Genomic DNA, 72089 nt, shown 5'->3' with positions numbered 1-72089 from the left:
TTCTTTTTCTTATTTACAAAATTCAATTTATTTTATTTTATTTTGAAATTATTATTTTATTTCTGAAAATTTATTTTATTTCAAAATAAATCCAAATTATTTAATTAATTAGTTTTAGTTGATAATTAATTATTTAATTAGTCAATTAATTTAAATATTAATTGATTAATTAATTTAATTAGTTATTAATTAATTTTAATTGATTATTTAATTAGATTTAATTATTTATTTTTGATTTAAAAATTCCGAAAAATAGTTTCGAGCTTTAAAATATTATTTTAAATTATTTTCCAGGCTCGATAATTCATATAAAAATTATTTTTGAGTGTTCGAGCCCTATTATTTAATTATTAAATGATTCGGAGACCCGTTTTAATTCCGAAAAATATTCAAAAATTCATAATAAATCAACCGTTTGTCCGTTTAATATGAAACGAACACGTACAGACTCAGAAAAATGTTGCGCATCTAATAAAAATACTTTTGAGACCTAATTTTATTGTATTTCAATGTCATTTGATTTGTGTACCCGTTTGAGTCTGTATTTGATAGATAAATGCTAATATTGCTCTGATTTTCATTCTGAACGCACTGAGGTGTGTCTTTTAATGATCTGACTTATGTGTTACATGAAATATGTGATTATGTGTTATATAAATGCCATGACTAGGTGTTGCATGATATGCATGCTATCTGTTTACAGTTTTAAAATGCTATGCTAGTTATAAACGATCGGGTAGATGTCTAGACGTATAGTTACGTCGATTGAGTTTAGTTCTGTCAATTAAGATGGTCCTTTTGTTTATAGAAGCAAGTAGCAAGGAGTGCAGTCAAGTGTTAGACGGAGATAGTAGCCAGCAGTTATAAGCAGAGTTATAGTAAGAGGTTATTGAGCATACCAGGCAAGTACCCCTAACTTCACTTATTGTTCAAGTGACGGTTATTTTGAATCATATTATGCAAGTATCTCTATCTTCATTTATCATTCCATTGGTATTGACTCTGAACTTTATTCTTTCAATTTCCATACTATTCTAAGTTCAGAATAGTTAAACGTTTTATATTTCGCTATAAATTACTCCATACAGTAGAACATTGAATTGAGATTAGCGAATAACTAATTGTTCTAGTTATTTCGCCATCGATTGTTGAGATAACTCTGGACCATGAGAAATGGGGAGTTATATGGTTAAGGATGTCCTTTGATTCGGCTCCTTTGATCAAAATGTTTTATGGGTTGGATGAATGCGTAAGTGACCGGGACGGACGGTCCATCGGAGGGCTATTTCTATGTGTTGTATGAAATATTATGACACCATTTTTGCCACAGGCAGGTATATTGCCTTTTTATTTGAGTACTCGTATTTTGGGGACATGTTTCTATGAATCATGACCTTGTGCTATCACACGGGCTGATCAGCATGTGATAGTACGTCCGTCGGAGTTAGATTCCAATCTAAAAATTATCATTTATTGTTGATAGCTTGTGAAGCTTTATTATTGATCAAATATTACTGCTTTCATCCCTTTTGTTCAGTTATTATCAGAATGTGGTTTATCATTTCAAGTACATTTTATATTGCTTGCTGAGCATTTCTTTCGCTCATACTTGTTTATCAATCTAATCTTTCAGCTAAGCCAGAGCAGGCTTAAGATCCAGGTTTGGTCAGAAGTCGAGTGCTTGTAAATAGTGGTGTGTATTCCAGGTAGACTGTTTTGGGACGCTTGGATAGTCTAGAGGTTTGTAATAAAATTTGAATAATTTGTAAAAATAATTAGACTTATGGTCTGTAATAACAGTTGGTTTGTATTAGTGCCTGTTCCATACTATAACCTGTGATCGATCCAGTGCAGGTAAAGGGGTCGTATTTATTATATTATTCCGCTGTGATTATTTTATTACAGTTTAGTGGCAAGTGACCCCCAAATTTAGACCCCGGGTTTGGAGGGCGTCACAACCTAAATGGGCCAGATGATGGGTGTATAGGTCCACACATGTCGCCTTGGATCTTTTCTAGAAAAGTTGGGCTTTCAAGCTGAACTTTAGTTGGGGATGGTCGAGTAATCAATTTTCCTAAAGAACATGCTGAACATGGAAGGTCATTATTGGAAAGAACTTTAAAATATTTAAGAGGAGGACCTGTAGAATTCTCTATAATACGACGCATCATAGAGACGCTAAGATGACCTAATCTTTTATGCCAAAGTGTAAAAGATTTTGGATCTATGAGTTTGGAAGCAATGACATTCTATGACTCAATAGTTCTAATTTTCATCATATATAATCCTGAGGAAAGTGAGTGAAACTTTTCTAAGATTTTCTTATTGCTAGGATTAGCGGAAGCAATAAGAAGATATTCTCTATCAGCCTCAGAGGTAGTTTTGATGTGAAAATTGTTGAGTCGGATATCTTTAAAACTAAGAAGATTTCTAGTAGACTTACTAGAATATAATACATTTGGAATGTGTATGTGGGTACCATTAGGTAGGAAGAAACTAGTTTTTCCAAAACTTTCAATTATATTAGATACGCCGGAAATCGTTCCGACTTGAGCTTCGGTTTTGGTTATTCGGGTAAAATATTTTCGGTTTTGTAGAATCGTATGAATTGTACCACAATCATCAATGCATATATCTTCAGAATCCATTATGTATATAATTAAGAAACATAATTTATTTGATAAGAACATAACACACTACATAGTTCAAACAAAATTGTAAAATATAAGTGATGATATCAAAGATCACTGGAGATAACAATATCATTAGTGTCCCTGATCAAAGTATGAAGCAAGCCAAATGGACATCTGGTCTAAGGAGGAGATTAATGAACTGTTATTTTTGGTAATCAGCTAAGCTTGGGGCCAACCCTAAGTAAGTTGTGTTGTTATCTTAGTCTGTATTTTGTACTTGTAACACTTAAAGTCTGTAAAAATGCAAAAGAGCAGATGAAGTCTTTTTCCAGGAACAGTATCAAGCCAAAGGATTCTATCTGGAAGAAGATCAAGAAGATCATGCCTCAGAAAATTTTTGAAGAAGCTTGGAGTTGTATTCATTTGTTTGGAGAAAAATACTCTAAGTCAAGATCTCTACAAGTCACAGATTTAATGTTATAGAGAAGTCATTCGAGAACTCCAGAATGGCTTATCGAGAAGTCAGGAAAGCTACTAGAGAACTCAGAGATATTGACAAGCCAAATTGAAGAACTGAAGATTGGAGATATCGACAAGTCATTTCTTCACTAGAGAACTGAGAGTTATCTACAAGTCTACATTCATTAGAGAACTCTGAGTTATTGATAAGTGAAGTTCCACTAGAGAACTCAGAGATATCGATAAGTCAAAATTCACTAGAGAACTCAGAGATATCGACAAGTTAAAATTTACTAGAGGACTCTGAGATTTTGACAAGTTAATTTGACTAGAGAACTCTGAGAAATCGACAAGTCAAGAAGCCACTAGAGAACTAAAAGTTATCGATAAGTCAAAGTGAAGATGTGAAGACTAGTGTTAGGAAATGAATAACACACAGGGGGGTGAATGTGTTTTACTGTTTTTGAGCTTTTCTTGAATGTTTATGGTTGAACAAAGTAAATTAATTATTGTAGTGAAATGTGTTCATGCAGAAATTAAACTTGCAGAAAAATAAAGAACACAGTTCTTCAAAACTCACTTAATTTTATATTAAAATTAAGACTGTTCTGCTACAAAATTTCTAGGCTCTTTGTTAATAAAGAGTTTAGCTTCTCCCTGAGAATGTTACAAGAAATTCTATCTAAATTGTTACAACTGACTAAGGACCAGTGTTAACTTTATAATTCAGTTAACTGCTGGTTTACACAGTGTGTAATAAGACATGCTATTAGCTTTTCTAAACTGTCACTTGTCATTTCTATTTATAGAAAAGCAGATCTTCCATTTCTGGCTTAACATATCTTTAGCATCCCGTGTTTACTTTAATCTTCCTCTGTCAGTTAATCTTTGCCATTGATCTTGCACATTCTTCAAACTGCTTTTTGTAGACTTATCAATTCAGCTGTTGGATTGTTTGTTGATTGTTTATCTTGGATATTGAAAGGATCTGCAACCTTGTACTTTGAGATTATACTTCGAGATCTCCAGTTTAGGTATATAGAACACTTGACATCTCGATAAGTATATTGGCTTATCGAGATCTCTAGTACTCTATATTTAGTTTGGCTTGTAGAGGTCTTCAGTTCTCTATAAGAGAACTTTGGCTTGTCGAGATCTCTAGTCTTCACATCTTCACTTTGACTTATCGATAACTCTTGGTTCTCTAGTGGCTTTCCTGACTTCTCGATAAGCCATTATGGAGTTATCGAATGACTTCTCTATAATATTAAATCTGTGACTTGTAGAGATCTTGACTTAGAGTATTTTTCTGCAAACAAATTTATTCAACTCCAAGCTTCTTCAAAATTCTTCTGAGGCATGATCTTCTTGATCTTCTTCCAGATAGAATCCTTAGGCTTGATACTGTTTCAGAAAAAAGACTCCAGTCTGCTCCTTTACAGTTTTACAGACTTTAAGTGTTACAAGTACAAAATACAAATTAAGATAACAATACAACTTACTTAGGGTTGACAAGATGTCTTAGTCTTGTTAAAGTACAAACATGTTTTTTACAACAATCTCCCCCAATTTGTGAGAAGATTGCTTAACACAAATTTATGCCTGTTAACAAGACTAACCCCAAGTTTAAAATGATAGAGAGGAAAATTAATACATAGAGCTAGGTAGAATTACAACTTGTATAACACAAAATTTACAAGGTTCAAAGATTACATGACTCAGGTAAAGACAATTTTCACATCTGATTCTTTTCTAAGTTTCAATTTGTCAAGAATTTCAAGTTCTTGTATGATAGGTATTCCACTTAGAGCTTCTACAAGTTTTTGTCTTTCTGCCTTAGAATAACCTTGGTCTAGAACTTCTATGCAGAATCTTAAGAGTCCACCAGCTCTGATGTTTAGAAATCTCCCATCTTTAGAAATTCTGCTCAATCCTTTTGCTTTCAACTCTTATGATCTTTTTATGTACATGTCTATCTCTTCATCATGCCTCCTTCTTTCTTCAGCTTCAGCCTTATCTCTTTTCTTTGTTTCCTCTCTTTCAATCAACCATTCAGCTAGAGATGATCTCCATGCCCTTGTAACAGTATCCTTGCCTTTTAACAAACTTATCACTCTCTTGATTTCTGTGGGAGCCAAAGAGTCCATTAGCTTTTTGTCTAGAAGAGTAAATTTACCATCCTTAAAATAAACTCTAACTTCTCTCAAGGATACAATCCAGACTCTAACAATTTTCTCAGCTAGATGTTGAAAATGGTCTTCATCTGAGATGCATCAATTTAGAGGTAGAAAGTCAGATTCTTTAAAACACTTCCAGATGGCCCTTTCAGTGACTTCCACTTTCTTTGCAGGCTTGACTTTCTTAGGCTTTCTCTCAACAGATTTGCGCTTGAATTTTAGTAAAGGTTTGGCTAAAGGTAGGGTTGTCATTTTCTTGAGATTAGTTTGGCTTGAGGTGATTGGAATTTTTAGGAAGGAATTTGTTGTTTGTTTGTATAGAAATTTTGGCTTAGATGTTTGGGAAGGTTTGATATTCGAGATAGTTGATGTTGTAGGTTAAGCTGAGGTTTGAGTTGATTGTGTTTGGATTTTTAGGGTTGTTTGAGTTTCTGAATCATCATGAGGCTTTATGCTCTTCCTCTCACCTCTTCTCTTCTTTTCTTCATCTTTCTTGTCATCCGCCTCCTTCTTCTCTCCACCCTCGCTCCCAGATGGCTTAATGGACTGACTAGGATTTGAGCCATAAGGATTTTGATCATTCTTCTTCTGCTCATCATCATTCAGGTCATCCTTGTTGAACTGTGTTTTGGGCAAGTTGGCTTCTGTATTTTCCAGATATCTCCTCAGTAGCTTTATCATTTACATATCATCATTGTTCTTGTTTTTCTTAGCTTTTAAGATAGTTCCTAGGAACATGATAAGCTTCTTGTTGCTCATGACACAATGTTTGGGGATCTGAAAATTTCTGAGTTGTCCGGTGGTGGGACAGATGTAAGTTATACCCTTGCTTGGCTGTAGATATGCTTCAGCAGCTACTTGAGCATCTCACAGTGCGGTTAATAAGATAGTATCTTCACGAGTTATAGCTCTAACTTTGCTGATAAAGATGTCTAACTCAGATACCCTCCTTGAGACAAGGCAGTTGAGGGACACCTGCATACATCTGTTTGTCCCTGAGTCATTTGCATTAACCACTATCTTCTCTTCCAAAAAGTTATCCTTATTGACCTTGATCATTCTTATGAAATTGATTGTCTTGTCCATGGCCTTTTTATATGTGAAGTTATTGCTAGGTATTAATACAACACATAGGGGGGGGGAATGTGTTTTGGCTTAAATGTTTGATTTTCGATCGATTTAGGCTTTAGCAGTTGGTTGTTGTTTATGATTTAGAAGAATGGATGTTAAACATATAAAGCTGTGCAAATATGTAAAACAAAGATCTTCAAAACTCACTTAATTTTATATTAAAAATCAAGCAGTGTTTTGCTACAAAATCTCTAAGTTCTTGTTTTAGAACTGAGCTTCTTTCTTGAGAGAGAACACACATTGTTCTATTCTGATTGTTCTTCTTAACTTAACTAGAGGACCAGTGTTAACTTTATAACTCAGTTAACTGCTGGTTTACACAGTGGATAATAAACATGCTATTAGCTTTTCTAAACTGTCACTTGTCATTTCTATTTATAGAAAAGCAAATCTTCCATTTCTGGCTTAGCATATCTTTAGCATCCCGTGTTAACTTTAATCTCCTCTGTCAGTTAACCTTTGTCGTTGATCTTGCACATCTCTCAAGCTGCTTTTTGTAGACTTGTCAATCCAGTCATGTGAATTGTTTGTTGATTTGCAACCTTGGATATTAAACTGTTCTGCAATTCTGTACTTAGAGAAATTTCTTCACTTCGAGATCTCAAATTAAGCTGTAGAGAACTCGACATCTCGATAGACATGTTGGCTTGTCGATATCTCTGAAACTTCATTGTTAACTTGACTTATCGACAACTCTGAGTTCTCTAGTGAATTTTGGTTTATCGATAACTCAGAGTTCTCTAATGGACTTTGGCTTATCGATAACTCAGAGTTCTCTAATGAATGAATACTTGTCGATATCTCTGAGTTCTCGAATGGACAATTCCTAAGTTCTCTACACCCGGTGGATGTTGCTTATCCATCGAGTAGTGATGGCTTATCCGTCGAGTAGACATTCCTCATTCATCGAATAGATATTGCTCATCCGTCTGGTAGATGTTACTCATCCGTTGGTACTCTCTGAAGTTTAAATGACTTCTCGATAAGTTATTCTGGAGTTCTCGAATGATTTCTCTATAACACTAATTCTGTGACTTGTAGAGATCTTGACTTAGAATGTTTTACACCAAACAGATTTATTCAACTCCAAGCTTCTTCATAATTCTTCTGAGGCATGATCTTCTTGATCTTCTTCCAGATAGAATTCTTAGGCTTGAAACTGTTTAGAGAAAAATGCTCCAGTCTGCTCCATTTACATTTTACAGACATTAAGTGTTACAAGTATGAATTACAGATTAAGGTTACAATACAACTAATCTTAGGGTTGTTAGTATGACTTAGTCTTGTTATGATACATGCATGTCTTGCACAACAATCTCCCCCAATTTATGAGAAGATTGCTTATCACAAATTCATGCCTGTTAACAAGACTAACCCCAAGTTAAAGAATGAAAATAAAATGATACAAAAGTTGATACAACACTTGTACATTGGACAGTTTACAATAATTAAGTAAAGACTGAGCTGTCTGATTCTTTCTCAATTATGTTCTTAATTTGCACAAATATTTCCAATTCTTCTAGAATGGAGGTGTCAGCTAGAGCCTCTATTAGTTTCAGCAAATCTGGTTTAGGATATCTAGCTAACATCCCTATCCTGTAACTTGACAAAGAGCCAGCTTTTATATTCAGAAATCTTCCATCCTTTGATATTCTGCTCTTGCCTGCTGCCTTCAACTCTTCTGATATACTCAGATCATAGATGTTGATGATATTATTAGCTCTAGTAATCTTTGACATCATCTATTATATATTACAATCTCCCCCAACTTGTTCATTATGAAATTATGCACAAGTTCTGATTGATGATGTCAAAACTTTAACTAAATGCAGAAACCAAAACCAGTCTTCCCATCAGGTCTTCTTCCGTTGAGTTGCATTTAGATTTATTCAACATCCATTAGCTGTTTTGGCATTTAGATATATTCTCCCCCTTTTTGACATTATCTACAGGAAGAAAAATCCAGCTAAATGCACATTGTTCAAGCTGTTGTCATTGTCCATTTGGAACACTGTCTGCAGCTTCAAGCTTCATTGAGATTCATGGTGATAAGTTTTAAATAAAGAAGTTTTACTTAGATCTGTAGAAAAATATGTTAGTGATAAAAGTCCTAAGCTCTCTGTTCTTTTGAATAAGTAGTCTCACCAATTCTCACTGCACTAGTCTCATGACTTTTGAGAGTCAGAGTTCCCTCACAAGGATTACTAAATCCATACATTCATCTACCTCTCCTTTTGCCAGGAAGGATCCTGCCTCTCTTATTCTTTGTTTTTCACTCAATCTTTTCTCTTATTCTCACATGAAAGGCTCAAATGTTGTTTGACCTACAGAAATAAGAGGTGGCTGAGAAGAGGTAATCTCTGATCATATGATTAGAGGAAGACCATATAGGGCTAATCATACTCATTTCACCAGAAAAAAAGAGTGCATAAGCATCTATAACCGGGGTCACAGTTTGACTCATAGATTGCTCTGTGGTTGTGACAGTGTGTTGTCCTCCACTTGTAGTGAGAACCTCCATTGGAATTGGAGAGGATTTGATTGGGTTACTGTCATGTACACCAGCCTCAAACATTTGTGCACCTTGCAGAGCACTGTCACAAAAATGTGATAAGATTGCCCTTTTTATGACATTGTCATAGGCAATTGTTCTTCTAGCTTTGACTGTTGAGACAGCTTCTGCTAGAGTTATGAAGGGAGTTGTTCCTTCTTGAGGAACCTCCAATTGAATTGGAGAGGATTTAGATAGTTCCCCCTCAGGAGTACTACCCTCAAACGTATCAGTCTGTTAAGACTGTTTTGCACATGAAGGTGCATGAGAAACATTCATGAAATATTTTGTAAACTGATAAACTTTCATGTCTGATGGATTCTTTTCTCAAACAACTGAATCAATCTGAAGGTCATCAAGACATTGCTGTCCTTTTATAAAACAGGTAGCTTTTGAAAGTCACCTGAGTGGGATTGTGTTTGAGTTTGTGTTTGTGTTGCTGTTGTTGTTCCATATTTAATGAAAGTTCTGATTCTTGTCTGAAAGTTCTAGTTTGGGTTTGTGTTGCTGTGCCTGGGTAAACCACAGTTTGGTTTTGGAATGTTTTAGCTGCAGTGTAACACAGATACCTGTTGATTGAAACTTGATTCTCCTTTTATTGTCTGAGTGGATTGTGTTGAACCTGTAATGCATTGAACATATTTATCTGTATTGATTAGGCATAACCATTGAGACATACAGTTGCATGCATTATGACAGGAAAACTAATAATCAATTAATTTGTAAACACATGGCAATCATGACATAAACAATCAAGCAACAAAAATAAATTGATAAAGAAGAAGATAATTTCATTAATATTAAACATAGAGTACATTAAAATGCAGATTACATAAAGTAAATCCTAATCCTAACTACTCTAATTTAGACTTCTTCTTCTCAGCCTCCAACCTCCTTGCCCTGCGCTGGTAAGCCCTGGATATGGAGTGTGCAAGAGAGATGATCATCTCCTGCAACTCCAAAGCAGTAAGGCGTTGCTGCTCAGCCTCCCTTGCTCGCCTCTCCTGCTCGAAAGAGGCTTCCATCTCAAAGAAAAGAATATCAATTTGATCATCCCACGAGAATCCGTAAAAGACCTCAAGTCGAACATCAAAGGGGCTGTAAACTACCCCTTGATGCGGACACGAAGTCCGAAAGGATCAAAATACACCAAATCATCATCCAAATGATGAACCGGTAGATAAGCTTCATTAACAAGTCTGTAGAAGACTGGGGCATCCATTTGAATGAGAGAAAGAGAGATGAACAGAAGGTGAGTTTGAAATTTGATGTTTTTGTTGAGAGTAGGAGAGTGATAAGTGATAAAGAGTGAAGCATTTTAATTTATAGATGGAGTAAAGATAGAAACTAAGAGACTCTTGAGTTGCTTGGATAATATGAGTAATAATCACATAAGCCTACTAGACAGCTAGAAATGACTAATGACTATTCCCCATACAGGTACTCAAGAATATTAGTTTATATTAAAAAGTAACTATTCCCCATACAAAAAAGCGTTTACTCCCTACACAAAAAGTAACTCTCCCTATCAGCAAGCAATTAGATATGATTATCACTATCAGCATACGCAAAATAACACAAATAATGTACTAATCTACTAACATTGGACTAACATATTTCCACGTAAGCAAGAAATCATATAAGCACGCAAATGTGTCAATAAGTCAGAGAAATTTAGAGACTAAGTATGTCAAAAGTATTTTTATAAACAGAATTTATGAATTAAATTTGTTCAGTTTTTTCATACTTTTTGCTTCTTTTGATCTGTTATTTATTAAGTTCACATACTGAAGATATGACGTAATAAATATTCAGTTTACTTAGAGTTTTGAGAAATTCCAACTTAATATTAATGGAGAAGTCTGGGTATTTATAGAAAAAGTAAAATACTTATCGAGAAGTCAAATAAACATTTGATATTAAGCTTATCGAGAAGTAATTTTAAATATGAAAAAGGTACATTCGAGAAGTCAAGTGACTTATCGAGAACTCTGATAAATGCCCAGTTTGTCCAAAAAGGACTGAAATAATTCTAATTTATTTGAATTGAATCAAATTAAAATCAGAATAAATTTTCCAAAAGTATTTTTCTAAAATAATTCATTGAATTAAATTATTTTAGTTCTGAGTTATTGATAAGTCTCAAAATATTCTTGTCGAGAACTCTGTGAATTAACACTATTAGAGAACTCTACATGGTCTTATCGATAAGTCATAATAAAGCTTATCGAGAAGTCATTCGAGAAGTCTGTAAATTGACTTATCAAGGACTCACTCGAGAACTCCAAAATGACTTGTCGATAAGTCATTTTGACTTATCGAGAACTCAGTTATCTATACCTTTGAGTATTGTTTTTCTGCCTTGTGCTAATTTTTACACATTTAAGATGTAAATTAACAACTAAGCAGTTTACTTAGAATTTGAAATATTCTAAGTTAATTTTTGAGTTTTTTTTAAAGAAAAATAAATATACAGAGCTTCTGAAATATTTATAATTCATATTTCAGTTAATTTCCAATTAAATCAAACTGGGTTGATTTATTAGAAATTAATCTGCTGCAAAACATTAGCTGAGTTCTTGCCTTAGGATAAAGAATTGAGCATTCCAATTTCACTCACAAGTCTAGTGAAGGTTGCTTCATCCAAAGGTTTAGTAAAAATATCAGATAATTATTTTTCTGTTGGAACAAAAATGAGCTCAATGGTACCATTTGCAGCATGTTCCCTGATAAAATGGTACCTAACATTAATGTACTTTGTTCTAGAATGATTAACTGGATTAACTACTATAGATATGGCACTAGTATTGTCACACATAATAGGAATTTTGTGTAACACTAGACCATAGTTCATTAGCTGATTTCTAATCCAAAGCACTTGAGCACAACAACTTCCAGCAGCTATATATTCAGCCTCAACTGTGGAAGTTGACACGGATTGCTGTTTCTTACTATACCAGGACACAAGTCTTTGATCAAGAAATTGACAGCTTCCACTAGTACTTTTCCTATCAACCCTGCATCCAGCAAAATCTGCATCTGTGTATCCAACAGCTTCAAAACCAGTTCCCTTAGGATACCATAATCCCCAGTTTGGAGTTCCCTTTAAGTATCTGAAAATCCTTTTGACAGCCATCAAATGTGATTCCTTTGGATTGGCTTGAAATCTGGCACATAGACAAGTAGCAAACATGATGTCTGGTCTACTAGCAGTCAAATACAGTAATGATCCAATCATCCCTCTATAGCTTGAAATATCCACACTCTTGCATTTCTTATCTTCATCCAACTTGGTTGCAGTAGACATTGGTGTAGATGCTGGTGAGCTATCCACCATACCAAATTTCTTCAATAAGTCATTCACATATTTGGTTTATCTCATGAAAATACCATCACTTCTTTGACTAACTTGAAGGCCAAGGAAGTAACTCAATTCTCCCATCATGCTCATTTCATACTCACTCTGCATTAGCCTAGAGAATCTTTGACAAAGCTTTTCATTTGTAGATCCAAAGATGATATCATCCACATAGATTTAAACTAGGATCATATCTTCACCATGCTTCTTGTAGAAGAGAGTCTTATCAATAGTACCTCTAGTAAAACCATGTTTGAGTAGAAATTCTGACAGTGTGTCATACCAGGCTCTTGGTGCCTGTTTCAATCCATATAGAGCCTTAAGTAATTTGTAAACAAAGTTAGGAAATTATGGATCTTCAAATCCAGGTGGCTGTTGCACATAAACTTCTTCTTCTAATTCACCATTGAGAAAAGCACTCTTGACATCCATTTGATACACCTTGAAATTTGAGTGTGCAGCAAATGCCAGAAAGATTCTTATTGCTTCTAGTCTTGCAACAGGAGCAAAAGTCTCATCATAGTCAATTCCCTCTTCTTGTGAGTAGCCTTTAGCAACCAGCCTTGCTTTGTTTCTAGTAACAATTCCATTTTCATCCATTTTGTTCCTATACACCCACTTAGTTCCAATTATGCTTCTATTCTTTGGTGCAGGGACTATTTTCCAAACTTTGTTTCTCTTAAACTGATTCAGCTCCTCCTGCATAGCACATATCCAGTCAGGATCCAATAGGGCTTCTTCAGTTTTCTTGGGCTCTACTTGAGATAGAAAACATACATGTAGGCATTCATTAGCAGTTGCACTTCTAGTTCTCACACCAGCTGAGGGATCACCAATAATAGCTTCCTTCTATTGTATAATTCCTATCCCACTTTCTGGTGTGTGTCTGTTGACTAGTGCCTTCATCATTTTCTTCAGTATTACCATGACTGTCATTTTCATTTTCTCCTTCTCCCCCTGAGTTTGTGCCATCAAATTCAGGTGTCTGAAGAGAGCTTTCATTTCCATGATTTTGTTCAGAGGTTTCTTCATTTATCACTTGTTGTGTCACAACTTCATCTTCCTCATCAGAATCACTATCAATGGTTAGGTTTTCACATGCAAAGGCTTCAACATCATTTACATCAAGGCATTTTAAGCCTGGACACTTGTCATCATCAAAAGTCACATCTGTGCTTTCCATAATTTTCTTTTGATCAATCACATAAACTTTGTAGGCTGTTCTTTCCAATGAATATCCCAGAAAAATTGCTTCAAAAGCTTTAGAGTCAAATTTTCCCACATATTCAGAGTTGTCTTTTAGAATATAACACTTGCTTCCAAACACATGTAGATGCTTCACTGTAGGCTTCCTGTTAGACATGATTGAGTAGGGTGATTTGCCATGAGCTTTGTTGATGAGATATCTGTTTTGAGTGTAGCATGCAGTATTAACAGCCTCTTCCCAAAAACTAGATGGAAACTGAGCATCTTGTAGCAAAGTTCTAGCATCTTCAACCAATATTCTATTTTTCCTCTCAACTACTCCATTCTGTTGAGGTGTTCTAGCTGCTGAAAATTCTTGAACAATGCCTTTGCTTTTGCAGAATTCACTTAATGTTGAGTTTCTGAATTCTGTTCCATTATCACTCCTCAATCTTTTCACACTAACTTTTCCTTCAGTCTGCTTCTCAATTTTCTTGATGTGCTCAGTTATAATGTTTGGAGTTTCATCTTTAGAGTACATGAACTCAACCCAAGTGTACCTTGAAAAATCATCAACCATGACAAGGGCATATTTGTTCCTTGAAATGGACAAAACATTTACTGGCCCAAACAAGTCCATGTGAATAAGTTGCAGAGGTGCACTTATGGAATTCACAGATTTTGACTTGTGACTTGATCTTTTCATCTTTCCTTTCTGACAAGCTTCACTAACTTTCAGTTGAGTAAATTCCAGACTGGGCATGTCTCTCACAAGCTCCTTCTTGACTAAGGTGTTGATTGCTTTGAAATTCAAGTGAGATAGCTTTTTATGCCATAGTTTGCTTTGCTCTTCTGATGCCTTGGTGTAGAAACAACACACTCCTTCCTTATTTGTTAAGTCTAAGTCTGCAACAAACAAGCTTCCCTTTCTTACTCCCTTAAGAGCAATTTCACCAGTCTTTTTGCTAACAAAAGCACAATCTTCTTTGTTGAAAACAACTTGAAAATCTCTGTCTGCAAATTGACTAACACTTAGAAGATTTACTTCTAATCCAGCAACTAGTGCTACATCTTCAATGACAACATTTCCAGAAACAATCTTGCCATATCCCATTGTGAATCCTTTGATGTTGTCTCCAAAGGTCACCAAAGGGCCAACCATCTCCTCAAATTGTGATAGCAGGGCCTTATCACCTGTCATATGCCTGGAACATCCACTATCAATGATTCATATGACCTTCTTCCCTTTGCCCTGCACACAATGAGGATTAAGTGTGTTTAGCTACCCAAGCTGTGTTGGGCACTTTCTTCTTGTTAACTGATTTTGCAGAAGTAGAGTGAGAATTTTGAGATAAAATGGAATTCATAGACTGTTGAGCATTTTCCCTTTCAGATATAGAACCAACTTTTAATTCTATGAGATCAATTCTCAATTTGTAGCAACTCTTCATCACTTTCATGTTGCAGGGAATGCAGTCAAACTTGTCACATAATGAATAGGGATCATTTGCCTTAGCTTCATTGTACTTGCAGACTCCTTCAGGTAAATTGCTAACAATCTTTTTACAAAGATGAGTTAGGTGATTCATTGATCCACAATTCTCACACCTCTTTCTAGGAGCATCTGCAACATAAGCAAAATTATTGCTTTTGTTTATCCCAATCTTTCCATTTCTATTCTTCTTTTTCTTTTTGACCTGTTTAGCTTTAATCTCCTTCACAGGCTCCTTAGTTTCTTGATTGGATTTTGGTGTTTCAACAGAGATGGAAGATTGCGTTGTCTCATCATTTTTCTTTTCCTTGTCCTCATCAGCTATCTCCTGTTTGATGATCAACTCTTCTTCACTGAAATTCACTTCACATGCCTTGAACAAAGGTGATTCAACTTTCTTCAAAATAATTGGAACATCTTCAGTTTCAGTTGATTTCCCTTTGTCACTGACAGACTTCCTCTTGTTGTTCAAATCCTCATAATCAAGACCAATGGCAATGTCTGCACATGACTTGTTCTTTTCATGATATTGGCCAATCAAATCAGAAGCATTTTTGAAGGATTTCAGCTTCACTTCATTCTTCTCCAGCTTTTCTCTCAATACTGCTTCAATTTCACTTGCACACTTTAATTTGTTCTTTAAGTATGCATTTTCTTGCTTAGCAGTATCAAGCTCAACCAGCAACAATTCAGTCTCTTGTTTTTCACTCTCAAGTTTTTCATTGATCTTTTTCAATCTGCTAACTTTCTCATTTGCAACAACCATGCTTGTATGAATGTGGAACATTTCCGTGCTCATCTTTTCAATAGTTTCCTTATATTGACTCACATTTAAATCAATTGTGGTAAGAGTTGGTACCTGTAATTTAGATGATAAAGAATCTCCTTGCTCTAAGGCCATGAATGCATAGTTTCCAACTTCTTCATCTTCATCATTATCTGAATCATCCCAACTTTTGCACTCAGCAATATAAGCTTTCCTTTGTTGCTTCTTTAGAAGAGCATCATACTTTGCTTCCAATTCAAGATAGGCTTTATCTTTCTTTGCCTTTTTGGGGTTTCTACATTCTGTAGCAATATGGCCCAACTCATCACAGTTAAAGCACCTTATTTTTTATCTATCAACATATCCAGTTTTGTAGCCAGTTTTGCTATCAGGAGTGTACTTCCCTTTTCCTTTCCAGCTGCTGTCTTTGTTGAAGGACTGTCCTTTGCTCTTGAAAAATCTTGGTTTCTTTACTCTAATATTAGAGAATTTTCTGGCCAAGTAAGCCATTGATTTGTCTAGCTCATCAAGCTCATCAAGAGTGTAGAACTCATCTTCTTCATCCAATTCCAGTATGACTTGCTCTTCAGTGTCATTGACTCTGTTCTCACTTGTAGAAATTGCTGGAGTTAGGGATCTTTGCTCATCATTAGAAGTCTGGCCATCATTCGCAATCAGTGCACTTGAGCCATCCATTACATATCCTTGACCAGCCCTTAATGATTTCTTTTGAATCATTTCAAGTTCATAAGTTTTCAGAATCCCATAGAGCACTTCCAGTGTGATTCTACTCAAATCCCTTCCTTCTCTGATTGCAGAGATCTTTTGTTCCAAATGGTCAGGGAGAGTGAGCAAGAACTTCAAATTCACTTCTTCAACATCATAAAATTTATCATAAAGCTGCAAGTCATTTATCAGCTTATTAAACCTTTCAAACACATCAGTAATACCCTCCTTTGGTTTAGCCATAAAACCCTCATACTGAGAAATCAATATCCTTCTTTGATTTGACCTAACCTCCTCAGTTCCTTCACAGAGTATTTCAATATTTTCCTAGATCTGTTTAGCAGTGTCACAATTGACAATGTTATTATACATTAAATTGTCAAGTGACTCAATTAGTATCAGTTGCAAAGCACTGTCTAGGGAAAATTTCTCTCTTTCAGGTTCAGTATACTCAGAAGGATCCTTGGGAGCATAATGAGCTGGAATAACCATATCTCCATTTGTGGTTTCCTCAACTCTAACTACAGGAGTGAAGGGCCCATTCTTGAGGATACCAATGTAAAGATGATTGGCCATTCTTATAAACAGCAACATTTTCTTTTTCCATAAAGTGTAATTGGCCTTATCAAAGGGAAGAATCTTGATACTACTGATTTTCTGTGTATTCATTTTTCCATGATCTAATCTGTTTACTTTCAGATTTTGCTCTGATACCACTTGTTAGGTATGAATACAACACAGAGGGGGGGGGGGTGAATGTGTTTTGGCTTAAATGTTTGATTTTCGATCGACTTAGGCTTTAGTAGTTGGTTGTTGTTTATGATTTAATAGAATGGATGTTAAACATAAATAGCTGTGCAAATATGTAAAACAAAGATCTTCAAAACTCACTTAATTTTATATTAAAAATCAAGCAATGTTTTGCTACAAAATCTCTAAGTTTTTGTTTTAGAACTTAGCTTCTTTCTTAAGAGAGAACACACACTGTTCTATTCTGATTGTTCTTCTTAACTTAACTAGAGGACCAGTGTTAACTTTATAACTCAGTTAACTGCTGGTTTACACAGTGGATAATAAACATGCTATTAGCTTTTCTAAACTGTCACTTGTCATTTCTATTTATAGAAAAGCAAATCTTCCATTTCTGGCTTAGCATATCTTTACCATCCCGGGTTAACTTTAATCTCCTCTGTCAGTTAATCTTTATCGTTGATCTTGCACATCTCTCAAGCTGCTTTTTGTAGACTTGTCAATCCAGCTGTGTGAATTGTTTGTTGATTTGCAACCTTGGATATTAAACTGTTCTTCAATTCTGTACTTAGAGAAATTTCTTCACTTCGAGATCTTCAATTAAGCTGTAGAGAACTCGACATCTCGATAGACATGTTGGCTTGTCGATATCTCTGAAACTTCATTGTTAACTTGACTTATCGACAACTCTGAGTTCTCTAGTGAATTTTGGTTTATCGATAACTCAAAGTTCTCTAATGGACTTTGACTTATCGATAACTCAGAGTTCTCTAATGAATGTATACTTGTTGATATCTCTGAGTTCTCGAATGGGAAATTCCTGATTCTCTACACCCGGTGGATGTTGCTTATCCATCGAGTAGTGATGGCTTATCCGTCGAGTAGACATTCCTCATCCGTCGAGTAGATATTGCTCATCCGTCGGGTAGATGTTACTCATCCGTCGGTACTCTCTGGAGTTTAAATGACTTCTCGATAAGTCATTCTGGAGTTCTCGAATGATTTCTCTATAACACTAATTATGTGACTTGTACAGATCTTTACTTAGAATGTTTTACACCAAATAGATTTATTCAACTCCAAGCTTCTTCATAATTCTTCTGAGGCATGATCTTCTTGATCTTCTTCCAGATAGAATTCTTAGGCTTGACACTGTTTAGAGAAAAATGCTCCAGTCTGCTCCATTTACATTTTACAGACATTAAGTGTTACAAGTATGAATTACAGATTAAGGTTACAATACAACTAATCTTAGGGTTGTCAGTATGACTTAGTCTTTTTATGATACAGGCATGTCTTGCATAACAATCTCCCCCAATTTGTGAGAAGATTGCTTATCACAAATTCATGCCTGTTAACAAGACTAACCCCAAGTTAAAGAATGAAAATAAAATGATACAAAAGCTGATACAACACTTGTACATTGGACAGTTTACAATAATTAAGTAAAGACTGAGTCTTATTTCTTATAAAGTTCGAAACCGAATTCTTATATCTTATACGAAATTCGAAAATCAGAGTATCAAAACTTTTCCGAAAATAAAAGTAAGTCAAAAAATACTTACCTCAAAGCCTGACCAGATCTGAATATAGCCTTTTTGACCCTCTAAACAACGTTATATTGGAAAACACGAATACGAAAGTTGTAGAGAACAAAAATACCTTTCCGAAAAGTCCAAAATCAACGAATTCTGACTTACGATTAATTTACTACAAATTTTATAAGACTTCTGATTTATGCCGAGAAGATCCCTACAAATTTTATGAATAAAGACAAGGAAGATGAATAGGATGTATTTATAACGATACAAAACTCTATATCTTAATCTACAAGTTATTCATATTAGAATATGATCCAAAATTTAGGCCAATTAGTCTAATTCAATTTTAAATCCTAATCCTAATCCAATTTTTTTATTATTATATTATTCAATTATTAATCTAGTTCTAAAAATTAAGGGATATTACAATTTTGGACAGTGGTGCAACAAGGCACATGAGTGGAGACAAATCTCAGTTTCTTAGTCTAAAGATGAAGAAGGGTGGCAATGTCACAATTGGTGATAGCAAGACTCTTCCTATTCTTGGCAAAGGAAAGACTGGTAACAATATTGTGTCTTTAAATAAAGCTCAATATGTTAAAAGTCTTACTTACAATTTTCTTAGTATAAGTCAATTATTTAATGATGGTCATAAAGTAGATTTTGGTAAACATGACTATACGATACTTGTTAGTTTTAACAAAATTCCGCTAGTTGTTAGAAAGGAAGGAAATATATATGTATTGGATTTTGAAGAACATGAACAAGCATGTTATTTAGCAGCAGTTGATACAAGTCCATAAATTTGGCATAGAAGGCTTGGACATACTCACATAAAATTACTTCGCAAGCTGTTAACTAAACAACTACTTCGAGGATACTAAAGTTTGTTAATATGGAAATTTGTACTATTTGTCAACAACTAAAGCAAATCAGAATATCACACAAGGTCAAGAAAGTGATATCTACTTCTAAACCTTTAGATCTTTTACACTTGAATTTATTTGGTCCAGAAGCTTATAAGAGTATTTGAGGTAAATGATATGCTTTTGTTATTGTTGATGATTATTCTAGATATACATGGGTATTGTTTTTATCTACTAAAGATTGTGCTTTTAGTGAATTTGAGAAATTAATAAAATTACTTGAGAATAAGCTTGAAACAAGACTTATAGGTATACGAAGTGATCATTGTGGTGAATTCCAAAAGTATTTTATTTCTTATTATGAAGAAAGAGAAATTACATATCAATTTTCTGCACCTCGTACGACACAACAAAACGAAGTTGTAGAGTGTAAAAACAGATCATTGCAAGAAATAACAAAGACGTTGCTTCAGGGAAGCAAGCTACCACGAAGTTTTTGGGAAGAAGCTGTCAACAAAGCAAACTATGTTCTTAACAGAGTGCTAATCAGGACATTACTCAAAGACTCCATATGAATTGCTGAGGAAGAAGAAATCTAATATTGGTTACTTCAAAGTTTTTGGTTCAAATGTTTCGTACTCAAAACTTCTGAAAGGGATGGTAAATTCGATTCTAAATCTTATGAAGCTATATTTTTGGGTTATTCTTTAATAAGTCGTGTTTATAGAACTTATAATCTATCTAAAACTGTTGTTTAAGAGTTTATTGATGTTTTATTTCAAGAATCTAATGATGATTTGTCAAAGGAAGAGGAAGATGTTGCAGGTACAAGTATTGGAAGCGAGCTGGCAGTGAAGAATACTGACTCACAATAAGCTGACAAGTCAACAGATGCAACTCCAAAAGCTGATAAAGAAGCTGGAACTTCTCCACCTATTGATGAAACTTTGAAATAGTTATCTAGACTTACTCTGGAAGGTCCAAAAGGAAATAAGGCTACTGGAAAGTTTCAGAATATGTTTGATGGTGAAGATATTTCACCTCCTTCTAAGAGAATTCAAACAAATGAGGAGGTCATAACTCAACATTCTTTACCAAAATCATCTAAGACATTGAAGAATCATCCTCCAGAATTGATTATTGGTGATAGATCAGAAGAAATCAAGACAAGAAAATGAGCATCAAACATTTGTGCTTTTGCAGTTTTTCTAGCTAAGGAAGAACCAAAGAATATCAATGAAGCTCTTACTGATGAAAATTGGATTATAGTGATGCAAGAAGAACTCAATCAGTTTGAAAGATGTGATGTTTGGGAGCTTATAGGTGGATGCTTCTATCATTGGTACTAAATGGATTTTCAAGAACAAAGTTGATGAATTTGGAAATGTCACTAGAAACAAGGCAAGACTTATGGCACAAGGATACAATCAACCAGAAGGGATTGATTTTGATCAAACCTATGCTCCTGTTACAAGATTAGAATCTATCAGAATGTTACTTTCATTTGCATGCTACAATAAAATTAAGTTACACCAAATGGATGTCAAAAGGGCTTTCTTAAATGGATTTCTTAAAGAAGAAGTTTATGTCAAGCAACCTCCTGGATTTGAAAATAAAATATATCCAAATTATGTATACAAGTTGAAGAAAGCTTTATATGGTTTGAGGTAAGCACCTCGCTCTTGGTATGAAATATTAACTGAATTCTTGATCAAGAATGGTTTCATTCGAGGTACTATTGATCCAACTTTATTTACTATGTTTAAAGGTATTTATATCTTAGTTGTGCACAATTATGTTGATGATATTATATTTGGTTCTACTAGTGATTCTTTATGCGAGTGGTTTTCTAAATATATGCATAATAAATTTGATATGAGCATGATGGGAGAGCTCAATTATTTCTTGGGCTTACAAATCAAGCAAACTCCTGAAGGAATATATATACATCAATCAGAGTATATCAGGAACTTACTAAAAAAATTTGGTTATGATAATATCAAGTCGAAATCAATACCGACGAGTGCTGTCAACAAGCTGACAACCGATAGACAAGGTAAAGATGTTGATATTCGGACATATAGAGGCATGATTGGAAGTTTATTATATCTTACAGCCTCTATACCTCATATTATGTATAGTGTATGTGTTTGTGCAAGATTCAAGCTAAACTTAAAGAGTCTCATTTGAATGCTGTTAAGAGAATATTTAAATATTTGAGTGGAACTATTACTCTTGATTTATTTTATCCTATCACAATTGCATTTGATCTTGTTGGGTATAGTGATGCAGATTATGCAGGTTGTCAAAATGATATAAAAAGTACAAGTGATGTTTGTGCTTATGTAAGATAAAGTTTGGTTTCTTGGTTAAGCAAAAAGTAAACATCTGTTACATTATCTACAGCTGAAGGAGAATATTTAGCAGCTGGTAGTTGTTGTTCACAAATGCTTTGGATGAGATAACATCTTAAAGATTTTATAATTTCTTGTGGTCAAACTCCTATTTATTGTGATAACACAAGTACTATCAATATTTTTGAGAATCTAGTGAATCACTCAAGAAACAAGCATATTGATATTAAGCATCATTTCTTAAGAGACAATGTTACAAAAGGGAAAGTCAAGCTAATCTTTGTTGCTACTGATGCTCAAATTGCTGATATTTCCACAAAACCTCTAGCTGAAGAACGTTTCAGCATGTTAAGAAGAGAATTGAGAATGTGCAATATTCAATAAGCAAGCTTAGAAACTTCAACCGGGTACTATCAACTTACTGTTAGATGTTAATATTCATTCGATAGTTTTGCATGACTGTCAAATGATGTGTTAATTGGTCAATTTGATGTGTTTTCTATATGACCGTTATGTGATTGTATTTATGATTAATTGTCTAGTAAATTGTAACGAGGTTATTAGATTGTTGTTTGATTTTTAAATCCTTATCCGTGACTATTTAAATGTGTTAATCTAGTAACATTTTTAGTTGATTTGTTTTACACATTTTATAAGTTATCCAAATGAGTTATTTTAGGTATATATCTAGTTTATTTAGTATTTATCCTAAAAATACTCCCCTTTTAATTCAAAAAAGGACTTTAAAAACAAACAGTCATGGCCAGTCTATTCAGTTTCCAGACACCTACCTCAATTGGATCTAGGATTTTCTTTCTAGTATTCAACAAATACACTCTATTTTGCGTCTTGCGATGAGGAAGAAATCCAGGGCTAATGCAAAGGGTCTAGTTAGTGGTCGCGATGATGTTACTCCATCGGTCCCTCAGAATAGACGAAAGCTAATCGACGAAGAATCAGAGAATGAGTATGAGGCAATTCAGATTGAAAGTGGTGATGAAGGCTCGAGTATACTCAGGACTACTCATGATGGCAAAAGACTCAAGGTCGAAGGCTCAATCTCTAAAGATATTGCCATACGAAAGGTCATATATGGTAAACTTATTTTTGAGGATCTTTTTAAGTTATGTGGATTGATTGAGTTATTTTCTGATTTAGGGTCCCGTTTATTTTATTCAAAATGCCTAAGTTTTGTTATCCAAATTTGGTCAAAGCTTTTTATTCGAATTTGCATGTTGATCAATATGATCATTATGTGTCTGTTGTGTCAAATGTGAGAATCACTTTGTCTCCGTTGTTTCTAAGTGCTATTCTTGAAATCCAAAATATGTCTTCCTTATTTATTTATAATAAGAGGGGTCCCAAGGATTTAGAGGGTTTTTCTGCTTTGGATTAATTAAAATTGATAACTGGTAATTCTACTATTGAGTTGTTTATTCCTCCGCCTACCTCACAAGTGATCCCTATGGCTCATTTATTGTTCAAACTTTGTATTGAAAACATATGTTCTAGGTTAGGAACAATGTCAAATTTTTACGCTCAAGATGTGTTGGTTGTGGACATGATTTTATATGGTAGGAAGTTTGATTTGGTTGATTTAATCTTGAAAAATATGATTGATGTGTTATGTGCAAAAGCTGGAACTGGTTTACCTTATGGTTTATTATTGACAAAAGTGTTTAAGTGGCATGGGGTTGAGTTAAAGGATAAGGAGTGTGTTCCTGTCAGTGATTTTTTTGATGTAAAGACCCTTACTCAATCAAATTTAAAGTTTGATAAGGATGGAAAATTGGTTGACATTGAATCTGTTGTGGTTGGTTCTGTTGAGAGTGAAGAGAGTTCTTTTAACTCCATGCAAATGCTGGAGTTCATAAAGGAGATGAAAGCAGGGCAGGACAAGATTCTTAAGGTTGTTGAGGTTGTTGCTAAGCAAAACCAGTGGTTGAGGGAGATGGTGGCTGGAATGGGAACTTTTGCATCTGGTCCTTCTAATGGACTTATCACTCCTACTCCCAGTTCTTGTAATATATATGACATGGTGGATGCTGCTGCAGCTCTTCTCAAGAAGGAACAAGCAAATGAGTCCACTGTTGACAAGGACAACCAAGATGAACCTGAGAAGACTGATTTCCAGACTTAAGTTTTATGATCTTTTTAATGATTAAGGGGGAGTACTTAGGAAAGTAATTGAATTAATTAATATGGATTTGATGTTTTTAAGTATCTGGTTTTTGAACTAAGTGATTAAGTTCACTTTTTATGTATGTTTTATATTTGGTTGTTTATGAACTTGGTGATTTAGTTCACCAGAAGTTTTATTTGGATGATTTATTATGTGTTTTTAATATATTACTTGTTTATCTTAAGTTATGATTTATGTGTTTATTGTTTTAGATATAACTATGCTTGAAATAATTGAAAACATGTGATATACAATTTAGGGGGAGTATTATATACTTTCCTAAAGGTTGTGTAATTATAAAAAAGAGGGAGATTGATACCCTTATGATTTTGATGATCACAATAATAGATAGCTTACAGCTTATCTTAATGATATATTAGCAAGCTGATTGTAATTTATACAACTGTGACTAACTTTGTCTTGCAGAAGTTAAATATTAATCTATTAGCAAGCTAACAAGGTTTTGATAGGCTTATCAGCGAGCTTATAGTTACAACTGGAAATTATTCAGGATAAACTAGAATTGCGGTTTACAAGGAGATTAAATAGGAATGAGTTTTGAAAGAACTCTATGATATATCTAACATGTTTATTTATATTAGAGCTCCACAAATATTCAAACTCTTTTATTCAAACCATTTCCTATTTTCTAGTAAGTTGTTTATAAACATTTTTCTTATCCAAACAACTTACTTCAAGATTGATATTTTATTTAAACTAAAGATACACGTTTTTAAATTCTTTCTAAATATATCTTATCTTTAGTTTAAACGTGTTTCTAGATTATCTTAACGTTTGAATTAAAAAAATAAACTAACCGTGAGACTTGATCAAGATCGGAAGTTGTGTGTTTATTCGAAAGTTAGCTTAATTTATAAATACACTTGGATGTACTTGTTTTTTAGGTTGATCAACCATCTTAGAAAATACAACTTGCATTCATTGAATATTCTTTATTTTGAACTCTAATTTAATCACGTATATCTATATACATAGAGTTCATAGGTTTAGTTGTAATCTATATTATCTTAAAGGCTATTAATGCCCATTTAGAATTTACCCACTAAATTTACCCATGAATTTACCCATGACCCACTATCCATGACCCATTTAATTTTTTTACACATAAAACATTATATTATACACATATCCATGGATCTTTTAAGATTTAAATTATTTATAACCCATATACAAACTAACCTATTATACAGCTAGACCCCCCTAATTTTAGCAACTGATTAGTACGTTCAAATTTTTTTGAATATTTTTTTCTCTCAAACTGGTGCTAAATATAGTAACTGATTAATAGGTTTCATCTGTTGTTCTTCTCAATCGAATGATTTTGCTCCGTCAATCTCCTGTCAAGCATGGATTCACGCTCACTGGAAGGCTCAGGCTCTGCAAGGACATCACTTTTAGGTTTAATTTCATCATGAATAACTGTTAACTATCAATCACGTTAAGTGTTATATGATTTTGAATGATTTTATGTTTTTGTCCGTAGGGTTGAAATGTTTGATTCGTAGCCAAGATTTATCAGATCAGGGCTCAAATTAATCTTCTCTGTTGCAGGCTATCCCAAGTTTTCCTCTTTCTGAGTCGAATGGTGAATATCATTCTTCCTCTTACATTTTGTATGTAGATTGTAATCTAATTCATGTTCTTATATTCGTCTCATTGAATTAGTTGTGAAGCGTAGAAACGTATGTGTTTAAAAAGAAAATCAGAGTCCCAATGTTACAGTCTCGAATACACAGTCAACAGGTTCTGCATTATCATCTGGTATGTTTTCCATTATTATTGTTTATTATCTGTTACATTAGTGAATGTTGGTAACTCATGATTCATATGCATTTTGTAGTTGGATTTGGGTCTCCTTTACAGACATTATTCAATAGTCATACAAATGTATTGCGAGATTCCAGTCCACACAATCCATCTAATTTTGTTGATGATGTTTCGTCTAATAGAACCACCCGGACTTCCTTCACAGGTATTTGGGGTTTTTTTTTACCAATGCAAAGTGCAAAAGTGGGAATGTTTGTATGACTATTTGTTCTGTTTTTTTCTGTTGTAGATTTGAAACGTATGAGCAGAAGTGTGGGTTTGAGACCTCTTGGTGGATCAAATAGCACGCCTGTCAGTGTATAAATTTCACCTATTTCGGGGATTACAGTTGAAGAGAATAACACTCCAATTGCTAGGTGCATGAATCAACCTGCTACACTCTCAGATATTACCAATTTGCCGTGTACGTTATATTATAACTTTATACTGAAATAAAGATTTTTGTATGCTCTGTTGCCTTTACTAAATTGCTAACATAATATTATGTTGTTTGTTACAGCTGTGAAACGTAGAGTACGTGGTCGCAATATTGAGAAAATTTTAGCTACTAATAATAGTGTTTCAACGAATAACCAAGAAAAAAAAATTACGCCTTCAGAAGAATCATGTGTGTTACCTATTAATCAGTTTATGAAATTTTTAATTTATAAAATTTATAATACTTTATGTTTTATTTGTTATTAAGACCAACAAGAATCCATTGTTATTTCTTGCTGCAACTAAGAAATGTAGATTACGTGGTCCTAATGTTGATAATAGGAAGACAATACCACATAGTAAGTTTTGTGTGATGCACATTAATACATGATTATGCATGTTCATTTATAAGATTTCATGTTTTTATTGTTGTGAAAATAATTAAAAATCATTTTGTGTATTTTGTTGTAGCTAAGAAATGCAGGGTACGTGGCCCTAATATTGAGAAGATTTATACAGATCCCATGTGTATGTTTTGTTATTACATGTTTCCTGATATGCGAATTTATAAAAAAAAATTACCTTGCTGGGATTGATTCATTATTACCATTCACTGATTTGTATGCTGAAGTATTTGTTCACTCTTCAGCAGTTATAGGAAAAAGACCTGGTACATCCTCTATGAATAATGATGACGCATTGTCAAAGTCTAATAAAATTTTTGAACATGGACGAATGAGTCAACCTCCGACGTCTCCTTTACGGTCAAGTTTTCATAATCCCCATGAACTAAAGTCAAGAAAGAATAAAGGAAAGGATAAAGAACAAGCATCTCCAGAAAAGAGGAATTTGATATCAGATTTTGACAATGTGGTTGAATTTATGGATTCAGAGTCAAGTGATTCAGATGTTGGAATTGATGATATGTATCATGATGACATGGAAGAGGTAATATTGAATCAGAATTTGTGGCGTGGATATATGGATCTTGGACCTCCGTCAAAGTTATGCAATAAATGTGGTGCTACTATGTGGAATGAAGAGCGTAATAATAAATCATGTCCGCGTAAAGAGCCCATATTTTTTATATGTTGTCGTAATGGTCAGATACATTTACCAAAAGAAAGGCCGCCACCAGAACCACTAGCTTCTTTGTTACTTGGTGGTGAGAAATCGAGGCATTTTAAACAGTACATAAGAGTGTACAACTGCATGTTCCAATTCACTTCCAGTGGTGGTAAGATTGATAACTCAATAAACAGAGGTAGTTCTCCTTATTGTTTTCGCTTACAAGGTCAAAACTATCATTTGGTTGAGAGTTTAGTACCGTTAGATGGATCTTCACCCAAATTCTGCCAGCTCTACATATACGACACACAGAATGAGGTTGAGAATAGAATCAATGCAATGGGAGGTGCTTCTGACAATGTTGATCCATATATTGTCGAGGAACTTTTAGGTATGTTAGACAAGAATAATGAGTTAGTCAAAGCTTTTCGCATGGCTCAGAATCGGTTTGAAAATGAAGAGCGGATGAGTTTAAGTTAGTCCTCATATCATCTCAATCTTCTAGCGGTAGACCAAACCATATTACTCCATCTGATGAAGTTGTTGCTTTCATTGTTAGTGATGATACGGATACCAGTGGTTTTAGAGACACGATTGTGAATTCCAAACAAAAAGGATTGAAGAGGATATATGAAACAGATCCACATTTCATGCAGTTGCAATATCCACTACTATTTCCTTGGGGAACCGAGGGTTATCATAAACGTATACCTCTGATAAGCAATAAATACTCTGAAATAGAGAATTTAGATGATGAAGACCTTGATCCTGACTCAACACAGAGGCGACATGTTTTACTAAGAGAATATTATTGTTACAAGATTATGATACGCACTTCTGAAGGTATTTATTAAAAGTAAGTAATGTGATTAGAATATAAAATGCGTAATGGCTATGTGTATATTCTCACCATCGTCTCATTAATTTTAGGTTTAACGCCACACCTTGCAGGACGTTTGTGGCAACAATATGTTGTGGATCAGTTTGATGCCATTGAACAATATAGATTAGACTGGGTTTCAACGCATCAAACTACCATCCATGCTGATTTGTATAATTCTGTGCGTGATGCTCTCAGTAAAGGAGACCATGATCCAATGCATGTTGGAAAATCTGTTATACTGCCTGCTTCATTTACTGGATCCCAACGATACATGTCTCAATACTTTAAGGATTCCTTGGCGATATGTCGTGCAATTGGTCATCCATCCTTATTTCTCACCATGACTTGCAACTCAAAGTGGCCAGAGATACAATAAATGCTTAAATTGTTGCTCAATGTTGATCCTGTTGATGCACCGGATATTGTTTCTCACATGTTTAAACTGAAGCTTGATCATCTATTAGACTTGATTAAAAAGAATAACTACTTTGGAAAGTGTATAGGAGGTAAATTTATTTTTATGGACACCGACAATTTTACATTTAATTTTTTTAATCATATCTACACACATGCATAGATTTAATATTTTTTTTACTTATGTTTTGCACAGTTATGCATGTAATTGAATTCCAGAAGTGTGGTTTGGCACACGTGCATATGCTAATCTGGCTGAGCCTTGAAAGCAGACCTAATTCTATTGAAAAGTTTGACCAATTGGTTTCTGCTGAAATACCAGATAAGAATTCTGATCCAATAGCATATGAAGTTGTTAAAAACTACATGATGCATGGACCCTGTGATAAAGACTTATACACATCTCCATGTATAGTTAAAGGAAAATGCATGCGTCATTTCCCAAAGAGGTCTGAATAAATAGAATGATACATATGTTCTGTAATAAGTCTATTTTATTATTAATCTCGATGCATGTAATGTTTTGTTTTGCAGGTTTAATGGTAATACCTATTTTGACGATTGTGGTTTTCCTGTTTATCGGAGGCGTAACACTGGTAGGGTTATGTTAGGTCACACACACACTGTAGAGGGGGTGAATACAGTGTGAAGTACAATCAAATCGAACTTTAATAACTCAAGTAACAGAAAACAAACTTTATTGAAACAATAAACTCTGTTACAGTATGGAACTGTTACCTCTCAGTGATGAACAAATATCACGAGAGCTGCTAGGGTTACAATGAATAATATTTTTGATAATGATAACACTTATAGTGTAAACCCTATGTCTGTGTTTATATACTACACAGTTACAAGATAATCGCTAATTGATATGGAATATAATTCTGCTTCCTAAAATATATCAATCAGATATCTTTTCTTCCAAGTATTCTATTCTTCATAAAATTCCTTCTTCATGCATATCTCTTCTTATGTTTGTCTCGATCTTCTTTTCTTTAATCAGCTGCTGTCCTTATCTGAACGTCCTTCAGTACTTAAGTTCTGATATCCATCTTCTGATAATTATCTCCTGATAATATAAGTATTGATATCCTTAAGTCCTGACTTCCAGTAAGTACTGATTTATCCTGTTTAAGTAAGATCTGAAAACTAAACATAAATCATATTAGCCATGACATTATCAAATATATCTAACAATCTCCCCCAACTTGTAAATTAGCATAATATACAAGTTTAATAGATATTTGATGATGTCAAAAACATTAAGTACAAATGCATGAGAATTAGACTAGATAACTACAACTTACAGTCCTTAAAGCTTTACCAATCTTTAATTTCTGATAACAACTTCAGTCTGTACAAATATCAGAATTTAAGCAGTTGTAGATCTTGACTTGGCTTCATCTTCTGATCTCTCTGATGTCAGGAGTTGTTCTGAGATAGTTCTTCAACAAACATCTCTCAGCATATCTAAGTTCATCAATCATTCTCCTTTTAGCATCTTTAAGCTCTGCAGTATCTTCACCAATTTGAAAGATTGCAGCTCTGAGATCATTAATCTTTGCTTTTCTTATATCCTAATCCAGTCTGATCAAATATGCCTTATCAGACTCAAGATTGAATTCCACAGCCCTGTAACCCAGAAAGGTAGTTATAATCTTAGCAATGTTGGGCTTCATTTCAACTATATCACCCTTGTGATCTCTGTACTTTGGAAGATATGTGCTGTCAGACTTAACAGAATAAAGCCTTTTCTGTCTCTGAATCTGATCCTTCAAATAGTTTGCAGCACTTTCTGTTAATCTGTCATTCACTTGAAGTAAGAATAGTACATTCTCCAGTTCTTCAAAATACTTCAATGAAATGGAATTTTGCCTTATATGATAAACCCTACCATCTGTCATGAAGTACAACAAGATGTGTTCTTTCAAGTAGGTATGGTAAACCATTTGTACAGATTCCAGTTGATTCAATCTCTCAGGAGTTGCTCCAATACATGGTTCACTCAAGGAAGTTGGATCATTGGTAGTGTTCTGTATTCTTCTTTCATCAGCACTTCCCAATCCAGTTTTATCTCTTGCTTCCTTTCCAGTAACTACTCTTGCTTCAAAACCACTTGCAGCAGTCTTCAAAGGTTGAGTCTGTTTTGCTTTAGTGAATCCTGGTAGGAGTGTCTTTGATTTATCTTCTGATATCAAGTTAACTTGAGCTATGTCAGAGGTTACTTGCTTCTTCGAAATATCAGAACTTACTGTCTCTTGACTCTGAACAACTTGAGCTATGTCAGAGGTTGTCTTAAGAACTTTTATTGAAGTCAGAGCAAGATCAGCATCTTCATCAGTAATTTCTTCATTCTCAGGAGGCACATAAACCTTGATAGGTTCACCAACCTTTTCTTTACCCTTGGATCTTGGATCTATCTGCGGTTGTGATTTAGCCAATGTTGCTTCAGTATTTGTCCTTTCTTTTATCACAATGCCTTTGAGTTTTGGAAGTGTCTTTTTACCAGAAGCTTCAGATTTAGATGTGACTTTTTCTGATTTAAGTCTGGCTTCTTCTTCCATTAAACTCTCCAAGTCCATTCCTGGATTTTCCTAAAGAAATAACTGTCTTGACATTTCTTCATCAAGATCTAAAAGTTCATCAGAACTTATCCTTTTACCAGTAGCAGAACTAATTCTTTTTCCAGTATCAGAACTTGTCCTGTGACTTGTGATTTCAGCTTTTCTTGATGAGAAACCTCTACCTTGACTATGACCTCTACCCATTCCAGAGTTTGCTTGGTCATCCCTTTCATCATCCTTCCCCTTCAGTGTCTTATTAGTCTTGCATTTGGACTTAATTACTTTCTCCCCCTTTTTGGCATCAGCAGGTAAAAGAAGAGAGACAAGCAATTCCACTGAGGCTTGGATTTCATCAAGTTGAGATTGCTGAGAAGATTGATTTTTCAGAATATCATCAATATGAGCTTGTTGTTTCTCTTGAGTCTTTTCAATATAAGCAACTCTGTCAAAGGTAGGTTGGAAGAATTTTTTCTTGTCAATTTTCTGAATTTGTTCCTGTTTGATAAATTATTCCTGAATCTTATGTAACTCTGCATGAGTAGTTGAATGGAGACCTTGTAGATGTTTAGTACTCAATGCAGTGACTCTAAGCTGTGTTTTGAAATCATCAGTATTTAACATCTCATCAGTTTTTGTCTAGTGCTCAGCCAGATTCTTTACAGATGGAACACAAGTAATTGAGTTCCATTCCTTAGTCCACTCCTGACCAGCAGGAGTTTCACTCCAAGGCACTGGTGCTTCTCTGGTAACAAAATTCTTAACAAGTTCAGATTTAAGAGTTGTTTGTTGAGGGGCATGTCCTGAAGGACCTGCTTCATCAGTATCTGCTTGTAGAGCAGCATCACCAGTTTCTCCAGTATTTGCAGCATCAGAACTTACGGAATCAGCATCTTCTAACAAAACAACAGTATGCGAAGCAATTGAGGCTTCAGCATCATCTTCTAAGTGCTAATCTGGATCCAAGTTCTGATCAACAGCCATATCCTGTTGCTCACCTATTGTCTGATCATCAGCATCTAGATGTAGAGAAGGTGTAGTAAATAATTCTGGAGTGCGAACAGCATCAGTAACAGGTGTTGTTGATGGATTAGTTGCTGTTGGAGCTTCTAAGTAAAGAATTTCAGGCACAACCAGGTTCTGAATATCAATATCAGCACTTGTGCATGGGTCAACAGGAGATACAGACTTAGGAGACACATATGGTGTGTTGGCAGTTTCAGTAGCAGCTTCCTTAGTTGGAGGTAATGGAGAAGCAGTGACTTTAACAGATTCTGGTTCTTGTGAGATCAGAGATTCCTGATCTCCTTCCTTAGCTGCTGCTTCCTCATCATCTGATTCTGGCCTTTTTGCCCTCTGTTTCTTGTATCTCTTTGAAGATATGGATTCCTCGGGAGTTTCATCAACAGTCATTCTTCTAAGCCTTTTGAGAAGCTTAGATCCCCCAATTCCAGAATCCTTCTGAGAAGTCACTTTCTCAGCTTCTACTATAACAGGTTCTGATGTAGAAACCTGTTCCTCACTTTCAGACTCATCTCTCAAAGCAATCCTCCTTCTCTTCTGAGGTGTTTGAGAAACAGTCTTTGTCCTCTTTGGCTTGGAGGATGTGGACTTCACAGTAGGTCCTGAGGATGAAGGTTGGGCTGTCTGTGAAGTTGAGAGATATGATTTGAGATAAGTCCTGAGTGTAGGTTGAGTAGTATGAGTAGTATGTTCTGATGAGTGTTGTGGTGTTGGGGAGGTGGTTGGTTGGACATCAGGATAAACAGATCTATAGGTATCAGGATCAGCATTTACCAAGATCTGTTTTATAGACTGAGGAATCTGTAAAGGTCTAACCACCTTCTTCTTAACATCAGCATTTACTAAATCAGTAAAGGCTCGTTGTGCAATTTTGAAAGATGGGGTTAAGTCAGTGGTAGGTTGGGGGTTATCAGCACAACAATGGTTATAAATAAGCTGACAAAATCTAACAAAGTAGAAAACATTCCTATCTTCTGTTATCCTATCCCCAATAAAACCTATCACAGTATTTGCAAAATCAAAATGAGTTTGGTTAATGACAGCATACCCGGTGTGCTGACTCATGATAGGGACAGCATCAAAGTTGGAACACTTATTCCCAAAAGCTTTAGTGATACAGTCAAAGAAGAAGCTCCACTCCTTTCTATGATGAGCCCGTTTTAACTGTCCAAGCTTTGCCAAACTCTGCTCATACCCCAAGCTAGCCATAAACTCTTTAAGAGCTAATTCCTCCGGGATTGAATAAGTACACCCTTCTGATAGATGTAGGGCCTTGCAAATTGTACCAGGAGTTACCCCATATATAGAATCACCCACTTCAAAAACAATACTAGGAGTACCATTTTGACCACCATTATCAAAGTTTCCAGTCCTCCAAAATGTCAGAACTTTTTGGCTTAAAAAGGTTGAAGGTTGGGTCAATGCATACCCGATTTCACTGTGTGCAAGAAGATCTTGCATAAAATGCAATTCAAACGGAGCTTCAGCATTATCAAGAATTGCAGCATAGTTGTTTGGAACAAATTTAGCTCCATCAATGATCAAATCCTTAGGTGCCATGAAAATAATCGAGATTTAAGAGTGCCTGTTAGATGTTTGATAAAATGTCTATTTGAAAAACCAATGTCAGGAGATGAAAGAGAGTAAAAGCGTATAGAGAGATAAAGTATAAAAGTGAATAAAAGATTAAAAAAATCCTCTCTCAGTCTTACTTATACTTTGAAAAAAAAATGTTACCGTTGGACACCTGTCAGACATGCAGTAATAACGAATAGTTAATGGGCACGGGAAAACAGTAATCATTACTTACCCACTTGTAGTTTTTCAAGGAAAAACCGTTCCACTTACCCAGTTATTCCATTAATCAAGGTAAATCAGTTTTAATTCAAAATTGAAACTGTTTCCACTTATTCAATTATTTTTCCCTGCACACCAATATTCTGAAAAAAAATCGAGTGAGAATGACCAAAATAAATCAAGGGAACAAGTACTGATAACATAAAATCAGAACTTAATTTAAATTTAAATTGTAATGGTCATCAGAATATAAATATTTATCAGGATTTATCAATGCATTTCAGAACATCTCAGAGACAAGAACTTGCAAAAAAAGAAATTTCATTAATATATTGAGAGAATACATTCATGAAATTTAAATTACAGCAAAACTTTTACAAGATTGTCCTAAGCTTCTAAACCTAACGTCAATAGCTAATGTCTTAAGCTAAGAAGCCTGACAAAGCTGATGATGAAGAAGAACAGGAAGAAGAAAATAAATTATTTCGTCTTCCTACTCTCGACAAAGAGAATAGCAAGTCGTATTATTTGCTCCTGCTTTCGAAGGCGACGAAGGTGAAGTTCTCTTCGAACTGCCACCAGATCACGTTTAATAGCCTCTGGAAATTGAATCCAGAGATTGTGAGGGATGTTGGCGATAGGGAATGGAGTTGGAATCCCATTTAAAAAGACATGTACAGTCTCATCGCCATAGTTGTAGAACCAGCCAAATGCAGCCATTTGTGGTGGTAAATGTAAAACGAGAGTGAGTTTGTGATAAAAGAGTTGATGTGTAGGCTGATGTGAAGTGGTAGATTTTATAGGCAAAAGAATGCCAGGAGACGCAAAGAAATTTAATGCTGACAGGTAGAATTAATTCTACCTCGTCTCCCCAGACTTGGAAGAAGGAAAACAGTCATTGGAAGTGTAAGTCAGGGTTAATGCGCACAACTAACAAGTAAAAAAAATATTACTGTACGGGTATGTGAACCACTATCCCTAATGATATTGACTGTTAATATTCTACCCAAACATAGTCTGATTTAAACTGAAACTGTTTTTAGATTTTATGCATAAATAAGTCAAGTAAAGAATCAGAATTTAATATCAGAACTTAGACTTATATCAGAACTTAACAGTTACCAGAACATAATTTCTTAACCCGAAAAATGAATGCCTATCTTAGTAAGTCCTCATACAAATTCTGATTTAGATTCTTCAGAACTTAATCATTAGAACATGCAATCAGAACTTGTCCTCAGAATTTGTGCAAGGTGACACAGAAACTGTTCATCTAAAATAATATAGATCACCACAGTAAGTTTCATCATTCATATGGAGTGTTTAGTGTGTGCATTAAGCTAAATATCAGACAAAGAGTAAAGTCTGATTCACTTCAGTACATCTTAGAAATAAGGCATAACTAAAATTTTACTAAAAACTTGTCATTATTCTGAAACCTACTATTGAATGAATTCATGCTTGAGTCCACCTCAACTATTTTGTGCTAATTTTGTGCATCTTTTTAAATTCCATTGTACAGTGGCTTCTCAGTGTAAGTGAGTCACGACTGCTTATCAGAATTTATGCTGTTATCAGAGTATTTCTTCAGTAATCATAGAGTGTGAAAAGTCACCAAGAAAATATTTTGCTTTTCTGATGCATATTTACTTAATACCAGCAATGCACTTGGGTCTTCCCTTCCACATTTTTTACTCTAGATCTCAAAGGAGTACCTGATTTTTAATCCTTGTTTCTTTTTCTTTGTCTTTTGATAAGTGAGGTTTATCAGCATTTAGTACATTCAACAGATTTACTAGCATCAGAACTTAACAGATGAGTAGCATTATTCTAGTTTGTGACTTAGTAATAAGATAGACAAAGTAAATTCAACTAAGCTCAATATCAGAATTTGCTTGTGTCAACAGATTTCCACAGAAATAATTACTTCTAACATGGGATCATTAGTATGTTGAAGATTACTAGGTCAGCATCTAGCACAGGTATCCTCATAGGATTGAGTAATTATATTAACAGATATATCACAATCAGAGTTTAGAAACATACATCAGACAACAGTCAGTACTTAAGCAAATTTTCAATTAAGCACAGAATACACAAAGAGAGTAATTTCTGTAAATACTGATCATAAAGTCTGATGCATCAGAACAAAACTAAGCAGATTTAGAGAAAGAACCTGAAACCATTCCAAGTTCATTTACCAATCTTGTAAAAGTAGGTTCACACAGTGGTTTTGTGAAGATATCTGCTAGTTGTTGATCTGTTGGAACAAAGTGCAATTCCACTGTACTTTCATCCACATGTTCCCTTATGAAGTGGTACCTGATGCCGATGTGCTTTGTCATTGAGTGTTGAACTGGATTACCTGTCATAACAATAGCACTTTGATTATCACAGTAAATAGGGATTTTGAAATATGTTAACCCATAATCCAGTAACTGATTCTTCATTCAAAGAATCTGTGCACAACAGCTTCCTGCAGCAATATACTCTGCTTCTGCAGTTGATGTGGAAATTGACTTTTGTTTCTTGGTTCCACTTGTGCTTTTCCTGTCAATTTTGCAACCTGCAAAATCTGCATCTGAGTAACCTATTAGTTTAAAATCTGATTCTCTGGGATACCATAATCCCAGATCAGCTGTTCCCTTAAGATACTTGATCTTTTCACAGCTGTTAAGTGAGGTTCTCTTGGATCTGCTTGAAATCTTGCACAAAGACAGGTAGCATACATGATATCAGGTCTACTAGCAGTTAGGTAGAGTAGTGAGCCAATCATACCTCTGTAATCAGTAATATCTACTGATTTACCAGTATCCTTGTCCAGTTTTGTTCCAGTGGCCATGGGAGTGGATGCACTTGAACAATCTTGCATTCCAAATTTTTTCAGCAAGTTTCTGGTGTACTTAGTTTGACAAATAAAAGTGCCTTCTTCATTCTGCTTGACTTGAAGGCCCAGAAAATAGCTAAGTTCCCCCATCATACTCATCTGATACCTTGACTGCATCAGTTTGGCAAACTTTTTGCAAAGTCTGTCATTTGTAGACCCAAAAATGATATCATCAACATAGATCTGGACAAGAAGTAAGTCCTTTCCATGGTTGAGGTAGAACAGTGTTTTGCCTATAGTTCCTCTGTTAAATCCACTTTCCAGAAGAAACTGAGCTAAAGTCTCATACCATGCTCTAAGAGCTTGCTTAAGTCCATAAAGTGCTTTATCAAGCCTGTAGACATAATCTGGATATTTGTAATCTACAAAGCCTGGAGATTGTTCAACATATACTTCTTCCTCCAATTCTCCATTGGGAAAAGCACTTTTCACATCCATTTGAAAGACAGTAAACTTTTTGTGAGCAGCATAAGCCAAAAATATCCTTATGGCTTCTAACCTAGCAACTGGTGCAAATGTTTCATCATAATCAATTCCCTCCTGTTGAGAATATCCTTTTGCAACCAGCCTTGCCTTATTCCTTGTAATTATGCCATCACTGTCAGTTTTGTTTCTGAATACCCACTTTATACCAACAACAGATCTATTCTTTGGTCTTGGCACTAGGGTCCAGACTTTGTTTCTTTCAAATTCATTTAACTCTTCCTGCATTGCTTGCACCCAATCAGCATCTTGAAGAGCTTCTTCCACTTTCTTTGGCTCAGTCTGAGAAAGAAAAGAATTGTAAAGACATTCATTTGAAGTACATGTTCTAGTTCTGACACCTGCATCAGGATTTCCAATTATCAAATCAGGTGTATGTGATTTAATCCACTTCCTTGCAGATGGAAGGTTTTCTCTAGAACTGGATGCTCCCCCATGATCCATGCTGTCTTCATTTTCATTTTCTGATGCTCCCCCTGAAACTATGCTCTCTGAGTTGGATTCTTCAGAATTTAGATTTTCAGAACTATCAGAACTTGGCTTATCAGAACTTGACGAATCAGAACTTGAAGAGCTAGATGTATGTTCTGATGCTTCTTGAGATGTGGTAAGATCTTGAGTATGCTCCCCCTGCATAGGTGCATCTTCCTTTGGCGTAGTCACCACAGTTTCAATAACGTCAGAGTTTAATCCATCAGAGTTTGCAGTATCAGGACTTATATTGTCAGGATTTTCAGTATCAGAATTTGAGTCTTCATTTTCAAATCTTAGCTGATCATGATTAATAAAATCTTCAAGTCCAGTAATCTTCTTATCATCAAAAGAGACATTGATAGATTCCATGACCACTCTTGTTCTCAAGTTATAGACTCTGAAGGCTTTTGTGGAAAGTGGATATCCAACAAAGATTCCTTCATCAGCTTTTAGATCAAATTTGGATAGTTGTTCAGGATGAGTCTTAAGAACAAAACACTTGCATCCAAATACATGAAAATACTTCAGATTTGGCTTCTTTTTCTTCACCATCTCATATGGTGTCTTTCCTTGCTTGTTAATGAGTGTTGCATTTTGAGTAAAACAAGCAGTCTGCACAGCTTCAGCCCAGAAATAGGTTGGAAGCTTTGCTTCTTCAATGAGAGTTCTATTCTTCCTTTCAACAACTCCATTTTGCTGTGGAGTTCCAGGAGCAAAGTATTCCTGCTTAATTCCATGGTTTTTGCAGAACTCTTCCATTATCAAATTCTTGAACTCAGTGCCATTATCACTCCTTATTATTTTCACTGAGTCTTTGACCAATTTATCCAGTTGTTTGACATGATCAATCAAGATAGATGCAGTTTCACTTTTTGTGTGCAAGAAATACACCCATGTGTATCTGGTGAACTCATCCACTATGACCATAACATATTTCTTCTTTGCAATATACATGACATTTACTGGACCAAATAGATCAACATGTAGTAGGTGATAAGGCTCAAGAATTGATGATTCAGTCTTGCTCTTGAATGAGGATTTTCTTTGTTTAGCCTTCTGACAAGAATCACAAAGGCCATCAGGAGCAAATACTGACTTTGGCAGTCCTCTCACAAGATCTTTCTTGACTAATTCATTTATATTGTTGAAATTTAAATGAGAGAGTTTCTTGTGCCAATTCCAGCTTTCTTCAATTGATGCTCTACTCAACAGACCAATTGCAGAACCATCAGTACTTGTTGAAAGCTTAGCTTCATAAATGATACCACACCTGTATCATTTCAGAACAACTTTGCCTTTGGATTTACTCACAACTTCACAGTGTTCTTCAAAGAAATCAACATGATAACCTCTGTCACAGATTTGACTTATACTCAGCAGATTGTGTTTAAGTCCTGAGACCAGAGCTACTTCTTTAATGATGACATTCCCAAGATTGATATTTCCATATACCAATGTTTTTCCAATGTTGCCATCTCCATAAAAAATACTTGGGCCAGCTTTCTCCACAAAGTCTGATAGCAGGGCTTTATTTCCAGTCATATGTCCTGAACATCCACTGTCCAGAACCAGGATATTTTTCCTGTTGCCCTGCAATCACAAAGACCACTAATGATTAGTTTTAAGGACCCAAACTTGCTTGGATCCTTTGGCCTTATAAAGTTTGTTAACATTTACAGCGGATTTAGCATCAGAGTTTATGTTAACATTTTTCTTATCAGAACTTACACTATCAGACTTTGAATCAGAATTTACACTAGAAGGAACAATGGAAACTTTCTTTAAAGAAGGTTTTATTTGATAATAATCATAGTACAAACTATGATATTCCTTACAAGTATAAATGGAATGCCATAAACTACCACAATGAAAACAAGGATTTTGTGGCTTATATCTAACAGAATGACTCTTAACTCCTGACTTTGAAGGTAAGGAGTTTATGTTCTTAATTTTCCTGTAAAAAGAGGCCAGATGGTTAGAACTTTCACAGTTATGACACGTTTTCCTAGGAGCTTTAGGAACAGGCTTATAATCATTGTTTTTATTCACACCTTCCTTTCCATTCCTATTTTTCCTAGGTGATTTTACCTTGTTTGCGTTCTTAACATCTTTCAGCTTATGCTTAAGCTGCTTCTTAGTCATTAAACCTATGTTTACTTCAGCTGTCTTTTCCTGTTTAAGTTTGTCTGAAGTTAATCCCTCTTTAACTTCCGATTTCTCATTATCAGACTTTACAGTTACAAACTTAACAGGTTTTAACTTAGGCTTTTGCTTAACAAGAACAGGCTTACTTTCTACAGTTCCTTTATCATTCTTATCCTCTCCATAACCTAAGCCCTCTTTCCAATTTTCACTACTTAGCAAATTTTGAGTTGTTTTGCCAGAGTTAGTCCAAGTCCTGATAACCTCTATTTCCTTTTCTAACTCAGTTTTTAGAGATTCATTCATTTTTAGCACTTCATCCCTAACATAAAAGGCATCATCTCTATCTTTCTGAGTTTGATGGAACATAACTAACTCTTTTTCTAAGAAATCATTTCTTTTCTTAAAAGCAAGATTTTCAGAAGTTAATCTTTCACATGTTAAAGTTTGATCTCTATAACTAACAAACATGGTTTTAAGATATCTTCTCAACTCATTAATATCATTAGTATGAAAAGCATAAGTAGTCTGAGGTACCTTTGATTCAGCAGCTTCAGAACTGCTTTCAGTACTTGCTTTATCAGCATTTGCCATCAAAGTATAATTCTCCTCACTTTCAGAGTTTGAGGTGTCTGTCCAGCTTTTCTTCTTTGTGACAAGAGCCTTGCCTTTGTCACCCTTCACTTTCTTGCAATCAGGAGATATGTGGCCTTTCTCACCACAGTTATAGCATTTGACATTGGTATAATCTCCTCTATCAGACTTTCCTCCTCTTCCCTCAGATCTTCTGAAATTCTTCTTATCAGAACTTGTGCCTTTCCTGGAAAACTTATTTCCCTTCCTGAACTTCCTGTATGCAATCTTTGTGATCCCTTTCACCATAAGAGCACACAGCTTCATCATCTCCTCATCAGCATCAGTCTCAGGCAAGCTTTCAGAATCTGAGTCATCATCACTTTCAGAACTTGATGACTCAATATCAGACTTTGTGAAAAGAGCTTTACCCTTGTCTTTCCTTGAGGTAGCTGCCTTGGGGGATTCTTCTTCAGCCTTAAAAGCAACTGTCCTTGACTTTCCTCCTTTCCTCTTGCTTCTTTGTTCCATCTCAAGTTCATGAGTCTTGAGCATTCCATAAATTTCATCAAGAGTTGTTTCATCAAGATTGTAGTTATCTCTTATTGTTGTTGCCTTCAAATCCCAGCATTCAGGAAGAGCTAACAGGAATTTAAGGTTTGAATCTTCAAGATCATACTCCTTATTAACCAGTGACAAATCATTCAAGAGTTTGAAAAATCTATCATATAAATCAGTCAATGACTCATTAGCCTTTGAGTCAAAGTGTTCATACTCTTGAGTGAGTATTGACTTCCTGTTCTTCTTAATTGTATCAGTTCCCTGACACCTTGTTTCCAGAGCATCCCATATCTCCTTTGCAGTTAATTACCTTGTTTGACATTACCCTATTTAATAACTCAAGTAACAGAAAACAAACTTTATTGAAACAATAAACTATGTTACAGTATGGAACTGTTACCTCTCAGTGATGAACAAATATCACGAGAGCTACTAGGGTTACAATGAATAATATTTTCGATAATGATAACACTTATAGTGTAAACCCTATGTTTGTGTTTATATACTACACAGTTACAAGATAATCGCTAATTGATATGGAATATAATTCTGCTTCCTAAAATATATCAATCAGATATCTTTTCTTCCAAGTATTCTATTCTTCATAGAATTCCTTCTTCATGCATATCTTTTCTTATGTTTGTCTCGATCTTCTTTCCTTTAATCAGCTGCTGTCCTTATCTGAACGTCCTTCAGTACTTAAGTTCTGATATCCATCATTTGATAATTATCTCCTGATAATATAAGTACTGATATCCTTAAGTCCTGACTTCCAGTAAGTACTGATTTATCCTGTTTAAGTAAGATCTGAAACTAAACATAAATCATATTAGCCATGACATTATCAAATATATCTAACAAGTTATCAACAAAAAAGGGATCAACCTTGACAATCAATATGTAGTTCCATACAATCGAGATCTTTTGTTGCGGTTTCAGTGTCATATAAATCTGGAAATTTGCAACAGTTCAAGATCGTTGAAATATCTCTTTAAGTACTGTTTAAAGGGTCATGACACTGCTACAATGTTGTTGAAGAAGAAAAGTAACAAATCAGGGAGTGAACAAACTACAAGATCCGTGAAGAATTTGGATGAGGTAAAGAATTTTCTTGATGGTAGATATGTTTGTGCATCTGAGGCATCTTGGAGGATTTTTGGGTTTGACATTCACCATCGTTCCCCAAGTGTTGAACGCTTACCAATACATTTGCCCGGTCAAAAGTACTTGAATTTTTAGAGTTCTGCAGATTTGGAGAATGTGTGTAATAACGCGACTTCCAAAAAAAGTAAACTAGAGGCTTGGTTTGTAGCTAACAGTGAATTTTCACAAGCTCGAAATTTTACATATTCTGACTTTCCCACCCAGTTTACATGGACAAAGAAAACTGCTAAATGGAAGCTTAGACAAAGAGGTGATGTGGTTGGGAGGTTAGCAGAGGTTCATGCAACAACTGGTGAATTATTGTATCTTCGAATACTGTTACTTAGATGTAAATGTGCTTTATCTTTCTCTCAGTTGCGCACTATTGATGGAACTACATATGATACATTTAAGGAAACATGTGGTGCTCTTGGTCTATTGAATAATGACAAGCAATGGCATGATGCTTTAGAAGAAAATGCATTGTCAGCTATGCCAATCCAAATTCGGGCTATGTTTGTTAACATACTGGCATATTGTTCAGTGTCTGATCCGCTTGCGCTATGGGAAAAACACTGGCCAACATTGTCAAATGATGTTCTTTATATCCGGCATAAGATTTCAGATAACATTCATTTAACACTGTCCGAGTATGAAATCCAGAACTATGCTTTAGCAGGTGTGTGATCAGTATTAAATACATTTTACGTTTGTTACTTTGTAGTATTTTTTTATTATTTTTATTTAGATGTCGGAACATTTACCATTTTTTTTTGTACAGAGATTGAAAAGTTGTTAAATGATGTTGTTAAGTCCTTAAGAGATTTTCATATGATGCCATTTCCTGACGAACGATTTTTCCATACTTTTGTTAATCTTCTTATTGCTGAGGAAACTAGCTACAATAAAGAAGAATTGAGACTTAATCATGATAAAGCTCATAAAAATCTGAGCTCAAGGCAGCTGGATGTATATAATGCAGTTGTTGATAATGTAAACAAAAATAAAGGTGGAATGTTTTTTGTTTACGGGAGCGGTGGATGCGGTAAAACGTTTCTTTGGCAAACTCTTTGTTCACGTTTTCGATCAGAAGGAAAGATTGTTCTTCCTGTTGCAGGCTCAGGAATTGCTGCTACACTTCTTCTTGGTGACCGAACAGCTCATTCTAGGTTTAAGATACCGCTTAAATTAGATCAGACTTCTATTGCTGGAATAAAACATGGTACATACATTGCAGAGTTGATGCAGCACACAAGTCTTATAATATGGGATGAAGCTCCAATACAGCATCACTATGTAATTGAATCCGTGGACAGAAGCTTGCAAGACATAATGGCTGTCGTTGATGTAGAACGAGGAAGAAGACCCTTTTGGTGGTATTACAGTTGTTTTTGGAGGCGATTTTCGACAGATATTACCTGTTCTGCCTAAGGCTGGAAGGGCTGAAATAGTGAATGCATCATTTAACAAATCCCGGCTTTGGAAATCTTGCAGGGTCTTTCTTCTCAGTCAGAACATGAGATTACATTCAGGTAATTCTGAAGCTAGAAATAAAGTAATAGCTGACTTTAGTAAATGGCAACTTGAGATTGGAGACGGAAAAGTTGAATGCATTGATACTCATCGTGCAGATGTTAAAACTGAGTTTGTAGTTCGTGATGAATATGTTGTCAAGAGTCCTTTGAAAAGTCCCATTAAAACCCTAATTGACATTATATATCCAGATTTTCAGAATAACTTGCATTCACAGGAGTATCTGAGATCGAGATCTATTTTGACTCCAACAAACGTTGTAGTTGATGACATCAATGCACAGATTCTTGAAAGAGTTTCGGGTAATATGCATACTTATCTCAGCCAAGATTCAATTGAAGACAGGGGTGTTGACGAGAATGACTTTGATTCGTCATTTCCAGTTGAGTATCTGAACTCCATAAATATGCCATGTATGCCTAAACACGAGTTAAAAGTAAAGGTTGGATCCGTTGTTATGTTGATGAGGAATTTAAATCAGATTATGGGTCTATGCAATGGTACAATGATGATAGTTACTGGCTGCAAAAAAAACAGTATAGAATGTCAAATTCTCTATGGATCTCAAGTTGGTACGAAACATCTAATTCCAAGAATCGATATGGTCCCAATAGACACAAATTGGCCATTTGAATTTAAAAGAACACAATTTCCTCTCCAACTATGTTTTGCATGACTGTGAACAAGATCCAAGGTCAATCATTGGACACAGTTGGATTGTATCTTCCTACGCCCGTATTCTCTCATGGTCAGTTATACGTTGCAATATCCCATGTTACATCTCCAGAAGGACTACATATTCTTATTGATGACGATAATGGGAAAAGCACAAATATAACATCAAATGTTGTGTTTGAAGAAGTTTTCTACAACCTTCCTAAATTATGATAATATTTGATTTAACTAACTTATTGTAATTGTTTGACCATGAAGATGGTACCACCACAAATATTACATCAAATGTAGTCTATGAAGAAGTATTTTACAATCTACCGAGCATAAATGATGATAATGTATCATAGTAGTTATTTGTATTGCACATTTACAATTCTGACTAAGTTATTCATCATTTTATTATAATTGGTAGTACGAGAATTTTTTTTGTTATTAAATTAGAATTACATCAGGTCATATTGGTTATTCATTCTCATATAACTACTAAGTAAAAGGCAGATTTTGGAATAGTTTTTTTATGCATATCAAATTCTCAATATAATTAGATGTGATATGTTTTATATTGATAAGGAGACATTATGCTAATCAGAGAAGATTATGGGATACTAACAATGTGTATCAGATAACTAACTCATATTTAAATATTTGTTTAATATCACATTTATGTTACTAATTGAGATTCTATTTTAACACATTTTTTTCCTTGCTAATATTGGTGTAAGCTGTTAGGGATCATCATACAACTCTAATAGTTATCTATTGATTGAGATTTTCATGGACTAATTATCAGCCTATCACCTTAACTATAAAGATAGTGTAAATCTTTATTAAAAATACAGCCGATTGTCTTAAACGCTCCACACATTCGGATTGTTTTTACTATATATCCAACTCACAAACTAATTTCAGAGTTCATATGGCAGAACATCCAAGTATAATTACAATTCATTACCTATTTGTTGAAATGAACATTTAATATACTCCTTTTTTATAACATCTATTAATTTTTTCATTACTCAGATATGCAGGACCGTCATCATTTATCCAATCTGGATGCTAATAATACTGCTTGGACTTTGAAGGTCCGTGTGACAAGAATGTGGGTATCAACTAATCGACAAGGTGTCTTAGTCAGGCACAATCTTATTCAATTGGACTATGAGGTTTGATTGAATAACTATATGACTTATACCACATCTATGATTGTATTTTCCAGCCTCTATCCTAAGATTTTCTTTTTTGCAGAATAATCACATACTTGCAATTATTCCACCAGCTCTTTGGAATTTTTTTTACTTTATCATTCATCCTGGCAGATTGTTCGTATCAGAAATGTTCAGGTTCTTCCAGCTGCTGGATTTCTGAGGCCTGTACGTTCTGAAAATCACATCATTTTTCTTCCCATCACTGTGGTGGTGTTGGAACCTGAGGAAATTTTGAGTATACCATGCCATATATTTGATTTGGTTCCTTTGACACTCCTATATAATTCTCCTCATTGTTCTGCTCTCGATGAGCTTCCTATTTATTCCACTGGTATTGCTTATAAAATTTTAGAACAAATCGCTTACAATTTGTTGTGTTTAACTTTAAGTTTATTGTTGTAGATGTTATTGGAATTGTTGAACTCCTGCAACCAGTACAATCTATTATGACAAGATTTGGTGAAAAGGAAGTGTTACGCTTCAGAATTTCAGATGGCGTGTAAGACTCTTCAATAAATTTTTTGACAAATATAAAAATACTACGCCATCCTCTAGTTTTCTTATTTTACATATTAACACTATTGAACATCCATAAGTGTTTGACGTTTTATTATATTCGTGTTAGGAGGGCCATCCAAGTGTGTTTTAGCGGTTCTTTGCCAACAAATTTTGAATTATTGTAACAAGTTACTGAAATTGAACCCAAAATTGTGATTCTGGCATCTGTTAGAGTCTTTATGTATCGAGGTTAATGTCTTATTTTTTATATTAAAAACCTTTAAAATTGTAAGCGTTCTCATAGGTTATACAATTTCTTCTAGCTCTTAAATAATATATATTTTTCGCTCTTAAAAACAGGAAGAACGCAGATCAGCAATATTCCGTCAACAAAGGTTTTTGTCAATCTTGATTATCCTGATGTCTTATATTTGAGGCAGAGGTAACTAAGTATAAATTATATATTTTTGAATTTTACATTATTTTTTTCATATAAACGCTTATAAATTTTACATACTTTGCAATATAGGTTGATGTACATTTGACAAATCCAAATATGACGCTGAAGAACCATTCCCGTCAACGAAGCTTGAAGACACTTTATTTTTACTGCATTTCTATTAAACTTCTTGATTCAACCGCATTGTCGTATTTGTTTTGATTAAACTTATTTACCACACTATGGATTATTTTATAATTTCTCTGTAAATCATAATTCTTTCAGTATTTGTCTTTATTAAATGTTCGAACAATTTTGATCACATTATCTCAAATCAACATTTTAAATAAATACATTAATTTAATATGTATATTCTAAATGTCTGAAAAAATATGTTATATATAATTCCATTTTGAAAAAATTAAACAGATTTTGTTATAAATATTCATACCATTTTCATATCTTATGCATATTTTTAAATGAATTAGAGAAACAGACAGAGTTATGAAAAAAAATATACAAGTTAATAAAAAAATGGGATCAATAAGACTTTGATTGTGATGATTGGATTAATTTAATTGATTAACCTTAATTAATTAATTAACTCAAAATTTAAAATATAATATTCCGTAACATCTAAATTGTACTTATATATTCAAGAATTATATTGAATAGATAAGAAGATAATTGATGATTAATGACCTAATCATTGAGGATTATATTGTTGTCGGTCTTCATCTTACATATTTTAAAAAAATATCAATTATCATCAACTTACCAGATTGAATAAGATAATTGATGAATAATTAGAGAATCAATTAAGACCATATTGTTGGCAGTCTTTATCATACAGTTAAAATAGAGTATCAATTAGCATCAATTTACCAGTTTGAATATATCATTGAGATAAAATAGAGTATCATAACCTATCAAGTTGCATATATCATTTACAAATGCATTTTACTTTAATGCCTTGAGATAAACATCAAACATACTATGATACTAAAAATAAAACTTTAGGTTTCTTCTCTATTTGTTCTCTCTAAAAACATCATTGATTGGTACGAACTGATCTAATATGTTATCATTATTTATTCATCGTGCATGCTGTCATTTTTTGTTAATATTTTGAAGTTTTTAATTCCTCAATTGTTAATGCTTGACACTTTGTTTAATTGACTTGAACAAAAGCTTCAATGGAGTCTGCAGTATTCAATCTTATTGAAGACCTTGATCAATCGACTATCAATTGGAAGATTAGGGCTAGAGTAACTAGGATGTGGACCAGCGTTAGCTCTGAGAATGGATCAGTCAAAGGATATAATGTCATTCTACTTGATGATGATGTAAGTCTTATGTTGTAAAATTTTATTATGGTATTACGTAAAATCCTACCTTCTTTTGTATACCAAATGTAACATCCTCTTTTGTTTTAGAATAATCACGTCCATGCATTTGCTTATCCCAATATTTGGAATGGATTCAAAACTCCGGTGATTGAAGGAGGCGTTTATGTTTTTGACCAATTTTCTGTGAAAGATGTTGTCGGTAATCTGAAGCCTGTACAAACTGATATCTACATCAGATTTTCACAATATACTACGGTCACTGCTGTTGAAGACGATGGCATGATTCCTGCCTACAAATTCGAATTTCTGGATTTAGGTGATCTTTTTGCTGAGGCTAGCAAATATCAGCCACAACAACAGCCTGAATTTGCTATAGGTGACCTTAATATAATACTCTTTTGGTTCAGATTATTAGTTTTTTTAAATGCGTACCTTAATATTTTACTGCATTTTATCTTTCACCAAATTAAATATATTGCTCTGTTTAATTTAGATGTAATTGGAGTTATTGAGAATTTTGAACCTCTAACGAAACTTGACACAAATTTGGCATGCGAGACATTGTCAAATTCAGGATTTGTGATTCCAGGTTTGTCGAATGTATTAATATTTATCCTGTAATTATAATTATTTTCTGAGTCCGTCTCTAATGTGGAAGTTGTATATCCTGAAATATATGTTATTTTTTAAATATAGTAATCAGCCTAAAGTAAGTGTTTGGGGAGATCTTGCTGTGTTGACCACTAACATTTATACTAAGGAACTCCAGTCTCCAGTAATTGCAATAATAACGAGCACAAAAGTTACAACTTTCATGAGTAAGTTCTCTTTAACTACTTAGTATAAATGACCTTGACATTATATAATAATTTCCTGAACTATATTGCTTTGATTTAGATACTGTGCAGATTGGTACTTTGCCATCTTCAAAATTGTACCTAAACCTAGATGATGAATCTGTGACTGATATAAGGATGAGGTAGTACGATTAAGAAATATATTAATTACATAATTACAGCACGTTTGCATGTTTAATAACAGTTGATAGGAGGCTGAGTTAATAAACATCAATGTTTACATTTGTAGGTTGAAGGAGGAGGGATATTTGTCAAAGAGAGAAAAATATCTTAAGACGACAAAATCTGAATTTGTTCAACCCTTTATGGAATGAATGACATTAAAGGATCTCAATGAAAAGCTGACATATGATGACTTAAAGGTTTTATAACCTTTAGAAAATTTGCACGACACAACCATATTGAATATGATTTATTTTTAAATTTGAACCTTTTTCACTTCAAACAGAAAAGGATATACACCACGTTCTTAGTTGTTAAGGTGGATGAGGATGTAGTATGGTGGTTTTACAGTTGTAACAAATGTCAACAAGAGGTTGAGCGGCTTGACAGGAGATTTCGATGTAATAATTGCCCTCGCATAATTCCGGTTGCCCCTAAAAGGTAAAACAAATTAGAGTTATATTAAAAATTTATTATGTTTTAGTCTGTATTAAAGTCAACTTTCAATAGTTATCATAAATTCAGGTTTCGTATCATGGTCCTTGCCGAAGATGATACATTTTCATGTAATATTATGCTCATGGACCGAGCTGCTAGAAGGATTGTTGGCACAAGTGCAGCAAAAGCGTATAATGATTTTGAGAAGGTATAAATTCATTACAACAAAGCAGATCCAATGAAATGTTCTAAATTGTTAATTAAAGTGTTTAATAATTATTACATTGTCTCAGGCTCCTGAAGAAGTCCTTCCTCAGGTACTTAAAGATTTGGTTGGAAAGGAAGTCACTGTCATTATTCAATTGAACAAAGCAAATATAACTGAAGATAGTACCATATTTGATGCAAATGACATATTTGACACGACTACGCAGAGTCCAAGTCCATCTGAATCTGCACATATATCAGAATCTTCCTCCATCAACTTTTCCGTTAATGTAATTTTGGTTTTTATATGTTATAATACTCGAACCATTATATTTTTATAACTTTTAGTCTTCCAACAAATTTTACAAAGCGTAATTGTTTTTATGTTAATCTGTCGATCTTGATGCCATTGATCATACTCCAGGCTCTGCAAAATCAGTTACCAAAATAATTAAAAAGGTAAGATACATTTATGCATTGTATTTTGTTTTTTTTTTGCATTTAATCACTTACATTCCGTTCATTAATTATCATCATATTAATTATTCTATTAATTTTTTCTGTTATTTTGGTCATATTCTAAGAATTTTTAATTTGTTAAAATTTGCAGGAGAAGTAATACAGCAGTTAAGCACTCAATTATTTTGCTTGATGTTATATACGAAAGCTGGATTGGATTGGTGTTTAGCATTTCTGAATTTCGTTTTAAATAATCATCATTTTCAAGTTGTTCATCTTTTATTTGGCATGGATGCTGTATTTGTGTTGGCAATCCAATTCCTCAGTTTTTAATTATTAAATTTCCTTATCACCTTGAACTCTAAACTTGGTTTGCTGATGTTGAAAGTTTGTTTTTCCTATTTGAATCAATGAAGAATGTGTTTTGGTCGTTTTTGTCGTTTATTTCGTACTATTGTCAAATTGCGTTATTGATATTTAATACAATTCTAATGGGGACACCAAAGTTTAGTAAGCAGTTTTTAGTTATAACTGATTCAATTAAGTATTATAGTATAAGTATAACTATTTTAAGTTAGTTTTTTTCAAGTCACAAATTGGTAGCCATTCCCCAATAGTCACATCTTTCCATTGTATTTTGTATTTATAGAAGTGTGTCATTACATTTGAGATTAGTTAGTCTGTCAACCTTTGATTGAACCCAAAGAAACACGTAAATCATGGAACATATTGAACGTGTATGGCAATTCCCTGCTCAAGGTTTGTTAGGTCCCAATGTGTTTGTAGAAGGGGGGTTGAATACAAACAGTACCAAATAATCGAATAAATGCGGAATAAAAAAATGTGAAACAAAATTCAAGTTAAATAAAAATATTATTAAACTTGAAAGGTGTTACAACAACTGTATCGATTACAAGGTATTAATCTCAAATCAATTATCACAAATCTAGAATAAATTCGACATGAACTATTTCTATTTTTGCAATAATTAGAATCAAATGCTAAACGCGATTTGAGATTAAGTTCTAGGGATTTTGATCCGCTAGATTGTTACACAAGAACAAGATAAATAATTCTAGTGGTTTGGATTTAACATTAACAAACTAGAATTTTGATCTTGATGTAAGCAGAGAAGAAAATAAAATGTTTCAAGGCGGCTGCTTTCTTTTCTTTGTTCTTGAATGTGTTCTGTATGATTGAGATCATTGAGTTGAATGACTTCTGCTTCTATTTATCAACAGCCGAATTAATTGAATTGGAATGACAATCCTTTAAGCTTGTATGACAATCGGTGAGACTATCCTTTTGAGCTAGCAAGACAATCGTTTGAACCAGCATGACTATCGGTAGGACAATCTTTTGAACTGGCATGACAATCGGTATGACAATCCAGATTGTCATGCTAGTTCATTTTCAATTGTCTTGCTGATTTAAGATTGAATTTAATCCAATTAAACTTCTGAAAATTCCTAAAATTAATTCTGAATTAATTAATCAATTAATTTAATTAATCAATAAATTAATCTTTGCAGATATAAATTATTTTCTTAATTAAATTATATGACTTAATTAATTAATAGAGAATTAATACTAACCCTGAGCAGCATCCATTCTTCTGAATATCTTCTGAAAATCACTGAGAATTATGAATCAATTCCACCACTTCAACGTTGACACTCGATGTACTGTCTGGTTCATGAGTGACTAACTTCCGTGACGTTTCTTCATGTCTTGACTTTGACACTTTGATTTTCTTCAGATTAAATCCTTGTAATTAATTGATACCCTGGCGAGATCTCTGTCACTTGATTAAATCCACGATCTTGATTTATATCACTGAGGCATGATCAACTTCTTGAACTTCTTCCAGTGAATTAACTCCTCAAGTCTGTAGATGAACCTTGTTTCTGAATCCTTTGACAGATATTACTTTGCGAGATCTCTCTGACGGTAGATCCACTATTTACTTATTACATTCTTATTTGAGTTGAGTTGAATCCTCGAATATACAAATAGGCTATGACATATGACTTACAAGGTTGGATGAAGATAAATGTTCACAGTGAGTTTATTCAGAATGCTCCTGAAGGTCTGAATAGAAATGACATTGGCGTTGTTATGAGAGATTCAAATGGCCTTCTTATTCGATTAACATATGGCACCATTTCGGGCTTAACTAATCTTAATAGTGCCTTATGGGCTATTTTGATAGGAATGTGTAGAGCATTTCAAGACCAGTACGAACGTGTTATCATTGAGACTGATAATATCTAGGCTTACCGTGAATGCAAGTATTATAGAGAGGATGGAATAACACCATATACTAGGAGTACATTCAGATGTATCCTTTCACATCTTAATGATCATAACATTCGTTATGAAATTAATTTGGTACATCTGCAGAGGAACTCTGTTGCAAGACGTCTGACATCAATTGGTAGACAAAATCTGCACGATTTGCAGACATTGGACCGGCATGTTGACAACATTCAAGAATTTCTTAATATGGATTTAGGTTTTGGCCCCCCACAAGCATAATTTCAGGATGTTGAGATTAATGACCCTGAACCTGTTCAAGATGGACAGGTTGTGAATTTCTAAGCATGTTCAATAGTTTGTGATTGTTCATGTTAAGTATGTATATGTGAATATGTAACAAATTTGTACAGTTTGGTTAATATATGAATGCAAATATTTATTGTAATTGTGAAAAATGTTTTTTTGTAAAAGATAATGATTTGATGTTACATGCATTGTCCATCACTAAATTTGACCCACATCTATAAAGTTGTATCTTTCTTACTTACACGTTTATCAATTCGAGTCATGATTATGTTGATTTCCACAAGGCAAATATATATCGGAAATTATTTTTATTACTACAAGTCATAATGATGTAGTATTCCTTTCCAATAATCCAAGAAACCCCCATTGTTACTTTACGCTTTTCTAAATTTACATAGTTTTAAACAATTACAAAGTAGAGTAGGAAATGAAAAGGTTTTATTCACATTCAATTCAGTTAACTCCAGTATTTGGAATACAGAAAGCATCTTATTTTCTCACAAACTTGCTCAGCTCCAAGTGTGCTATCAATTACATATATAAAAGTTGTAGAACGTTTCCTTATTTATAGACCTTATCACAATCAGTTAAAATTCTAATTTTCTTCATTGCAAAAAAATACTCTCTTCAGTTCATCATGCCAAACTTTAACATTTTCACTGTCAATACTGACATTATGTCTATATTGTTTGGCTTCTTAATACACGATCTTGATAGCTTTCAAATATTCGGAAAGTTTCTGATGGCCTACTATACCAAATCTAGCCGAATACAAGTTAAGGAGATGTTGCAGAAGCTCAACTGGGATGCTCTATACCAGTACCATAATCATTATCTAGAAGTTTGGCGTGACCAATTCCATGGTTTCATTCTTTTTGCCATTTCTCTGGAAGTTGAGCAAGCTATGTTTTATAACTCGGTTCGAATGCTTTTCATGCACAACAATGTGGATCATAATCTTCAAACTCTCTCTTTTCTCTCCATTAATCATTTCCCATCTTATTTTAGTTATGTGTTTTTTAGAGCAGTTTACAGACCATATGAAAGAGATCAGGTTGTTGAAGAAATATCTCATATTCTTACAATCCTTGATCTTAAATCGAAGTTATTAGACATTGTTCATTTGCTTGAAGATATATACTGGAACATATCGGATGTAGATAATCTACTTCCTATTTCTAAATTTTGTCCAAATGCTATAAATAAAGACCCGATCAACAGGATTGAAGGGAATCCTTTTGGTGAAGAGCTTTGGTATTCACTTTGTGAGTTGACTGTTAAGGAGAAGTTCAGTGAAGAAGGTGATTTCTATCATGCACGCTTAACCATGTCACATATCTGGAATTCAAGTTGTGGTCATTGCAAAGTGCAACTACTTTTGTTCAAGATTTTGTTGGGTGATGTTTGTGATTGATGTGTTGCACTTTTATTTAATTTTAGTACAAAATTAAAACCTTTGGTAGTTGAACTTATTTTATTTCTAGCCTTGATAATGAATGCTCTATTGTTGTTCTTTCCTTTTGTTTAAAGTTACATGATAATGATCGGTAATATATATGTTTTGAACATGGAAATGACATTATTGTGGTATATATTCCAAGATAGATTGTATGACACAATCTTTTGTTATAAAAAATAAGAATATGATAAATACAGCAATTATATAAGTAAAGATTTTGTGATGTCACTTCCACAATTAAAATATTGATCAGACTACATAATTTGCCCATTTTGTGGAGAACTTGGGATTATGCGATACTAACATAACCTTAAAGTTATTTGACGTGGTTAGTTGGAAATCTTCATTGACTAAAAGTATCCCTGATTTGTAGCTAATGATGTACTAAAACAATACCAAACCCATATTAGTGTCTAACAAATCAAGTGTAACTGAACAGATTTAAAATATACAAAATGGTGTATTTTTATGCCATGAATATATGTTATGATTAGGTAAGTACCTTAATTGAAGCATGGAAGAAATCAGTACATATGACCAATGGCGTGTGTACCCAATAGTTATCACATAATATTTAAATCCATTAATAGCCAATCATACAAATCCCATTATGTACGCATTGCGTCTACGAATTAAATCCATGCCACAATAATTGGCTAAAGTATGAACATTACATGTCTTGAAACCGAGAGTATAAGTTACAAACATTATAAATGCTGATTAAATGTAAGCATAATAATGAGATGTATTCAGACCAATTCCTCTCCATTGCATTATCCCTGAAGTGTTTCCTGGTCATTCTCTGCATCAAGAGAAAGATCATTTCAAGATTTAGATGTGTGTGAAAGAATGTAGTCAAACAATCATGTTTTAATCAAGTAAAAAGAAGTTATGTAAGGTAAGCAATTATTGTCAATTAATATGACCATATTATATTACAATTTTTTTATTAGTAGAGTTCTCACTAGCCTCTAGGGTCTGATCTTCAAACAACTTCTGCACTCCATCTTTGTCAAAAATGAAAGCATCAAACCGACCAGCTTCCCAGTTTGTGAACACTATAAAATCTCCTATATTGAGGCTAAGTTTTGGTGGAATTTTATAGAGACCAAAGAACCGCTTCTCATAATCGGAAAAATAACCTGTAAACATTGTATCCAAAGGGAAATAGAAGAGAACAACTTCTGGGATATGCTTGCCATATTGTGCCACAAAAGGATGTAGAATATCCTGCAATAGGAGTTAGATCAAATTAATCCTATATTTTTATATTTTGTAAAAAAAAAGCACATTTGCATAACATATTACAAGTTAATGAGAAAATAACTTACAACTATGCCATCATAGATTGTTTTCTCAGTAGCTTTAACTAGAATTTTAACTCCAGCTCCGGCAACATTGGCTGATCATGTGTATTAAACAGTATAATAACGATAATGACTTAAGATCGGCTTTTCAATGTGTAACCAAATATTGAAGAGCAGAAGACAGTATTACCTATCTTTACCGCATAGAAATTTGGATCTTCAGGCTTGACATAGTTTATCTCACACCCAGTCTTATCAAATATGTGACCCAAGTAATTTCCTGAAGATTCAAAACAGAGAAGAAGCTTACAAGCACTTCCTTTTGGGTAAAATTGGATGAGTTCCCCAAGTACAATTAGGCTGCCACTCATATTATCATAAGTGAAATCTAGCTTCTCGCCATTTGGTAGCATTATGTGTCCAGTAACAGCAAGTTTGCCACCATATTGATTAACAATAGTGGCTGGTAATTTCTGCAACCGTAAATAAAGAGCCTTTCAATAATTCAATTGACAAGCACGATCACATATTCACACAAAATATAAAGTTATTTACCAATTCAAGCATAGTTGGATCAAACGGAACTATGAATGATGGAATCTTCACAGGGTCAGAGGTAGTATGCTGCGTTTGAATAATAAAAATAGTTATTATTATCAACTACATAAATAGTATAATATTCCAATTAGTAAAACATGCTAAGTTCAAAGAAAATCAGTTCAATGAATGGCTAAGTCCAGGCAGTCATGGGGGATACGATTAGAAATCAAAAAACCAGACTCAACATTGTTTAATGACTGTCCCGGGACATAACAACTTTAGACAAAAATCACAACAATCCCTTCCAGACAAAACGTATTGTGACTATCAACCAGGTACTTAAAACATTTATAAGGTTTTTTGCACCATGTAAGTCAATATACATATGGCAATACTTTTTCATTGCAACATAAAGGATTAGAAATCTATATACCTATGTGCAATATGTTACTGACTTTCCCAACACATAACCAACTATCCCAAGATCACAACATACACTTCGACCCAGAACGGTTTCATTGTATAAACCACATACTTAAACACTTTACAATGATTTTGCAACATATAAGTCAATATATAATATGGCAATACTGTATACAAAAATACCCAATATGAATCAATACACAATCTTTTCATCAAATTACAATGACAAATCTATTTAATATTAATAACTAATTTCATAGCACCATGAATGTAGACTATTCAGAATACTTATATGTAAACAGAGATGAGCAAGATTGATCAAATCAAATTCAATTAACACAAAACGTAGATTTATCTACATTCATCAGATTACTAATTGAATGACAGAGTATACATACCTCCATGACTTGAGTAGAATGATGAAAATCAAAAATCCCCTGACGATTGTTTGTGCCGAGTTTGGAGTTTTGTTCGGTGTTAGTATTGATGAGAATGGTCTTTTGCATTCAGGGATTTATTTTGATCCAGTGAACAAAAGTCAATCAACACGGTTCTCTATGTGTAATTACAATAACTGCTTATTTAATGGAAAAGATGTAATAAAATTTACATGTTAGGTACATAATTATGAATATGAAGTAAGATTACATATTTTAAGTATGCATTCAAATTACGTATTTGAAAAAAAAAATTACAAACTTACAATCGAGAAGAATATTAAGTTATTTTATTTTTCCAATATTAAAATTTAAGTTAAAAAACATTATGCCGCAGTTTTAACAGAATTGTACTATAAAATATTTTTGAATAATTTTCAAGAAGTTTATTTGTCTGAATATGCCCTGAATACGGATTATAAAATTACTATTTATATTATTAAAATACACAGCACTAATAAATTTTATTTTTAATAGATTATGTGTCATATTTTTTATACATGTTCTCTCATATCTTCATGTATGAGCATTCAATAGTTTAAAAAAAGTATTTGGTATGTTGTTAGATATATTTGATAATGTCATGGCTAATGTGATTTATGTTTAGTTTTCAGATCTTACTTAAACAGGATAAATCAATACTTACTGAAAGTCAGGACTTAAGGATATCAGTACTTATATTATCAGGAGATAATCATCAGAAGATGGATATCAGAACTTAAGTACTGAAGGACGTTCAGATAAGGAAGTCAGCTAGTTAAAGGAAAGAAGATCGAGATAAACATAAGAAGAGATATGCATGAAGAAGGAATTCTATGAAGAATAGAATACTTGGAAGAAAAGATATTTGATTGATATATTTTAGGAAGCAGAATTATATTCCATATCAATTAGCGATTATCTTGTAACTGTGTAGTATATAAACACAGACATAGGGTTTACACTAGAAGTGTTATCACAATCGAGAAGATTGATTATTATAACCCTAGCAGCTCTCGTGATATTTGTTCATCACTGAGAGAGAACAGTTCCATATTGTAACAGAGTTTATTATTTCAATAAAGTTTGTTTTCTGTTACTTGAGTTATTAAAGTTCGATTTGTTTGTACTATACACTGTATTCACCCCCTCTACAGTGTGTGTGTGACGTAACAAGTGGTATCAGAGCCTATCTGTTAACGAACAAACAATTTAAGATCCAAACACAATCATGTCTGAAATAGAAACTCCAACTAAGCCCACCAAAACTGAAGAACCTCCAAAGACACAAGTTCAAAGCTGATATGAGACTATTAGAGTTCCCATATTGAGACCATCTGAATGTGCCATATGGAAGGTGAGGATGACCATGTTTATGGAAGCTACAGATCCAAAGTAGCTTGATAGAATCAAGGAAGGGCCTCACAAACCAACCAAGCTCGCTGTTGCAGTTGCAGGTGAAGCAGCAAAGTCTGTACCAAAGGAGAAGAGTGATTACACTGCTTAAGATATCCCATCAATTGCTAAGGATGCTAAGGTACGACACTTACTGCATAGTGCTATTGATAATGTAATGTCAAACAGGGTAATAAACTGCAAGACTGCAAAGGAGATATGGGATGCTTTGGAAACAAGATGTCAAGGAACGGATACGATCAAGAAAAACAGGAAGACAATACTCACTCAAGAGTATGAACACTTTGACTCAAAGACTAATGAGTCATTGACTGATTTATATGATAGATTTGTCAAACTCTTGAATGATTTGTCACTGGTTAATAAGGAGTATGATCTTGAAGATTCAAACCTTAAATTCCTGTTACCTCTTCCTGAATGCTGGGATTTGAAGGCAACAACAATAAGAGATAACTATAATCTTGATGAAATAACTCTGAGAAATCTATGGAATGCTCAAGAATCATGAACTTGAGATGGAACAAAGAAGCAAGAGGAAAGGAGGAAAGTCAAGGACAGTTGCTCTTAAGGCTGAAGAAGAATCCCCCAAGGCAGCTACCTCAAGGAAAGACAAGGGTAAAGCTCTCTTCACAAAGTCTGATACTGAGTCATCAAGTTCTGAAAGTGATGATGACTCAGAATCTAAAAGCTTGCCTGAGACGGATACTGATGAAGAGATGATGAAGCTGTGTGCTCTTATGGTAAAAGGGATCACAAAGATTGCATACAGGAAGTTCAGGAAGGGGAAAGAAGTTTTCCAGGAAAGGCACAAGTTCTGATAAGAAGAATTTCAGAAAATCTGAAGGAAGAGGAGGAAAGTCTGACAGAGGAGATTATACAAATGTCAAATGCTACAACGGTGGTGAGAAAGGCCACATATCTCCTGATTGCAAGAAAGTGAAGAGTGACAAAGGCAAGGCTCTTGTCACAAAGAAAAAAAGCTGGACAGACACCTCAGATTCTGAAAGTGAGGAGAATTATGCCTTGATGGCAAATGCTGATAAGGCAAGTGCTGAAAGCAGTTCTGAAGCTGCTGAATTAAAGGTACCTCAAACTACTTATGCCTTTCATACTGATGATATTAATGAGTTGAGAAGATATCTTAAAACCATGTTCATTAGTTATAGAGATCAAACTTTAACATGTGAAAGATTAACTTCTGAAAATCTTGCTTGCAAAAAGAGGAATGATTATTTAGAAAAAGAGTTAGTCATGTTCCATCAAACTCAGAAAGATAGAGATGATGCTTTCTATGTTAGGGATGAAGTGCTTAAAATGAATGAATCTCTAAAAGCTGAGTTAGAAAAAGAAAGAGAGATTTTCATGACTTGGACTAACTCTGGCAGAACAACTCAGAATTTGTTAAGTAGTGAAAACTGGAAAGAGGGCTTAGGTTATGGAGAGGATAAGAATGATAAAGGAACTGTAGATGTTAAACCTATAGCTGTTAAACAAAAATCTAAGCTAAAGCCTGTTAAGTTTGTAGCTGTAAAGTCCGATAATGAGAAATCAGAAGTTAAAAAGGAATTAACTTCTGACAAACTAAAACAGGAAAAGACAGCTGAAGTAAACATAGGCTTAATGACAAAGAAGCAGCTTAAGCATAAGCTGAAAGATGTTAAGAATGCAAACAAGGTAAAATCACCTAGGAAAAATAGGAATGGAAAGGAAGGTGTGAATAAAAGCAATGATTATAAGCCTGTTCCTGAAGCTCCTAGGAAAACGTGTCATAAATGTGGAAGTTCTAACCATCTGGCTTCTTTTTGCAGGAAGAATAAGAACATAAACTTCTTACCTTCAAAGTCAGGAGTTAAGAAATAGTCTGTTAAATATAAGCCATAAAATCCTTGTTTTCATTGTGGTAGTTTATGGCATTCCATTTATACTTGTAAGGAATATCATAGTCTGTACTATGATTATTATCAAATAAAACCTTCTTTAAAGAAAGTTACCATTGTTCCTTCTAGTGTAAGTTTTGATTCAAAATATGATAGTGTAAATTCTGATAAGAAAAATGTTAACATAAACTCTGATGCTAAATCCGCTGCAAATGTTAACAGACTTAATAAGGCCAAATGATCCAAGCATGTCTGGGTCCTTAAAACTAATCATTAGTGGTCTTTGTGATTGCAGGGCAACAGGAAAAACATCCTAGTTCTGGACAGTGGATGTTCAGGACATATGACTGGAAATAAAGCCCTGCTATCAGACTTTGTGGAGAAGGCTGGCCCAAGTGTTTCTTATGGAGATGGCGACATTGGAAAAACATTGGGATATGGCAATATCAATCTTGGGAATGTCATCATTAAAGAAGTAGATCTGGTCTCAGGACTTAAACACAATCTGCTGAGTGTTAGTCAAATCTGTGACAGAGGTTATCATGTGGATTTCTTTGAAGAACACTGTGAAGTTATAAGTAAATCTACAGGCAAAGTTGTTCTGAAAGGATACAGGCGTGGTAACATCTATGAATCCAAGCTTTCAATAAGTATTGATGGTTCTGCAATCTGTCTGATGAGTAGAGCATCAATTGAAGAAAGCTGGAATTGGCACAAGAAACTCTCTCATTTAAATTTCAACAATATAAATGAGTTGGTCAAGAAAGATCTTGTGAGAGGACTGCCAAAGTCAGTGTTTGCTCCCGATTGTCTTTGTAATTCTTGTCAGAAGGCCAAACAAAGGAAATCTTCATTCAAGAGCAAGACTGAGTCATCAATTCTTGAGCCTTGTCACCTACTACATGTTGATCTATTTGGTCCAGTAAATGTCATGTCTATTGCAAAGAAGAAATATGCTATGGTCATAGTGGATGAGTTCACCAGATACACGTGGGTGTATTTCTTGCACACAAAAAGTGAAACTGCATCTATCTTGATTAATCATGTCAAGCAACTGGATAAATTGATCAAAGACTCAGTGAAAATAATAAGGAGTGATAACGGTACTGAGTTCAAGAATTTGATAATGCAAGAGTTCTGCAAAAACCATGGAATCAAGCAGGAATTTTCTGCTCCTGAAACTCCACAGCAAAATGGAGTTGTTGAAAGGAAGAATAGAACTCTCATTGAAGTTGCACGTACAATGCTTGATGAAGCAAAGCTTCCAACCTATTTCTGGGCTGAAGCTGTTGAGACTGCTTGTTTTACTCAGAATGCAACACTCATTAACAAGCAAGGAAAGACACCATATGAGATGGTGAAGAAAAAGAAGCCAAATCTGAAGTATTTTCATGTATTTGGATGCAAGTGTTTTGTTCTTAAGACTCATCCTGAACAGCTATCCAAATTTGATCTAAAAGCTGATGAAGGAATCTTTGTTGGATATCCACTTTTCACAAAAGCCTTCAGAGTCTATAACTTGAGAACAAGAGTGGTCATGGAATCTATCAATGTCTCTTTTGATGATAAGAAGATTACTGAACTTGAAGATTTTATTAATCATGATCAGCTGAGATTTGAAAATGAAGACTCAAATTCTGATACTGAAAATCCTGACAATCTAAATCCTGATACTGCAAACTCTGATGTATTGAACTCTGATGTTATTGAAACTGTGGTGACTACGCCAAAGGAAGATGCACCTATGTAGGGGGAGCATACTCAAGATATAACCACATCTCAAGAAGCATCTGAACATACATCTGGCTCTTCAAGTTCTGATTCATCAAGTTCTGATAAGCCAAATTCTGATAGTTCTGAAAATCTAAATTCTGAAGAATCCAACTCAGAGAGCATAGTTTCAGGGGGAGCATCAGAAAATGTTAATGAAGATAACATGGATCATGGGGGAGCATCCACTTCTAGAGAAAATCTTCCATCTGCAAGGAAGTGGACTAAATCACATACACCTGATTTGATAATTGGAAATTCTAATGCAGGTGTCAGAACTAGAACAGCTACTTCAAGTGAATGTCTTTACAATTCTTTTCTTTCTCAGACTGAGCCAAAGAAAGTGGAAGAAGCTCTTCAAGATGCTGATTGGGTTCAAGCAATGCAGGAAGAGTTAAATGAATTTGAAAGAAACAAAGTCTGGACCCTAGTGCCAAGACCAAAGAACAGATCTATTGTTGGTACAAAATGGGTATTCAGAAACAAAACTGATAGTGATGGCATAATTACAAGGAATAAAGCAAGGCAGGGTTGCAAAAGGATATTCTCAACAGGAGGGAATCGATTATGATGAAACATTTGCACCAGTTGCTAGATTGGAAGCCATAAGGATATTTTTGACGTATGCTGCTCACAAAAAGTTTACTGTCTTTCAAATGGATGTGAAAAGTGCTTTTGTAATAACCCCAATTTTTGGAATTTTTGAAACCCTTGTGAATAGTGTTTTGCTGATTATGCTGAATAAGAAAACTTTTCATGCCACACTATGTAGGGGCTCTTTTATTGATCTTCTGGGATATTATTAGTACTTTATATGATAAATAAGTGTATGTAAAGATCGTCAGAATCCAAATTCGAACACTTTGATTTTTTCCCGAAAATCTACCAGATACAGAAAGAATTGAGTATAAGGTAACAGAATAAAAAGGATTTAAATTCAAGGATTAAAAGAGAGGATCATGAAAGGAATATAATGTATTGAGAAAGGTTAAAGAAACCTAAGTAATAAGATCCCGGGTATGATCCCTCAAACGATAAACGAAAAAGAAAGTTAAGCGAACCGTATAATAGATCAGCGATCATTAGGCAAGCAATTAAGTGTTAATCAAGGAGGTTAGGGATGATGATGTCATCAAACCAACAAGAAGAGGACAAGTGTGGAGGGTGACATCACATGATGACCAAAGCATGACATAAGGGAAAAAAGTGTGGTTGATTTATAACCACACAATTTTTCATGGTTAAAAATGATTAAAACAAAACAAAAGTCAACCAACCAAGGCAAATCAAAACAAATCACAAAAAACACAAAAGCTCTTCCCTTTTCTTCATCAAGCTCTCAGCTAAAATAAACACAGAAACTTCAAACTACCATAACTCCTTCAATACTCACTCAAATATTGTGTTCTATAGCTCGTTGGAAAGGTATTGAGATGGCCTACAACTCTTGTTCACAAGTCTCGTCCAAATAAGTATGGTAAGACCCTCATTTTTACAGTTCTTTTAATCGGACTTTTAGAAACTTTAAAGCCTAACTTTGTGTTCTTGATTTCTTTGGAAAGATCAAGCTTGTAGGAGGCTCCATAAGGCTTTCTAGTAAGTTTCCACCCTCCAAGAAAGGTATAAATCTTCACACCCTTTAGTAATAAGTTTGAATGTTGAAGTTTGGAGATGGTTTGGATGGATGAGTAGTAATTTGAATGATAAGCATGATTCGAGCTTAATTGTTAAGTAGTTTAGTTGAATTTGAAGATATTATAATATATGATTGGATTGAGATCCTTGAGCTTATTATGAATGAAATCAGTAGCATTGATGTGTATCTTGAGTTTTTGTTGATTGGTAGTTGGACTTATATGATTTGGAATGGTAAAAATTTGGGAAATCACGTAAACATAGTCGTCGTAATGTCCGATTTACTTTAGACTGTTTTTGCTCTTAACATCAGGACCCGAGAACTCCATGTTACGTTTTGACCATTGCCATTATTAGATAGTTCATGTTACGAGCTTCATTTTGATATGTGGTTCATTTGAATCCGATGTACGGTTTAGGAGAAACGACCGTTTTAAGTAACGGCGTTTCGCGACCGAACCATTACCCCTCGCCTTACTTTGAAACCTTGGTTAAGGACCTTAAATGACTAATTGGAGTATGAAACATTTATTTAAAGCGGATTAGGCAGTTGGTAAGGTACTCGCGAAAGAATCGCCTTAAAAACCTTAATGGTTAATTTATTAAAAATGGTGGAGCCTAGGGTACTCGAGCGACTTAAGAGAATCAGTAAGCGCAAAGCGAGCGTTAGAGTCTAATTTGGTTAAAGTATAGATTTACAAGTGACTTTGGTTTAATTCCAACTTATATGTTGTTTATAGGTTACCAGACTCGCCCCAAGCCATTTATAACCCCCAGTCGCTCAGGCAAGTTTTCTACCCGTATAACTGTTGTTGTGATGTATATGTGTATATGCATGATCTTGTGATAAATGCATATTTGTTATTAGCAAATTCTTGCGATATATTGTAGCATGTGATATGGTATATAAGCATGCCTGTTTCGTATTCTTGATTTATATATCTGTTGGTTCAAATGCTTATTAGTTGCATAATACCTATGTTAGAGATAAGCAGTAGTGGCGTTTACCCTTAGTATAGGGGACCTAAAGGTGAACATTTTTCTAAACCGGGAGTCGATGTTCCCGAGGATAATATATATATATATATATTTATATATATATAGATATATAGATATAGTTTTCAAAACTATTAATCGAATAAGTTTTATTCGATAATTTTATTTAATGAATATTATTTGGAATATTCATTCGAGGACTTATGACTCCGCTTATTTTATTTAATGAATATTATTTTGAATATTCATTCGAGGACTTATGACTCCGCTTATTTACTAAATAATATTCTTTATTTTATTAAAGAATAATGTTTCGATAATCAAACTTATTTTCGATTATTCAAATAAAGATCATACTTTCGTATAAGTATATCTTTGGTTATTAATATTAATTTCAAGTATGAGTTTTAAAACTTCTACTTCAATTATTTTTATAAAGATAATTCTTTATGGGAATATTATTTAAATAATAATATTAAGATATTTTCTAATATATTGGGACTGATTTATTTTATTAAATCAGCATTACTCCAAACATTCTTAAAAATGTTTTCGAGTCTTCAAAATGATTTTTAAAAGTTAGGGCCGATCCCAAAACTCATTTTCAAATTTAAGATCTTCCTTTCGAAGGGGATTTAAATACTCGCTCAAAACCTGGGGGATCCGGCTCTGTGGTGTATTTTACATTCGCAACGAGGTTGCTGTTTTGATAAATGAATTGATTACTTACTCAACGTTCGGAAAGTAAGTCCATCTATTGAGTCGGCATAAGCAACATGGGCTCAGTGGGCGTCCATGAAAGTGTAAGTGGCTGGGTGGAAGTCCATCAACGCGTAAGAGGCCGGGTGGCGGTCCAGCACAAGGTCCTTATGTGGCCAGGGTGATGACCGGTGGGGGATTCATTCATCTACTAGTAGAAAAGGTTACTTATTGGTATCTTTGCCTGATCAGCAAGATATCAGGTTTATGCCAAGGTTTTCTCCTTTCCAAATTCATTGGATATTGCAACTCTGTTTATTATTTTTATAACAGAGGTTTTAAATGAGTGTATGAATGTATATATATAGGTGTATATATATATCGGGACTTAATGAAGTATCTCGTAACTTCATTATTTATAATGATATTTCAAGGATTGAATCTATTCAAGTTTTATCTTGTAGTCTCATCTATGTGATGAACTTTTGAAACTGATTATAACTTGAACGGTGGTAGTTCAAGTAGTATTTGGATATAAGTATATTGGAGTATCTTGTAACTTCATCTTTTAAACTTATATCTAGTAAATGATTATCTTGTGCATGTCAAAGATTTTCGGAAAAACGTTGAGACAAGGTTAGATATATAAGATCACCTTGCAACGATATTTTATACAGTTATAAACGGGAACTCTGTGTATATTATACATGTCAGAGGATTTCAAAGATTGTGAAAAGTATATATGTACATATACTGAATATTTTGCGACTTGGTCGCGTTAAGATATCAGCTTGGTTCATTTCTTCTTGACCAAGACTTTCATGAGTACTATGAGAATGCTCATATATTGTTAATCATTATACATATTATTTTGGTGGGCTTGTTGCTCACCCTTGCTTTCTTCTTTCATCACACAACAACATATAGAAAAGATGAACAGGACCAAGCTCCCAATTCGCGAGCGGATAGGAAACGTTCCGCAGTTTCCTATAGGCGTTGATGTCGCTGTAGCTGAGGTAGGAACTACCAATAGGCTAGGATTTCAACTTTTGATGTACCAGACTTATGTATCTTTATTAAATGTAATAATGGCAAAGAAATGTAAATCTATTCAGAAACCCTTTTAAGGTGTAATGGCATAGAATTTTGGAATAAAATGACTCGTGTTATTTTTGGATATTCATCTCTGAGACTATAACTTGTGGTGTGTGTGTTTATTGTGGGGTCACAGTACAGAGTAGTTGATTGTTTATTAAGATTGGGTGTTATTAAGGGAAATGGAACTCGTGACGACCCGGATCCCTGACCCCGGATTTGGGGGTGTTACAGAAATGGTATCAGAGCTAAGCGTTATAAACCTCAGAGATGATGTGACGTTTAGATAATAAGTTCATTAAGATAATAACTCTTGTCAAGTTCATAGTCGGGCTATCTAATGTACTACTGACAGTTAAAACCCTTATGGGAACCCTTATAAATATCGTGATAGAAGCGTAGTTCATTATCGTAGATGGTAGCGGGACTCCGAACCCTGAGGTTGAGGAGCAACAACGCGATGATGTTTTATTACTAATTGGAGATCGGATTGTGGATCCGATAGAGCGTCCTAACGCAGGACCGGATGATGTTCATATTGAGGATGTAGTGGTTGAGGATGTTGTCCTAGATGGGATTGTTGCTGAGGAGGATCTCATGGAGGATCCTAACAAGAATGAATAAAGGACCATTGAGGAGTTAATGACCATGGTTAGGGAAACTACCAGAGGTAGGATTGGCCGGTCACTACCGGAGGTTCGTTCAAGTTTGTAAAGATAGTAGCCCCTTTAACGCGGCTTACTCATAAGACTGAGAAGTTCGAATGGACAGAGAAATGCGAGAACAGCCTTTAAGAACTGAAGCAAAGATTGGTGACGGCCCCTATGATGGCATTGCCGGATGGAAAAGAAGATTTTGTGATCTGTAGTGACGCTTCGCATAAGGAATTAAGGTGCTTCTTATACAGCACAACAAGGTAATCGCGTACGCGTCAAGACATCTAAGGAAATATAAAATTCGATATCCCCACCCATGAGCTTGGGCTCGTGGCAATAGTTTTTCCCTAAAGATTGGAGGCACTACTTGTATGGAGAGAAGTGAGAGATTTACACAAGCCATAAGTGCTCTAATGCATTTTCACGCAGGAAGAGCTCAATATGCGCCAGAGGAGGTGATTAGAGCTAATCAAGGATTACGATTATGAGATTCTTTATCATCCAGGGAAAGCCAAAATGGTGACTAATGCCCTTAGTGTAAAGGAGAGACTCAAGATGATAATGTCTTTGGGAAAGTTGATTAGAGATTTTGAATAAATAGAAATATATATGAAGGTAATCGGAGCCGGTACCGAAAAGCTGTTTGAGATTGCAATACAGCCCGAATTATTGGAAAAGAACATATTATGCTAGAAAAAATGATGAATGAAGGCAGAGAGCCAACAAATAGATAAGAGATTAATACCGAGAAAGATGATAAGGGAATAATGAGGTATTCCTACAGAATTTGGGTTCCAAATGTTCAAGAGCTTAAAGATGAAATCTTAGATGAAAGCTAGTTTGAGGAATGAGATTTAGAGCAAATCCTGAACGTGATAGTCAGGGAGGTCGCCATCAAGATAGAAGGAACCCATAACATAATGGAGTGGAAAATGAGGATTTAAAACATGTAGGATGACCCCGATTATGGGGAGAATGAGGGAACGTTCAGACTATGGAAACGGGAGTCGAGTAAGGAAAGGGGACCCGAGACGGTACTCTTATACGACAATTCATGGACCTATCTAAACAGAACTTATACTTTTATTCCCAACCACCACCTTGAGGAAACAATGCGGTGAGAAATACTTTCAGGTTCTTTAAGTCGCTAAGCTCTTAGAGTTCCAAGGAACAAGCTAACCCAGTCGAGGCAAGAGCCTGGCTAAAGGAAATATAGGAATCATTTTAGATTCTAAATGATGGACGAATCACAAAAGACTATATTTGTCACTTACCCTCCTAAGAGAAGGGCCACCACTGGTGAAAGACCAAGAAAGGCACGGAGCCAGAGGTTAGAATAAACTGATTAAAGTTCAGTCAATTATTTTCGGGAAAGTAATTCCCAAGGTTATGGAGATACTGTAAAAGCTTTAGAGTCAGAACAAAGGCGGACGAGTATGATGAAATATGAAGCTAAGTTGTAAAAGTTGTCAAGATTCGTTCGGATGACAAGAATCTTAGAACGATGTGATGCTTGAAGTCAATGATTAGTGGGTTCATGAAATAATGATAAGAGAAAGGAAAATAAAAAGAAACTGAAGTGGAAAGGAATATAAAGGCAATAGAGTTTGAGGAATGATAAGGGAGTTGGGTATGAGGAAACCCGAAAGACTCGTAGCAATAGAAATAGAAAAGTATGTAATCGTTAGGATGAGGGTGATTCACCATGAGTTAAAGTTGATGATTGAAGGAATAAGAGATACATATATTTTATCCCCTATAAGTTGGGAGGATTTGAGGAAACCTTGAGATAGTTCGAAGGATAAATATTGAGACGCGGATAGACTGAGGAGACAAGGAAGTAAGAAATTAGGAAAATTGGATGAAGGAAGTGACCTTCAAGAATGTGAAGTGTAAGACCGGTGGCTTGATACCCAGGAAGGGAGACGCCAGGTATGAGAGATATCCCAACATTGAGATGACTGTTGAGATAAACAACAAAAGTAAATACGGAATTATTAAGAAGAAGTTCACGTTGAACCCGACCAATATCTTCCAGAACATCCTTGTTATCGTTACCAAATCAAGCAAAAAAAGTAGATAACCGTAGTTATCTTTTGGAGGCCATATTGATTGACCTCATTTTGAATACAGATGTTATTGTGAAATTAGGCATATACTATCGAGGTGGGAATGATTGAATAAGACACCCTTATCAGGGATATATGACTTGATTTATCCATGGAAGGATGCATGTACCTTTTTAAAGGTGGCATTAAAGATAGAACATCGGTAACTTAAAATGAATTCTAGGGGAATGCATAAAGGTTGGCATTCCACCCTTAATAGAGACAACATGAGTTTTGACAGTATGAATTGGAAAGGATCAAGGTAGCAACAACCTTTAAAGATCAGTAAAGAAATTTTTCAGAAGTACATAGACAATGGTTCTAGTATTAGTAAAGGGTATTTCGATATGCCCTGTATCTAGGGAATACAGGAGGAACAATTCAAGAATAACCTTAGAGGTTTTACAAGGAGAAAGGTAATATTCAAAATTCTCAAGAATAGAAATTTTGATAAAGGAAATGTGACGTAATTATAATGATGCCAAGTGGGGCACGTGTTAAACCACGAGAAAGTATGGATCGAACCAGTAAAGGTCGAAATTGTTCAGGGCAATTAGGACCTAAGATAAAAGATGTTCTAAGTATGATTGAGAGTCAGTCGTGACAGTGATTAACCTCTAAAGACTAAGGCAATAACTTATAGAAAAATGGTAATTTTTTTTCTCTCACCAGGATTTAAGAAAAACATTTTCACATAAGCAGTGATTGAAATGAGGTAGAAAATTTAGTTGGAGGTGGTTAAAATGTCATTGATTGTAAGGAAATTTTACTATCAGGAAAGGCCAAAGAGGTGGCCGACACTTTAAATGTAAGAGGATAATTATAGGCGCTCGTGCGAGAGGAATACAGTGATGATGGTTGAAGCCGGGAAGGCTGTATTAGGGTTCGGAAGATTGACATTCCTTCTGATGAATGTGCAATACTCAACCGTAATAGTAGTTGGGTAAAGGTTTAATTCATGTAATCGCCATGAGCGGACTATCTATCTTAGAAGGTACTATCTTGAGATAAGCCAGGACCATGTTTCAAGAAGGACTAAACGAACCTTTGAGTTAAGTCTTCTATTGAAGGCATATGATTAAGAAGGGTATTAACCTGCTATCGTTGCTTTGATTGAAACTCTTCTGCAATTTTATCTACTTCATGTCATGAAAGTACGTCAGAGTTTGGAGTGTTCTTCATGAATTATGATTGGTGATTATGTTAACTCCTTAGAAGTATTCTATACGACATGTATGGACTCCGTATGGTTAGATATTAAGATTTCATGGAAAGTGAATGACGACAGTAGGTCAGTGGTGGACCATAGTAATGCAGCAATGATTCTGCGAGTAATGAGCTGATTACAACCGTGAGAGTTGTATTGGAATGGATGTTGAGATTGAGTACCACTAATCGGGTCGTGGTAGTGCATAAGTTATCATTGATAGACTAATTAAGTAGAGTATCTACCTATTGAATATTTATTCCCTCTTATGAAAAGAGAGTCGTGTTACTATATGAGGAAGGTTGCGGTGCAAGCATAGAATTCTAGTAACGATGATGTCTAGAATGAGATCCCAGATTCGATTTTCGATATCGAGGAAGTTTCAAAGGTGATTGTGTATAAGCTCGAGGAAGAGCATGGGTCCATAGAATGATGGATGGAATAGCAAAAATATTTAGGCATGTGAAATACGATGCTATAATACTTAATGTTGATATAAATACATATATGTTTTGTTCTCCTATGACAAACCTCTATAGTTCAGAGGTAGATTCCAAGCCAGATATTTTATGGCAATAAATTTTTTTTTTTACGAATATACAATTCTCTTCAGTTCGTTCTTTTCTCTTCTTTTCATTTCATGTAAGCTGAGAAGAACAACCCTTCCAGAAGGGGAGGTATTGCCGAATGACTATCTATCTGTGTGATAGAAGCCTAGTAGGATACCATCTATTATTTAATTTCTTGTCAAGTACTAAAGGCTGGCCACCTTCTGTACTAACTATGCGATATAACAAGTGTTCATGATCATAGTGATCTCTCAATAAATTCTTTAACTTCTATATGAAGGACCAAACTTTCGAAGATGGAAGCATCTAAAGGAAGTAGTATCAGTACGGTGGTATTCCGATTCTAACGCGTTCGTGATACTAAGGTTGACGTGGTTATTAAAAGGTTATAGAACGCTAACGAGCAAAAGTGTAACCAGTATAGTATTATGTACGGAAGATAGTAATGACTACAAACTGGAAAAGAATGGGTATTGAGAAGCAAAAGCCATAGTGCTAGAAGCTATGATGAGAGTCTGTGCAATAGACTTGAATGAATTTAGAATGATCACTTAACGCGGATTGAGTTTTCTTATGAAAATAGATCATATGTCATTATCGAGATGTCGCCTTATAAGATCCTTAAGGGAAGACAATGTCGATCTCCCTTATGATATGATGATGTTGCAGAGCGCAAGATGCTTAGACCAGCAGTGGTCCAAAGGACCAAGGATATAATAGATTTAATTAGAGGACGGATGGTAGTAGCCCAAGATGGGCACACGAAGTATGTTGATTTGATATGAAAGGACAAGGAATAGGAAGTAGGGGACCTAGTGCTGTTATAGGTATTCCCTTGGAAAGGATGGATGAGGTTCGGAAAGAAAAGAAAGTTAAGCCCACGAATTGTTGGACCCTTTGAGGTATTAAGACGTACTGGGAAGTTAGCATATGAGCTAGCCCTACCCCCGAACATGTAGCAAGTTCATAACGTGTTCCACGTATCAATATTAAGGAAGATAATTCGGATGCCGGACAAATAAGGGCATATGAGCGCATAGACATGCAACACGACATAACCTATATGGAGCAACCAGGAAGG

General features: G+C 34.5%; 2 protein-coding genes across 2 annotated transcripts; both read left to right on the top strand.

The window, feature by feature from the left end:
* Positions 1–28763: 28763 nt before the first annotated feature.
* LOC141660617 (uncharacterized) lies at positions 28764–46364 on the top strand. Its single transcript, XM_074467606.1, has 10 exons — positions 28764–28893; positions 28998–29250; positions 29336–29402; positions 42245–42403; positions 42545–43127; positions 43230–43744; positions 43800–44394; positions 45677–45819; positions 45973–46192; positions 46264–46364. Exons 1-10 carry the CDS (start codon positions 28764–28766, stop codon positions 46362–46364), a joined length of 2766 nt encoding a protein of 921 aa, XP_074323707.1.
* A 1630-nt stretch (positions 46365–47994) lies between these two features.
* LOC141660616 (uncharacterized) lies at positions 47995–52808 on the top strand. Its single transcript, XM_074467605.1, has 9 exons — positions 47995–48144; positions 48235–48523; positions 48641–48736; positions 49045–49126; positions 49234–49297; positions 49453–49607; positions 49692–49812; positions 49898–50101; positions 52674–52808. Exons 1-9 carry the CDS (start codon positions 47995–47997, stop codon positions 52806–52808), a joined length of 1296 nt encoding a protein of 431 aa, XP_074323706.1.
* The last annotated feature ends 19281 nt before the right edge of the window (positions 52809–72089 follow it).

Source organism: Apium graveolens, chromosome 5 (assembly GCF_009905375.1).
Source record: "Apium graveolens cultivar Ventura chromosome 5, ASM990537v1, whole genome shotgun sequence".
NCBI classification, from domain to species: Eukaryota; Viridiplantae; Streptophyta; class Magnoliopsida; order Apiales; family Apiaceae; genus Apium; species Apium graveolens.
This window is presented reverse-complemented; position numbering and strand designations above follow the sequence as displayed.

Coding starts and splice junctions, on each gene's coding strand:
- LOC141660617 (XM_074467606.1), top strand. CDS start 28,764: ATGCTTAAATTGTTGCTCAATGTTGATCCTGTTGATGCACCGGATATT. Junction 42,404..42,544: donor CCGTGAAGAATTTGGATGAG/GTAAAGAATTTT, acceptor TTGAATTTTTAG/AGTTCTGCAGATTTGGAGAA. Junction 43,128..43,229: donor CCAGAACTATGCTTTAGCAG/GTGTGTGATCAG, acceptor TTTTTTGTACAG/AGATTGAAAAGTTGTTAAAT.
- LOC141660616 (XM_074467605.1), top strand. CDS start 47,995: ATGGAGTCTGCAGTATTCAATCTTATTGAAGACCTTGATCAATCGACT. Junction 48,524..48,640: donor ACAGCCTGAATTTGCTATAG/GTGACCTTAATA, acceptor TGTTTAATTTAG/ATGTAATTGGAGTTATTGAG. Junction 48,737..49,044: donor TTCAGGATTTGTGATTCCAG/GTTTGTCGAATG, acceptor GCTTTGATTTAG/ATACTGTGCAGATTGGTACT.